This window comes from Hordeum vulgare, chromosome 6H (assembly GCF_904849725.1).
Source record: "Hordeum vulgare subsp. vulgare chromosome 6H, MorexV3_pseudomolecules_assembly, whole genome shotgun sequence".
Lineage (NCBI taxonomy): Eukaryota > Viridiplantae > Streptophyta > Magnoliopsida > Poales > Poaceae > Hordeum > Hordeum vulgare.
Window position 1 is genome coordinate 553,786,315 of NC_058523.1, and position 71,931 is coordinate 553,858,245.

At 44.6% G+C, this 71,931-nt stretch overlaps 3 protein-coding genes across 5 annotated transcripts; 2 read left to right on the top strand and 1 right to left on the bottom strand.

Annotated features, from left to right (window-relative positions):
* Nucleotides 1-15,152: 15,152 nt before the first annotated feature.
* On the top strand, nt 15,153-25,275 carry LOC123405873 (protein LUTEIN DEFICIENT 5, chloroplastic-like). Its single transcript, XM_045099399.1, has 16 exons — nt 15,153-15,436; nt 15,555-15,777; nt 15,888-15,959; nt 16,070-16,180; nt 16,269-16,460; nt 16,570-16,731; nt 16,815-16,910; nt 16,999-17,100; nt 17,238-17,270; nt 17,367-17,447; nt 17,521-17,603; nt 18,018-18,149; nt 23,441-23,501; nt 23,760-23,825; nt 23,894-24,152; nt 24,904-25,275. Exons 1-15 carry the CDS (start codon nt 15,153-15,155, stop codon nt 24,107-24,109), a joined length of 1,914 nt encoding a protein of 637 aa, XP_044955334.1. The 3' UTR covers nt 24,110-24,152; nt 24,904-25,275.
* On the bottom strand, nt 24,915-26,380 carry LOC123401676 (uncharacterized protein YtoI-like). The gene is made up of 5 exons (XM_045095524.1): nt 26,032-26,380; nt 25,690-25,869; nt 25,452-25,521; nt 25,298-25,369; nt 24,915-25,159 (listed from the first exon to the last, which is right to left on the bottom strand). Exons 1-5 carry the CDS (start codon nt 26,314-26,316, stop codon nt 25,104-25,106), a joined length of 663 nt encoding a protein of 220 aa, XP_044951459.1. The 5' UTR covers nt 26,317-26,380; the 3' UTR covers nt 24,915-25,103.
* A 5,549-nt stretch (nt 26,381-31,929) lies between these two features.
* On the top strand, nt 31,930-36,438 carry LOC123401678. Of its 3 annotated transcripts, XM_045095527.1 has the most exons (4): nt 31,932-32,136; nt 32,191-33,861; nt 33,947-34,166; nt 35,908-36,438. In XM_045095527.1, the coding sequence occupies exons 1-4, from the start codon at nt 32,074-32,076 to the stop codon at nt 36,192-36,194; spliced, it is 2,241 nt and encodes a 746-aa protein (XP_044951462.1). In that variant the 5' UTR covers nt 31,932-32,073; the 3' UTR covers nt 36,195-36,438. The 3 variants fall into 3 exon arrangements, with proteins under 3 accessions (XP_044951461.1, XP_044951460.1, XP_044951462.1); XM_045095526.1 differs by having other exon boundaries at nt 31,930-33,861; nt 35,911-36,438; XM_045095525.1 differs by having other exon boundaries at nt 31,931-33,861.
* The last annotated feature ends 35,493 nt before the right edge of the window (nt 36,439-71,931 follow it).

The following is a 71,931-nucleotide window of genomic DNA, read 5'->3' on the forward strand; positions in this document are numbered from 1 at the left end:
ATCGCGCTTGTGATTAAGGGATGCTAGGACTGACGTCGGCCGCCCACGCCACGTGCAGGAGCGTGAAGGGGAACTGGGCCCACGAACCCTTTGTGCTTAGGATTTAGACCGGCGGGCTGGCCTCTCTGATTAGTCTTAGGTGGGGCTGCGACGTGTCGATATTCCGAGGCCGGGCAGGACCCAGAAAAGTATGTCCGGCCAGAGTGTTATCGAGCGTGACGGGACATGTGGTGCACCCCTGCAGGGATGAAAATTAACTATTCGGATAGCCGTGTCCACGGTTACAGGACGACTTGGAGTTGTGCCCCGATCTTATACAACTACAATTGCTACATAACTGGAATTAGTTTGCCTCGGGATTACTTCCTCTCAGGGAGTCGAGGGGGGGTCTTTAGGCGTGACCTCACTTTAATATTGCTGCAACAATATGATTATTGATGTGTTACCCCTGTTCTACTCTCGTCTGTTGCTGCAAGACCCTGAAGATGCTAGTCTTCGATAGGACTAGGCCTTCTCTCTCTATTCTCGCATTGCTGCAGTCAGTCCACATATAACCCCCTTCTTTGATACTGATGCATATTTAGAATAGTTCTGATGTAAGACTTGCGAGTACTTTGGATGAGTACTCACCGCTGCTTTGCTCCCCCCTTGTCCTCTTGATCTGTTTGCTGCGACCAGATGATGGAGCCCAGGAGATGGAGGTCCCCGCCACCGACGACTGCTACCCCGACGGTGCCTACTACTACGTGGAGGCCGCTGATGATCAGGAGTAGTTAGGAGGTTCCCAGGCAGGAGGCCTCGCCTCGTTCGATCGTTGTATCTTTGGTGCTAGCCTTCTCTAAGGCACCCCATGTTTTATGTCTGTACTCAGATATTTGTTGCTTCCGCTGACTCGTGTGTTTATCTAGCTTTCGTATTCTAGCCCTCGAGGCCCCTGGCTTGTAATATGAAGCTGATGTTATTTTATTTGTGTCTAGAGTTGTGTTGTGATATCTTCCCGTGAGTCCTTGGGTTTGATCGTACGCATTGCGTGTATGGTTAGCGTACGATTAAATCGAGGGCGTCACAAGTTGGTATCAGAGCCAACTGCCTGTAGGTAGCCCCCTTTCCAACTCCTTGGCCGAAGTTGAGTCTAGTGTTTGAAAAACTTTACTAACACTGATGTTGTGAGTTATGGGCCCACATCTCAATTGGGTGGTATTAGTATCTTTTACTCCTTTCCTATACTCTGGGCTCTACTTTCTCTTCTCTTTCGGGTCAAAGATTTTACTAACTCTAACATTAGGTTCGCGTAAATATTTCCTCCCAGGGAGTCTCGTATTTCAGACGATGGCTTGATCTATCAGAAGACTCCGAAGTTACTCTCTGATGTTATCTCGAGAACTAGTGCCTATCGCTCTTGCGATTTCCTTTCCTCCGACTACCACTATGGATGACTACATACATATGTCGTTCATACCTTCTTCTCCAATTAGTTATTATTATATTTCTTTGTTCATGATAATCGTTTATTATCCATGCTATAATTGTATTGATTGGAAACACAATACTTGTGCGGATACATAGACAAAACACTGTCCCTAGTAAGCCTCTAGTTGACTAGCTCGTTGATCAAAGATGGTCAAGGTTTCCTGGTCATAGGCAAGTGTTGTTACTTGATAACGGGATCACATCATTAGGAGAATCATGTGATGGACTAGACCCAAACTAATAGACGTAGCATGTTGATCGTGTCATTTTGTTGCTACTGTTTTCTGCGTGTCAAGTATTTGTTCCTATGACCATGAGATCATATAACTCGCTGACACCGGAGGAATGCTTTGTGTGTATCAAACGTCGCAATGTAACTGGGTGACTATAAAGATGCTCTACAGGTATCTCCGAAGGTGTTCGTTGAGTTAGTATGGATCGAGACTGGGATTTGTCACTCCGTGTGACGGACAGGTATGTCGGGGCCCACTCGGTAATACAACATCACACACAAGCCTTGCAAGCAATGTAACTTAGTGTAAGTTGCGGGATCTTGTATTACGGAACGAGTAAAGAGACTTGCCGGTAAACGAGATTGAAATAGGTATGCGGATACTGACGATCGAATCTCGGGCAAGTAACATACCGAAGGACAAAGGGAATGACAGACGGGATTATATGAATCCTTGGCACCGAGGTTCAAACGATAAGATCTTCGTAGAATATGTAGGATCCAATATGGTCATCCAGGTCCCGCTATTGGATATTGACCGAGGAGTCTCTCGGGTCATGTCTGCATAGTTCTCGAACCCGCAGGGTCTGCACACTTAAGGTTCGACGTTGTTTTATGCGTATTTGAGTTATATGGTTGGTTACTGAATGTTGTTCGGAGTCCCGGATGAGACCACGGACGTCACGAGGGTTTTCGGAATGGTCCGGAAACGAAGATTGATATATAGGATGACCTCATTTGGTTACCGGAAGGTTTTCGTGCATTACCGGAAAAGTTTCGGGCTCATCGGTAGTGTACCGGGAGTGCCGGGAGGGGTGTCACGCCCCAAGGGGTCTCATGGGCTATGGGAAGAGATAAACCAGCCCCTAGTGGGCTCGAATAAGTCCCCACTAAGGCCCATAAGGTTTGAGAAGGAAAAAACACAAGGTGGAAAGAGTTTCCAAGTGGGAAGGTGAAATCCTACTCCAAGTAGGATTGAGTAGGACTCCTCCACCTCCAATTTCGGTCAAACCTTGAGGTTTTGAAGCTGCCTCCTCCCCTCCCTCCCTCCTATATATACTGGAGTTTTAGGGCTGATTTGAGACAACTTTTGCCACGGCAGCCCGACCACATACCTCCACGGTTTTACCTCTAGATCGCGTTTCTGCGGAGCTCTCACGGAGCCCTGCTGAGATTAGATCACCACCAACCTCCGGAGCGCCGTCACACTGCCGGAGAACTCATCTACCTCTCCGTCTCTCTTGCTGGATAAAGAAGGCCGAGATCATCGTCGAGCTGTACGTATGCTGAACGCGGAGGTGTCGTCCATTCGGCACTAGATCGGATCAGATCGTGGGACGGATCGCGGGACGGTTCGTGGGACGGTTCGCGGGGTGGATGGAGGGACGTGAGGACGTTCCACTACATCAACCGCGTTTCTTAACGCTTCTGCTGTGCGATCTACAAGGGTACGTAAATCGGAAATCCGCTCTCGTAGATGGACATCACCATGATAGGTCTTCGTGCGCGTAGGAAAATTTTTGTTTCCCATGTGACGTTCCCCAACAGGGTATGGGTAGAGTTTTCTACCCGCTGACTATACAGGTATGGGTATGGTATTGCTCTACCCGCCCCATACCCTACCCATTGCCATCCTTAGAGACACGGTGTTGTCTATGTATCCACACATGTATTTTAGTTTTCAATCAACACAATTATAGCATGAATAATTAATGATTATCATGAACAATAAAATATGATAATAAGTTAATAACTAATTTATTATCGCTTCTAGGACATATTTCCAACGGCAAATCTCCAAAAGAGGACTTGCTTATGACATCCCTCTTTTTTCCTTTGATGATGTTGGCTATCTCGCGTAGCCGCTTTGCCGACCATAGGGTTTGGTAGATACCCATGCTACAAAAACAAACAAAAATAAAAACATTAGCTACTTCACAAGCAGGCATAACTGGATTTCAGAGAAAACATTGCCTAATTGCCACGTCCTCATAAGCTTCAGGAAGTGTAATACCAAAGATTAGTAAAACATGAAACGAAGTTCAAGGAAAAAAATAAACCTAAATTCATAAACATAAACTTGCATGAGTTGCAAGTAAATGCATTATAAAAACGAACTCATAAAATTCATCAGCATACACTGAAATTGAGTAGCACTAATAAAATTTAGCAACATTCGTAAAAATTTCAGTGGCATAAATTCGAGGTACTACAGAAATAATAAAAAGCTACCAACTACAAAAACTATGAACTACAAAAGCTATGAGCTATAAAAATTTGGAAAACTCCTCAATTTCCAAGTGGTTTCAATTTCAATAATGTATGACTGTATGATTTGCAGTGGATTCAATGTATAAAAATTAGCTCCAATAGTTCCTGCAGCTCTAATGATTCTTGTAGCTACAACTATTCATACAACCCTAACCCAGGAGCACCTGCTCCTCTACAGAATATAAGTGCCCATTTTGTAGAACCTAACTACGCAAAATCTGCCCCAATTGTATGTAGTTCTACAACTATTCCAGAACCTAAGCCCCAGCACCACTTACAACTATTCCACACGAGATTCATACCTGCTTGGATTGTCATCGGTCGCCGTAGCTTCCGAAGAAGTAATCATCGTCACGGCGGTGGATTAGCCCCGGTCGCACCGCCGTCCTCCCAATTCCAGTCATCGTCGCCCTTCTAGCCACCGAGCCCACAGCGCGGGGATCGATTGCTTCTAGTTGTAGGACCATTTTCGTGAAACAACGGAAATGTTTCAGGAAACGATCACGCGGATCGACCGGTAAGAGATTAGATTTGGACAGGACGCGATGCGACAGAGCTTTCGGTGGACGAGTTTTTTCACGGTTCTGACCCACGAAACGAAAAGAATTCACAGAATGAACTTAATTTGAAAGTATTTCACAATCTGACCCTTTTAAAAACGCCAGAGCCCGTAACGTTGCTGCTACACGTAAAAACGCGAGTCTAACGTGACGTTTCGGCTCCACGTTCAAACGCCAGTCTACCTCGCGTTGGAGCCCGTCGAAACGTCAATACCTATGACGTTTCTGCATTATATAAAAACGCCATAGACGCTGGCCTTTCTGCCCCCACGTTTCTGTCGAGAGGGGGAGGCAGAGGCGTCGTCCTCCTTTCTCGGCTCAGCAGCATTTGCCAGCTTTTGACGGGTCGCTTTAATGGCTGCAGTCCTCCGGATGCACAATACTGTACCTACATGCGGTCTTGCCCTGCCACCGGCTAGCTAGGACCAAGCTGATACATGCATGCAGTTCATCTCCTCACGTAGGATCACATCACACACACGCGCGCTAGAAAATTTACTAGGCAGTAACGACGGTAGGAGAATCAATTGCTACCTTTTTGCCATGCACACGCGTAATGCAGGGCGGAGGGGTACACTAAGCGCGAGAGATGCATGCACGCTAGTGTTGTTGGCGTTTGACCTATAGGCAGCAACGTCATGATAGATTGACATTTCTTAGTGAAGCAGCAATGCCATGGCTGGTAGCATTTTTAAAAGTATCAGATTATAAATCTTTTTAAACCGGGTTTATTTTATGCTCATGTTTAAAAGAAATGTCAAAACAGTGAAAAAAACCTTCGACGTGGCTGGACATTTTTGAAGTGACAACTCAAGCTAATCACTCACTCTGCTAGCTACTGCATGCATGCACGCACTGACAGGCAGCTCGGTCCAATTCCAATTTCCAAGGAACGGAGCGCAGATGCAAAATGCAATGAGTTGATTGCACAAAAACTATTCTTCATTTTTTTTCTTTTCAGATCGGTACCGCTTCTCCGTCGAGCCGTCAAACATTGCCCTTGTCCTCGTCGGTTTTGCTTTTATTCAGGCATCTGAAAAAGAAAATGTACCGTTCAGTCAATTTTTAACCCGTATGATCTACACACACAAGCTTCACCGCGAGTACGTTGCCTTAGTTTTTTTTTGTGAGCTAAACGTTGCCTTAGGTTTTTCTTTTGAGAAATACTAGCAAAAGGACCCGTGCGTTGCAACGGGACAAAAACAATTATAATTTTCAATGATGCTGATCATATTATGTCTTTAAAATTTTAGGACATTTCTTAAAATGCATAAACATTTTTTAAATTAGCAAACATTTTTTTCAATTGCACTCAAAAAATAACAGCGCAAACTTTTTTTTAAAATCATGGACTTTTATTGTTTTCACCAACATTGTTCTCAAAATTATGAACATTTTTCTGAATATGAGAATATTTTTACAAAAATCCTGAGCATTTTTTGAATTCACAAACATTTTATATTTTCTTCAAATTTTTATTTCAAAATTCCCAGTATTGTAAATTGAAAAGTTTTTCAAAGTTCTTAATTATTTGAACAAAAAATGGAACAGAAAAATGAAAATAAAAAATGAGACTAAAAACAGAGGCACGCACTGTTTTTAAGATTTTTACACGCACTTTTGTTTAAAATCGTTGACTTTTTTATTTTATGGACATTTTCTCAAAGTTTAAACATTTTTTTATATGCAAACATTTTTCAAAACTCTTGAGTAGTTTTTGAATTCTCAAAAAAATATGTTTTTTGAATATTTTATTTCGAAATTCTCAGTTTCTTAAAATTGAGAAAAGTTGTTTGAAGTTCTAAATTATTTAAAGTAGAAAAACAAAATGGAACTGAAAATAAAAAAAAAATAAAAAAACTAAACTAAAAAAACAGGCGCCCACGCATGAGCCGGCCCAAACAAGTGTGTTGCATCTTTTTCCAACGCCCAGAGCGTAATATAGGAGGTGCCTACATGGGCCGGCCCAGTCCGGTGATTTTCTGTTTAAAACGTTTTTTATAACTTATAGGTGGCATTGATGGTTAATTTTAGTCAACTTTAAGGGCAATTTGGATGACGTATGGAAGAAGCACTATATATATATAGTAGTATACTAGCAAAAGGACCCGTGTGTTGCAACGTAAGAAAAACAATTATAATCTCCAATGATGCTGATCACATTATGTTTTTAAAATTTTAGGACATTTCTTAAAATGCATGAACATTTTTTAAATTAGCAAACATTTTTTTCAATTGCACTCAAAAAATAACACACATTTTCTTTTCAAAATCTTGGACTTTTATTGTTTTCACCAACATTGTTCTCAAAATTATGAACATTTTTCTGAATATGCGAATATTTTTACAAAAATTCTGAGCATTTTTTGAATTCACAAACATTTTATATTTTCTTCACACTTTTATTTCAAAATTCCCAGTTTTATAAATTGCAAAAGTTTTTCAAAGTTCTAAATTATTTAAACTAAAAATGGAACAGCAAAATCAAAATAAAAAATGAGACTAAAAACAGAGGCACGAACTGTTTTTAAGATTTTTACACGGACTTTTGTTTAAAACCGTTGACTTTTTTATTTTATGGACATTTTCTCAAAGTTTAAACATTTTTTATATGCAAACATTTTTCAAAACTCCCGAGTAGTTTTTGAATTCTCAAACAAAAATGGTTTTTTCAATATTTTATTTCGAAATTCTCAGTTTCTTAAAATTGAGAAAAGTTGTTTGAAGTTCTAAATTATTTAAAGTAGAAAAACAAAATGGAACTGGAAATAAAAATAAAAAAACTAAACAAAAAAACAGGCGCCCACGCATGGGCCGGCCCAAACAAGTGTGCTGCATCTTTTTCCAACGCCTAGAGTGTAATATAGGAGGTGCCTACATGGGCCGGCCCAATGTGGAGATTTTCCTGTTTGAAACGTTTTTTATGACTTATAGGTGACGTTGGTGGGTAATTTTAATCAACTTTAAGGGCAATTTGGATGACGTATGGAAGAAGCACTATTTACTTTATTAGTAGGTAAGATAAAAGTTGTCTTAGCTTTTGGTCAGTCAATTTCTTCTACGGCCCAAGTTCTTTTTCGTGGACCTTTTTGGTGGGCCTTTTAGGAGGTCCTAAGATGGTGACTTCAGCCCGTTTTGTTCTTATCATTTCTATTTATTTTGTGTGTGTGTTTCTCTAAAAATTATGTTTTTGTGTGCTTGTGTCTATTGTTTTTCTTTCCTGTGTGTGCCTACATGTTTTACATACAGAAAAGTGATGAGACGGGAAACAACATAACTCATCTTTTTGGCTTTTGATCAACGCTTTCGCTATTCTACGGGCTTCTGGCTTTGTTTTTAATCTAGTCACTTTTATTTTTATGTGCGTTTGATTCTCTTTCGTAAGTCAATGTTTTTCATGTGTATGTCTATGCATCTGGATGTGTGTGTGCGCGCACACACATTGTCACACACTCTTATGAGTGGACACATGTATGCCTTGTGTGTGCACTCACGCGTGTTGTGTATGTATCTCTGTATTTCATGTGTGATATTAATATGAGATGCAATTTATCTTTGATGTGTTGACTAGCGAGTAGGGGATTAATATGCTAATCGACAAGTTAATTGGCTACTCGATGACCCTACGAGTATGGATTAATCGGCAAGTTAACTATTTAGTCGGACCAATTCTTAAACAGGGATTGTAATAAGCATATTTTTTGTTCAAATGTGAGCAAAAAATTTCTGCTTATTTATTTTTTTATTTATCATTTTCTTTTTTCATTTAGCTAGCGTAATACAAATGCCTTCAATATGAGATACAATTTCATTGTCGGCACATTGAGAGATGACTGTGTGAACACTTAGCATAGTATGGACATACATGCAAATTGTATTGTTTTCTAAAACTTATACTATTATATGTGTTGTGCTTGCATATTGTGGAATAGCGCAAGTTATATCTAATATGTGTGCTATTTTTTATCATCATTTTATTTTAGTTTTCTTTCCTTCTCAGGTAATACTAATGCTCTTAATTCATTTTTCAGAATGATATATTTTTCAATTTTGTTCATAATTTTATTATACGTATTTATCAATGGGAATAAAGTGAGTAACATGGAAAAATTGTTTATTCTCGCTTGCACTAATATTTCTGGCTCCTTTTTATTATTTTTTGCTTTTTTAATATTTCATTGGATTTTCTCTTATATTCGTTTGTATTCCGTAGAGGTTTATGATGCATGTTTAAATCATAATGGTTATTAAAGGTACACCAGTTTATATTTGCTTTTGTACAGTTCAGAAGAGTGTAAATTAAGTATCATGGTGTTCTTTTTTTCTTTGTAAAATGTCTGACATATTTTAGGTAATTATGTTCATGCAGGATTTTAATTTCTAGCAGATTTGTGTATGTGTTGATTGTCGAAAGCCTTATGTAGTTTACCATCTCATTTTGATCCATCATTTTGGTTAGCAATGGGATGTAGCATAGCGAAAGGATAGCTACGGTCTAAAAGCAGACGGCTAGTCAACCCAGTTGGCTTTCACATCGTAAAGGTGAAAAATGACTTAAACATACATAGTGAGGAAACTAACTCTTAGATTGAAATCCAACGTGGTAAAATAAAAGTGATTGATATATAAAAAAACAAATTATGTGCTGAGGCTTAGGTGCTTCCGATCCTTGTTTGTTTGACCTTATCTTGACATGAAAATTGACGTGTGGGGCCTGCTTGCAGGATTGACTTGCGTGGGAGGCATGTGCCCTGCGTTGACTAGACTGAATTGGGCTTGGTTGACTGTTTTGGTTGGGTCCAGCAAAACCGGCCCTAACCCTAACTCATCCACATCTTCCTCGTACTCGACTGAAAGCCGACAGCGATGGCTACTTGAGGGGGAGGGGGCATGGTAATAGTGATAGGAGCAGCGACACTCATGGCGACCAAGCACTATGGGAGGGGGTTGCATTGACGACATGAAGGGCGTCGAATTTTGCTAGTCAAGGTCACCGTTGGTGAACCTAGGGCTATCTGGGGTGGCAAATCCAACAATGAGACATCACTAGACGGACGAACTTGACGTCGTTGAATAAATAAATATCACCCCATGTTTATCTTGGAAGTAGATAGTTGTAGAAATTGGAGATTAGGATAGGGTTTCATGATTTGGGACATTTCATTCATTATTGTATTTTTGCGAATGACGTTTGGGACGTTAGGATTCGTTTTGATGCATGTGTCAATCTGGAGAGGAAATTTTGTTGTTCGGATATGAGGTATTTAAATGTGGTAGCCCTAGTTGACACATTAGGGTAGGGTGTGAGAGGTTCAATGTACTATATCAAGCAAAAGAGCATAGGAATGGAAGGACTAGAATTGATGAATAACAATATAAAGGTAGGCCAAATGCTGCCACAATAGTATTGTAGAATGTTGAACTTGGTTGTAATGAGCGGAAAACTAGTCTAGTTCTTTTGAACTACAATTATTTAAGTACACAGTAAGTAGTTGGTAAACCCGCTACCATAGGAAAAGGAGCTAGTGGTCTAGGAGATCGGTTAGCCCCATTCTTTCATGAAGAACTGGTTGTCTATGACCTGAGCTTGTTGTGTATTATGTTAATGATTAAAGAATTATTTCAAAGGCAGTGCAATTATAGTTCTCACGCCCGTCTCAAACCACATAATCCTTGTCTTTGCACCCAGGAAAGCATGAGTGTTCATAAGGACATGCTGAAAGGGACTGTGGAAGCTGACAAAGACAACTTTGGAAACAAAAGTGAGAAAGGACATTATTAAGATGAATCATATAACGATGCAGATTATGGTACGAGGGAGTACAAAACCGAACATCATGACAAAACGAGGACAACCAAACAGGGAGAGTTAGATGAGAAACTTGTCCCTCTAATGTTATTTATAAAATAGTTGCTAAATTCTTGGATAATAAGTTGAAACCTCGTGTCCCTGATTATATTCACCCATCTCAACAAGCTTTTATTGAGGGTAGGAGGATTATCAATAACATTGTTGTAGCTCAAGAAAGCACCCATTCTTTTACTCCGAACTCGTGGGAAACTCATGCCTTGGTGCTTAAAATTGATTTAGCTAAAGCTTTCTATTGTTTGAAGTGGACCTTCCTCATCTCAACACTTGCACATAAAGGTTTGCATTAGCATCTCAACAAATTTGTAAATTATGCTCGAGATGCAATTTAGGCGAGGATGCAAAGCATATTATGTTTCTCTGTCCTTATGCTAGAGTTGTCTGGTTCGCTCATCCTTGCATCCCCCAAAAATGATCTTATTCAAAACCACAACACTGTTACTATCACTAGTCACGTTCTTATGTCTAATCACCCACATGTTTCTCTAAGGAACATCTTCACTTTTATGCAGTGTCTTTGAATATATTGAAATGAGAAATTATTTCAAAGAACGGAAGGCACTCCTTTGCATATCTTTTATGTAAACCAAAAAATTGTGAGCTGACACTCCAAGGAGCAACCAATGCAAGATCAAGCCCAAGAAAAATACAACAGAGGAATCTCAGGCTACACACAACTTTGAATGAGGGGAAAGTTGACATATGTAATCTTCTAGCATTGAACTAGATATTTAGAAATGCAGCATGTGGAGCAAAATGATATTTGAAAGTCCGCATGAAACTGGATTAGAGCATCTCCAACAGCCTTTGTATATTTGCACTCACTTGCCATTTTACAAATCTTGGTAAAATACCTTCTCCAACAGCCTTTGTATAAGTGATCTTCATAAAAAAAATTACAAAGCTTGTTATATTTGCACCCATACTTTACATATTTGCCAAGCTAAAGGTCACTTTGTAAATTTTTAGAAAGCCTCCTAAAGCCTCACTTTGTCTCAATGACAGGTGGGTCCGTGTACTAGTGTGTGTTGCGCGTGCGCTGTGTACGTGTACGTGTTTTTGTTGTGTACGTGTACGCGTGTGTGCTGCATGTGTACGTATGTGTGTACGCGTGTATGCTGCATGTGTGTAAGTTTACGCGTGTGTGCATGTGTACGTGGACGCGAGTTATGCTAGTATACATATGCATGTACGTATGTTAGTGTGCAATGTGTCTATGACAAACTGTCCCCACATGTCATTGTGTGTTTTATACAAATATAACAATTCAATATACAAAGACTACCAAAGCAAAAAACACATGCTGGTTTGTTGATAGCCAAACCATATCTGTTTTTGACGATTCAATATACAAAGGCTATTAGAGAATCACATTTGTCGATAGCCAAGCCATATCTATTGTTCAAGCAAAAGCCCAGGGTTTAAAACTTACAGCCATCCTTGATCAAAAATGCAGATTAAATAATCAGCGGTGCTCACATACAATTTGCAACATGCAAAAGCAGTAGTTGTAAGATCTCTGAGAACTGAACCGACACATTGATAATTTTGAAGCTTATTTGTGGACTACTGTACCACAACAAATTCAAATTCAGTGCATATATTCCATATCTCCTCGAACCAGAGCATTTATAGGCTCACAACTTAGCTCATCCTGAAATCAACCAAGATATAGTAGTTAATTCTATGTTTAATTGTAGCATATAGATATCTCCCCTATATGAGTCAAATTATCAGAGACATAGCTATGTCATGGCTTGCCAGGGCCATGTCCCACAAACTTGATAAAAAAAGTAGAAATACTTTTTAAGGGGTGCTTGTAGATTAGATTAAAAAAAAACCAACATTCGTTATTTGTGATTTCCCCCTCCCCCCAAGATCCAGTCTAGCCCCGCCGCTGCGGATTATGCCTAATACCCAAACACACGACTTTGTAATCCTTCGAGTAAGCATTATGCAGTTAAATGAATGATTGATGCGTTGGGCACCACATGTTTGTTCAAAAAAACATTACCATCAATGTATTTTGTCACGTTATGCTACGTACCTTGCAATTGCCATTGACTAGTTTGTCTATGCTGCACATTATTTATATTTTCAGTTAAAAAAAATATCTACGAAATTAATGAAAGCACATCTTAAAAGCACATGAACGCTTCCATAAAAGCACAACAACATGAGGATAAATCAATGAAATCACTGTTCTCTTTTTTGATTGATGAAACTAATACGTGTGTTCGTGAATGTGAGTATCAGAATTCAGATCCCTGATAGTTTGTAGCTATTCCACGACGTTACTTCACCCGACTACATCACTGCCTCTCCCCGCAAATTCAACAAGTTCGTTAGATTACCTTACTTGCTTGTTTATTCTCTTTCGCAGTCGATGGCCTTCTTTCGATGCGAACCCTATAGATCTATCCCATAACGGTACTTTCAAACCTACCGACACAAAGGGTCGATTGTTTGGCGTGAGCCGACGTAGGATTCATGTAGTGCCTTCGTTAGTGGTCATCAATGATGTTAGGGTTACTAGCTTCGGTAGGAGTGACGACAATTTGTAAGGCTTTTATAGCGATTTTCGCTCCGCCTTTCGTTAATTAACCAAGCAATTCTCTTTCGCGTGTGTTGTCTGGATCAGAAAAATGAACGGTTAAAAACCCAAATCGCTGAGAGGGCTCACTTTAGATGCGGTTTACTGTCCTAAATGTAGCAAAACAATTGTGCAACTACGATTATTTTAGTACTAGAAAGGAAGTATTATTAATACTAGCAAAAGGGTCCGTGCGTTGCAACGGGAGAAACAATTATAATCTCCAATGGTGCTGGACATATTATGTCTTTAAAATTTCAGCACATTCCTTGAAATGCATGAACATTTTTTGAATTAGCAAACATCTTTTTCAATTGCACTCAAAAAATTATACCCAAACTTTTTTTTTCAAAATCATGGAATTTTATTATTTTCACCAACATTGTTCTCAAAATTATGAGCATTTTTCTGAATATGCGAATATTTTTACAAAAATCCCGAGCATTTTTTGAATTCACAAATATTTTATGTTTTCTTCAAACTTTTATTTCAAAATTCTAAGTTTTATAAATTGCATAAATTTTTCAAAGTTCTAAATTATTTAAATTAAAAAATGGAAGAGAAAAATAAAAATAAAAAACGAGACTAAAAACAGAGGCACGAACTATTTTAAAGATTTTTACACGGACTTTTGTTTAAAATCATTTACTTTTTTTATTTTATGAACATTTTCTTAAAATTTAAACATTTTTTTGCATATGCAAACATTTTTCAAAACTCCTGAGTAGTTTTTGAATTCTCAAAACTATTATGTTTTGTTTAACTATTTTATTTCGAAATTCTCAGTTTCTTAAAATTTAGAAAAGTTATTTGAAGTTTTAAATTATTTAACTTAGAAAAACAAAATGAAACGGAAAAGAAAAATTAAAAACTAAACTAAAAAAACAGGCGCCCACGCATGGGCCGGCCCAAACAGATGTACTGTATCTTTTTCCAATGCCCAGAGCGTAATATAGGAGATGCCTACATGAGCCGGCCCAGTCCGGAGATTTTTCTGTTTTAAACGTTTTCTGTGACTTATAGGTGGCATTGGTGGGTAATTTTAGCCAACTTTAGGGGCAATTTGAATGACGTACGACAGAAGCAATATTTGCTTTATTAGTACTAGCAAAAGGGCCCATGCGTTGCAACGGGAGAAAGAAATACCACACGCTCTTATTTTATAAAAAATGGTATATAATCTGAGAATTTATAGTTACGACACAAATAAAGATGGTCTTATCCTACAAAAATGTAGTTCAAAATTTCACAGGTCTTCTATTTTAACACGGCTTGCATGTAGATTTAATACGTACAAAGAATCAGTCAAGTGACCTTCAGTTTCATCTCTAATCCTGATTTTGTTGACGTGTTCATCCCCAACCCGGATGAGTACCGGTATGAAAGAAAGACGAATAATGACTTATTTATTAAGATTGGACCCTAGATAGTATTTTTATTATACGTTTAACAGATAAAATAATATCATATTTAAATTCTACATATTTTTCTAATCAAATTCCATATATTATGAGTATTTTAAAAAATATTTAATATATACTACGAGTTTAATGTCATAAATAGTAAGGGCTTTTTTGTAAAATCATCTCGGTGGGTTTTCCGACGAAAGCGATAGCCTCTTTATTACTCCCTCCGTTCCAAAATATAAGACCTTTTAGGTATTTCAATAGAAGACTACACACGGAGCAAAATGAGTGAATCTATACTCTAAAATATGTCTATGTACATCCGTATGTAGTTTATAATACAATTTCTAAAAGGTCTTATATTTAGGAACGGAGGAAGTACTAGGTAAAGATTTATTTATTTATTTATTTATTTATTAGTAGGTAAAAGAATGGAAGGTCATTTTTGTAATGTGAGACAGCCTCTCTTGTGTGGATTTTGTTTGCACTATGGGGTACGGTGGCGGAGAAGAAGATACGGTGGAAAGATGCCTCCAAGCCCGGGCGACAGATTCCGTTACGGCAGCCTCCAAAGTCCGGCGAGTCGCCCGTCGCCGTCGTCTCGTATCCGTTAGCAACAACAACAGACGGACGGAGCACCCAACCCCACGTCCACCCCCTCCTTTCTCCTCCCCCCCTCCGCTCTCCACGCACGCACGCACCTCACCTCATCCCCTCTCCCTGCTCCGACACAGCGGCAGCGTCCACGCCCATGCCGCTGCCGCTGCACCCCTGCTGCGCCGCCATGGCCACCACCGCCGGCAGCTGCAGCGCATCCTCCGCCCCGCCGTCCCGCTACCTCGGCTGCGGCCCCGGCCAGGGCCGGCTCCGCCTCGCCCCCGCCGCCGGCCGGCGCAATAGCCCGCTCCTCCGCTGCTCCGCGTCCGGCGGTGACGGCGGCGGCGGGACCGACAAGGTTCTTGAGGAGCAGAGGAAGCGCCGGGCCGAGCTCACCGCCCGCATTTCCTCCGGCGAGTTCACCGCCCAGGGCCCCGGGTCAGTCAGTCAGTTCGTTCCCCGCCAATCCCTTATCCTCCTCTCCACGCATTTCTTCCTCCTCCTGCAGCTCCGGCGCTGATTGGATTAGGCACGCTGCTTGAATTGTTCCGTTCAGATGGCTCGCGCCCGTCGCGGCGAGGCTGGCCAAGCTGGGCCCGCCCGGGGAGCTCGCGGCCGGGCTGCTCACCAAGGTAGCGGGCGGCGGCGCGCGCAGGGGCCCGGAGCTGCCGCAGGCCGTCGGGTCGCTGGCTTCCGTCGCCGGGGAGGCCTTCTTCCTGCCGCTCTACGACCTCTTCCTCACCTACGGCGGCGTCTTCCGCCTCAACTTCGGGCCCAAGGTGACCGCACCATCAAGCTAGCGAATTGCCCCCAAAACTGCAGTCTTCTGAACCCTGTCATGTTGCTAATGGTCTGTACATTTTTTTTCATCATCATCTTCTTTCTCCAGTCTTTCCTCATCGTCTCTGATCCGGATGTAGCTAAGCATATCCTCAGGGACAACTCCAAGGCTTATTCCAAGGTTTGGTTCTGAATTTTTCATTTCCAAACAGTAAAGAAATGATTCAAAAGGCTTCACAAACGAGTAGCATGATGTTTGATTCAGTCCTGGTTTGATCATGGTGGGTGCAGGGTATCCTTGCGGAAATACTGGAGTTTGTGATGGGCACAGGTCTGATCCCGGCTGATGGGGAGGTCTGGCGTGTTCGACGGCGTGCCATTGTACCAGCATTGCATCAGAAGGTTCTAGCTTCCTACTCACAGTCAAGTTTTTGTGTGTATTGCTTTCTTCCTAGTGTGGTTTTACTGACTTGAATATTGTGTTCGGCAGTACGTGACAGCGATGATAGGTCTCTTTGGAAACGCTTCAGACCGGCTCTGCCAGAAGCTCGACAAGGCTGCTTCGGACGGGGAGGATGTGGAGATGGAGTCTCTCTTCTCCCGACTAACGCTGGATGTCATCGGGAAGGCGGTGTTCAATTATGATTTTGATTCATTATCTTACGATAATGGAATAGTTGAGGTTATTGTTCAGATTTTGTCATGTTCCTGAGCACATTCTGAAATTTCATTTGGTGATATTTCTTATTTTCCATAAAGTTTACCATTTTGGCTTGCCGGTTCATGATCAGGCTGTGTATGTAACACTGCGGGAAGCAGAAATGCGGAGTACATCTCCTATTCCAACTTGGGAAATACCCATATGGAAAGACATCTCCCCTCGGCAGAGGAAGGTCAATGAAGCGCTTGCACTGATAAATAATATTCTCGATGAACTAATTGCTACGTGCAAGGTAAGCCTTCTCTTATACTTTGACATTAGTAAATAGTAATTATTGTGTTCAGAAAAATCATGACACTGGGACTTTTACTGCAGAGGATGGTAGATGAAGAAGATCTGCAGTTTCATGAGGAATACATGAATGAGAAAGACCCTAGTATTCTTCACTTTCTATTGGCATCTGGAGATGATGTATGATAGAGCTGCACTTAGAAAGTCTTTTAGACATTTGAATTTTCTGATATTCACATCGTTTAATTGTTCAATCCATCTACCTTAGGTGTCCAGCAAGCAGCTCCGTGATGACCTGATGACAATGCTCATAGCTGGCCATGAGACCTCTGCAGCAGTCTTGACATGGACATTTTATCTTCTATCTAAGGTGCGATACTGCCAATGACTCAAAACTCAATGCTGTGGTAGTATAGCAATGTCAAATGATGCTGTATCATCTTCATATTCATTAAACCATCAATATTGGTACTTATTCTCGCTGTGTTTTATATTGCTAACTTGCAGTATCCCAACGTAATGTCCAAGCTCCAAGCTGAGGTAGACTCAACTTTTATCCCTAATGCGGGTTTTCGAGGTTCACAGTTTTGAATCGTACAAATGCCAATTGAGTTTTCTTTGCTCAATTGTCCACAGGCTGATGCTGTTCTAGGAGATGGTCTGCCAACAATTGATGATGTGAAGAAACTGAAGTATACTACTCGAGTTATTAATGAAGTAAGTACCAAAAAGTGTTACATTGCCACATAATGAGTTGTGTAATTGAATGATAACATTGCTGTTGTTGCAGTCTTTGAGACTATACCCGCAGCCGCCAGTTTTAATTCGCCGCTCCCTTGAGGATGATATGCTAGGAGAGTACCCGATCGGCAAGTAAGCATTTTCCAGCAGAATTCCATCTGTCAAATCACTAAAGAAAAGGCTGGCTTAGTCTCTAGACAAGTGTAAGGAGTAAGGATCGTTTATTAGTTTGTTACAAAACCACTTTGATTACCATGGGAGTTCTACTCCTTTTACCTTATTTGGGCTTTTCCACATCTTTTTCCCTTATTTAGATACTCGTGTGAGTAACATTAGGGTGTTCCAGCATTTTCCCAGTCTTGTGCAGACTATTTTACTCAACATATTCTGTTTTCTGCTATGTCATTATGCTGTTGCTGGTAGCGAAGTTTGTTTAGCTGTTACTGTTGGGTATTTGTATGTGTGAATACTGTTTATTTATACTTAGCATTTCCATGGGAAGCTAAACTTTTCGTAGTTCTGAAAATATATATTGTTCTTCTCAAGGGGAGAAGATATTTTTATATCCATCTGGAACCTTCATCGCTGCCCAAAGCATTGGGATGACGCGGATGTTTTCAATCCGGAAAGGTGGCCTTTGGACGGACCGAATCCAAATGAGACAAACCAAAAATTCAGGTTCCATCCCTATTACTGTAATAAAATGTTTTTGGGTAAACCATGTGTCACTCCAGTTATCAAGTTTATTACTAGTTGTTTCTACTTTCTGTTGCAAGAATTGACCTTTGAAAGTTTGAATATGCTTAAGTGCTCATTCTAGCTAGGTTTCTTCTTGTTGTCAGAATATTTGTTTTTAGAAAATGTGTCAGAAGAAAAATATATACCTTCCCCGGACCCTGCGCAAGCGGGAGCTACATGCACCGGGCTGCCCTTTTTTTTGTCAGAAGAAAAATATATACCTTTAGATCAATGAGTGAATGACCAAAGTTGGTCATTGAATGCACAAACCTGTTAATTTTTATTTTCTACTATGATTCAACATCTAACCTGCCACTTGTGATTCTTATTAATTAAGACTAAGTACTTATTCTGGCATAAATGACGCAGATCCAAAATAGATGTCCTGAGATTGGTGCAGTCAAACTTTTCAGCCACTGATAGTTATAAAATTATTTATATTTCTGATTTGCAAATGACAAATATAGTTAGAAAAAATGGGTCAAATGTATGTACAGGAGACCGTGTCAATGCACAATGCTATATTTATTTTTCTATAGTAGTGGCACACTAGCACATAGCCACAACCCCGTGATTTGCTGAAGGTATTCAGACAGTAATATGGAATATAGTTAGTTGAATCTTATTGAGGGTGAATAGTGATGCAGAGATAAATTGGATGAACTAAACTTGAATTTAAATTTATGGTTAATGGAATGAAAATTCGTATCCATGATAATCATGTTAAAATGCTACTCCAATGAGCAACAGGAAATCACGGTTCTGATCAAACAAAGCAGCAATTATTTTTCACCTTAAGATTTTACCAAAAGCAATAAGCCATCATACTTAAACATCCTCTGTTGAATTTTTTGTGACTATGTTGTTGCTTTATGAGTATCCCAGAAAAGATTCACACACATGTTTCCAATAACCATTGGACATTATAAAGCAAAATGTATTAGAAATTGTAACTTTTTATAGACTGGTAGGATTATGTGTCATAATTTTATTACTACCCTGTAATAATCAGTAAATACATTAGCAACAGATCCCTTTTTAGGACCAAGGAAGATCAAAGGTATAGATGACTATTTCCTTAATGAGAGATATATTAGTGGAGTTTTTTTTTGTATTCTTTAATGTTATCTGTGGCCTCCGCATCCCAGGCGAAGGCGTCGCGTCGTAATAGACGCGTGAGCGGGGACGCGATGAGGCCAAACTCCCGGATAAATTTCCAGTAGTACCCTGCAAGGCCCAGGAAACCGCGGAGAGCCCGTGGCGAGTGTGGTGTCGGCCAGGCCGCGACCGCCGCCACCTTGTCGGTGTCCATAGACACACCCTCGGCCGAGATGACATGGCCGAGGTAGGCGACTGACGGTGTGCCGAACGAGCACTTCGAGCGCTTAAGATGAAGATGATGCGCTCGAAGCTCGTTGAAGACGATGGCGACGTGCTGAAGGTGCTCTGCACAAGAAGCGTTGTAGATAAGAATGTCATCAAAGAACACGAGCACAAACCGACGCAAGTAGGGGCGGAGGACGTCGTTCATCAAGGCCTGAAAGGTTGCCGGAGCGTTGGAGAGGCCAAAAGGCATCACCAAGAACTCAAAGTGGCCGTGATGAGTCCGAAACGCCGTCTTCGCGATATCGTCCGGATGCATCCACACCTGGTGGTAGCCCGAACGGAGGTCGAGCTTGGTGAAGAAGCGCGCCCCATGTAGCTCGTCCAAAAGCTCGTCGACGACTGGGATAGGAAATTTGTCCTTGAGCGTCAGAGCGTTCAGGGCACGGTAGTTGATGCAGAAGCGCCACGTGCCGTCCGACTTGCGGACGAGGAGGACCGGCGCCGAAAACGGCGATGTGGAGATCCGGATAATGCCCAAAGCGAGCATGAGTGCGCACTGCCGCTCTAGCTCGTCCTTCTGCAACTGGGGGTAGCGGTAGGGGTACACCGTAACCGGCGCCGATCCCGGCAGGAGATGAATGCGGTGGTCATACGCCCGGGCTGGCGGAAGGCCCTGAGGCTCGTCGAAGAGGTCGTGGTGGTGCTGCAAGAGATGATCCAACAGGGGGTGCTCAGGCCCTGTGTCAGTCGCTGCCAGCTGAAGCTGCGGCGTCGCTGGAGAGGCGCCACCACGCCCGCCCACTGGACGCGGCGACCCAGGCGCCAGAAAGTCATCGTCATGGTGTCGAAATCCCAGAGAATGGGGCCGAGGGTCCGCAAAAAGTCGACGCCGAGGATAAAGTCGAAGCAGCCCAGGTCAATGCCGGCGCACGTGATGGTGAAGTGCTCGTCGCCGATGGTGACAGGTACGTCCCGGGCAATCCCATGGCATCGGAGGTGGTCACCGTTAGCCACGGTGACCCGGAGTTGCTCCCCGCCCGTCGGCTGGAGTGCTAAGCGGCGCATCGTCGACTCGGGTAGGACGTTATGTGTGGACCCCGTATCCAGGAGGGCCACCAGGTGCTCGCAGTTGATCATCACCGGCAAGAGCATAGTCCGCTCGTCTCGGATGCCCGCGAGTGCGTGGAGGGATACCACGAGAGCCGTCGCCGACGCGGGCGCCGGGGCGGCGTCAACCGCAACTGGGCCGGGCATGTCGCCGGACCCGTCGGTGGCGGTGTCCTCCTCGACGTAGTCGGCCGCCTCCAAGTAGAAGAGGCGCGGGCATACATGGCCTGGGACGTACTGCTCGTCGCAGTTATAGCAAAGCCCCTGACGACGGCGCTCGAGCTGCTCGGCCGGGGTGAGTCGGCGGAAGGATCGTGGGGCGACCGAAGCGGGGGCCGCCATCGGGCCCGGGGGCGGCCGCCCTGGGGATGGTGCTGTCTGGGTCGGCCCGCCTGGCGGCCGGGCGCCGCGAGCCGGAGCCGCCTGCTGAAGGGCCTGTGTGCGGCGCTCGAAAGCTCGGGCGTAATACATGGCCGTCTGGAGGTCTTGCGGTCCGCGGAGCTCGACGTCCACGCGGATGTGATCCGGCAGTCCGCCCACAAAGAGCTCGGCCCGCTGACGAGCCGACATGCCGGGCGCGTAACATGCCAGGGCCTGGAAGCGGTCGGCGAAGTCCTGCACCATGGAGGTGAAGGGAAGGCGGCCGAGCTCCGCCAGGCGGCTCCCTTGGATCGGGGGTCCGAAACGCAGGAGGGAAACGCTCCCAAGGGGGCATGCCGCCCTCGTCCTGTTCCAGAGCGTAGTACCATGTCTGTGCGGCGCCTCGAAGATGATACAAAGCGAGCCAGGTGCATTCTGACGCCAGTGTCCGTTGGCCCCGGAAAAACTGGTCACATTGGTTGAGCCAGTTCAGGGGGTCCTCGGTGCCATCGTAGGTGGCGAAGTCCAGTTTGGCGAAGCGCGGCGGCGTGTGGTTAGGGCCGCCCTGGTGGTATGGCTCGTCGACGCGGAGCAATGGAGGGGTCTGCGCCGGGTACCCGTCGGGAACGACGAAGCTGGGGGGGCCGCCGTACTGGGTGTGCGGCGGTGCCGAGGCCGTCGTGTAGACCGGCTGGGACGAACCGAAGGGGGTGTTTGTTTTCAGGGACTTTTTGGTGTAGGGACTAAAAAAAATCTCTTTTAGTCCCATGTGAAACAAACATGATGGACTTTTAGGGACTAAAAGGGGGGTATTTGGGACTAAAGGAAGAAGTCCCTATGGGAGGGTCTTTTTGAGACTTTTTTGGCACTTTTTCTAACAGTACCCCTACTTTTAGCATGTCATTTAATTACTTCTAGTACATTACTAGGGGTAACATGGTCTTTTTGCATGTCATTTAATGACCTCTAGTCCCTCTTTAGTCCATGAAAACAAACGGGTAGGGACTAGGGACTTTTTAGTTGTGACTAAAAAAAGTCCTGGGACTTTTGAAACAAACAGGGCCGAAGCTGGTTGAGCGGCACCCCTGGCGCGGCGGTCGGGCCGGGCCCGGAGGTGGCTAGAGTCGGCGGCGGCAGTTGCAGGGTCGGCTGCCGTGGCCCCACCGAGGGTGGCGGAGGCAGCTGTAGTGGTGGCTGCATCGGCCAGGCCAGCGCGGCGGTTGCCGCCAGCAGCGCCTGCTGCCAGGGCGGCCAGGACGGGCCGGCGCTGGCTGGTGGTGGCGTGGCTGGCTGCGGCCCGTAGGGCGCGGCCAGGTATAGCCGGATGCCCTGGACGGTGGTAGCCAGGCGCGGATCGCGTCGGTCAGCTCCTCCGGGGTGAGGACGACCGGAGGCGGCGCGGCAGAAGAGGCCGGCGCAGGCAGGTGCGGCCCGCCGGTCGTGGTGATCATCGGAGTGGTGGTGGGGGACGATGGCGCAACGGTGGGGACGGGCGGCGGTGATGACATGATCGAACCAGAGCCTCGTGATACCAAACTGGTAGAAACTAGGGTTCTACCGGCCCCCTGCCTTAGGTTATATGGATAGGAGGGAGGTTGGAGGAGACGAGGGCGCCGTGGCCGGCGCGACGGCGCCGTCTCGGCGTAGGGAGGAGGAGGCGGCGAGTAGAGGAGGCGGTGGCTAGGGTTAGGGTTCCGGCTCCTCTGGGAGCCGGGCAATAGAATTGTCTTATTGCCTAATTCCAAAATAAATGTTTACATCTGTTTATATAATCTCAATAACTTAGACTCTAAGATAACTAAGATAACTTGGACTCTAATATAACTTGGACTCTAAGATAGCTAAGATAATTTGGGCTAAGCCCGTAACTAACCCTGCCCATTGGACCTCCTCCGTTGGTACGTCGTACCGGTCATAACAGGTGATAAATTATAATGGACATGCGATACATTTCTAATTCTAAGAGTATGGATTATGTGTTATCTTCAGCTGCAATGAATCTAACAATTTGAAATATTAGAGATTGGTTGATAAAGAAGTGATGAGTCACCATTTAGTAGATAAAAGTCGCCTTCTAAGCATCCACTGAAACTCGAAATTAGTAAAAACAAAAATGCAATACATCTACGTTCTTGTGTTTTTTTGGCTTCTGGTTCTCTGTGTCACTATGTTCTGTTACTTACATCAGCACCATTACTACTGTGGTATTCATATCTGTCTTATGGTAGCACATACTTCAAATAAACGACAACAACAGCAAAAACCTTGAGATCGTAGTTGCTATTGTCAAAATCTTAGAGATCCATTGTGTGACTACGGTAGCTTTCCTTCTTCAGAATAGTGGTGGCATCTGTTTGCTACACTGTTTATCTAATGCCCAACAAACCTGCTTTAAGTTATAACTCAATTGTATTCATATAGTCTTGTTGAATTTTCAGTTACTTGCCATTTGGTGGCGGACCAAGGAAATGTGTAGGTGATATGTTTGCTACTTTTGAGGTAATCCATTTTGATTATTTGGGGTTTGCAGCTGATAATATCGAACTAGCATTTTGCAATTTCATGAAGTTTCCTGGTTATTAGTAATTTGATTTAGTCGTATTAAGGGCTTCTTTTTTTGGCTTCTTGGTATATGAGACTTTCTTTTGTGAAAACGAAGATTTTTTGCTATCCCAGCCTATGCACCAAGGGGATGCACTGCCCACAGTCATTTGTTCCTATTGGGAGAATTACTTACATTGTGCAATTTCTGTGCAGACTGTGGTAGCAACAGCAATGCTTGTCAAGCGATTTGATTTTCAGATGGCTCCAGGAGCACCTCCGGTATGTTTCCCACCAGCTTTCTGATTCATCATAGCTGATAAAATATATTTATCATAGCTCTATTGTAGGTCGAGATGACAACCGGAGCAACGATTCACACAACTAAGGGACTGAACATGACTGTTACTCGGAGGATAAAGCCACCTGTAATTCCAAACTTAGAGATGAAAATCGTTTCCGATTCAGAAGGAAGCACAAGTTCTACTGCGTCAGTGGCTGTTTCTACTGCTAGTATTGCATCCGGAGAAGGTCAACAAGTGGAGGTGTCGACAAGTCAAGTGTGATTTATCATTTTTGATGCTCAGATTGCAATGAGATACATAATGAGTACGTTCTCATCTCAGTTCTACTTGGAAATTTAAATAGTTATAGTTCCTTCACATTTGAATTGGTTATATTCTCTGGTATGGGCATTCATTTGCCTTCCCCCTCCTTTCTCTTGCATTGTCCTTCTGTAGTTTTCGTGTGACACACTTTATTTACCTGAAGTGCTCAAAGATGTTGTATGTCCAATAAATAAAGGCATATAGTCCTTGTCTGTTGAGTGTCTAGGGCAAAGAAACTTTGTTTGCACTTCTTGTTGTTAATCATGAGGTCATATATTTTATTTAGTAAATTACATTGTCCTGCTGTAGTTTTCGCATGGCACACTTCATTTACCTTAAGTGCTCAAAGATCTTGTATGCCCAATAAATAAAAGGCACTGCTTTTTCTTCAAAAAATGAAGTCCTCCAAGGCATATAGTCCTCGTCTGTTAAGTGGCTATGGCAAAGGAACTTCGTTTGCACTTGTCGTTGTTAATCATGAAGTCATATATTCTATTTAGTAAATTACATCGTGCTATGCATCTTTGGTGATAAAACTATTGTACTGCTTCTGGAAACCGTAATGATATATCATCATTGTCTATGAAGTATGAAGATACGTGGCCGCACCCCTAATTATATTCCATGATCAATTCAGGCATAACCTTTTTAAAGCATATTGCCTCCATTCTTCTCAAATATTACAATGAGCTTTTATTTTTCTTGCTGTGTAATGTGGAAGTCATTGCTCATGGGAACGTTTTCATGCGCAGATACCAAACAGTACAGTACAGAACAGAATCTTCCTGGCGTGCTTCTTTACAAGGAAAAGCTCTCCTAAATGCTCCCAGGCATATTTTTGCGATACAGGCTACAAACACTTTTACATCTATAGGATCTGCCTGCTACTCAAAAGTACCGCGGACACACATATTTACAGATCCACAAGTACCGGGCATGGACTCCTGCGCCTCTAAAACTTCAGCATGGCCTCCAACGCGCGAAGAACGTCATCGCGGGTAACTATACCTGTTAGCATTGTTTAGAATAAATTCCGTTTAGCTTGAAACTTGCTCCAAATAATAGTCGATGTTAAGGGGATGATACAGATCTAGTAGTATATAAAAGTCCTTTGCTGCTGGTTTTGTCGTGTTTTCTGTTACTCACCTATTACTTGATTGTCCTGGTTTACTATCGGTAATCTGTGGATCTTCTTCTTGAGCATCAGAGCTGCGGCATCTGTTGGCATCACACGATTGTGCACTATTAAATTAACTGGAAACGAATATGGAAAAAAATGATGAGTGGGAACAACAATTACCGGTCACTGTTTTATCGCATGATAGCGTGATTGCTGGAGATGTCATCACATCTGCAATCTTCGTCCTTGACTGTTGCAGCAAATAGGAACTAGATTAGCAAACACAAGATGGTGGTGATATTGTTGATGTAGCAACTTGTATATTAGCTGTCTTTTTCTTCTTCTTCTCCCGGTCCGAAAGGCGGCAAGAGTTGTGTGTAAAACAGATGAAGAGAGAAGGGGGAGGAGCTGAGCTGACCCCATGTGAAGCCCTCGCGCGATCGCTCTTGACGACGACCCCGACACATCGGCGGGCGCTGTCGACAACCGGGAGGCCTGACACGAGCTGGAAGTGTCCTTCAACCTCCACCAGTGCCTGGTCCGCTGTGGCCATCAGCACGGGCGTCGACATGGCCTCGCGCAGGAGCGCCCCTCGGTGCTGCAACCAACCAAGCAACAAGGTTCGAAGTCAAGCAAGAGTTCAAGAAGAAGAAGCACCACCAAGATAGGAGATGACAGAGACTACAAGATCAGCAGGAAGAAGAAGCACCAATCAAGAGAGGAGATGGACAGAGACTACAGGACCAGCAAGAAGAAGCACCTGATCGCCGGCGTGGGAAGGTGGTTGCTGCTGCTGCTGCTGCTGCTGGGACTGGAGGTATGCGCGGAGGTCGTCGTAGCTGAGGAGGGAGAAGTTCTCGGGCCACTCGCCGGAGATGATGGCGTCGGGGTTCTCGTCGAGCCCGAGCCGGAGCCCGCTCCCGTCCATGAACGTGGACGCCCGGCACCCGAAGCTCCCGCCGCTGCCGGCTCTGCTGCCCCTTCTGGCCTCGGCCTTGGCCCCCTTGAACATGGAGCAGCTCTGCAAGGTATTGATGCACGCCATGGATGCTATTCTCCTTGTCTTGTGTTGTGGATGTTGTCTGACTGTGTTGTCCTGCAGATCCCAGGAGGAGGAGGGCTCCATTTTATAAGGAGGGTGAAGCTGGAGGTGCTGCCATGTCCATTGTCAGTGAGCTGAGCTGGATGGGCATGCTTGCATGGGGAGGGCCCACCAGCGGGCGAGTGACTGGTGCTGCCGGGCAGTGAGATCCCCACTTTGACTTGGCGACCGATGAGCCTGCTGACAGGCCTAAATATCTGTGTGATCAGTGCGCTTCAGCTAGGTAGAATCATGGCAGTGAATTCCTTGGGACAAAGAGTGGCTGGAGCTGGACGGTTGATCACGGCGTTTTAACCCCTGGGCTGGGGTGGGGTGGGGTGGGGTGGGGAATTTCATGGAGGCTGGATGAGGGGTGATGGATCTGGATATGCACCTAACTCCGAAGTCTGAATCTGATCGCAAGTTGGCTTGGAGCGTTTTTTTTGTCCCTGCCCGGAATCTCTGGTCCTCGGATGTGGATTGACGTGGAGTTTCCCGGACACGCGGTGCTTCCCCTCGGAACGGTGGCCCGCCGGAGCGGGACCCGGCGGCCGGCGTGGCGGCCGGGGAGTGGCCGGCGGGATTCCCGTGGGGCCCGGTCACGTGGCACCGGATAAGGGTGGAGGAGTGCCGACCCTTCCCTCCGGCCGTCCGGTACGGTTGGCGGAGAGAGGTCGACGTTGCATGCCGTCTTCTTCCTCCCGCCTCCGGCCGGTGGGTTGTCGCCGTGCGTGCCGGGTCTGCTGGCCTATCGGAGCCGGAAGGGACGACGAGCCCACGGTTTCGCGTGGATGAATCTGGGGCGAAGATCATGCAGCGCACAATCTCCATCCCTGGGAACGATGCGGAATCAGCACGAATCATTCAGTCATGTTGCACTGACAAAAAATTGCCCGTGCGTTGCAATCATCGGAGTTATAAACATCCAACTCGTAAACACAAAGGCATATACATAACCCACAAGCATGGGAAACAATATATATACCTTATTTTCGTTATTTATTACTAAAAATAACAAAACAAAAAAATACATTCATTTAAAAATATTTATATTACACCCTTTATTATTAGAAATATTTGTTGGTAGTACTATTTTGGTCCCAGGATATAACTACCTTAAATAAAATTTATAAAAACAAAAGTATAGTGACATGATAAAATTCTATGTTCATTCGTAAATATTTATATTTAAAACAGAAGATGCGCAATTAAAAATATTTATATTTATACATCCAGAAAATAAAGGAAGATTTTGGTTGTACATCCAGAAAATGTAATGATATCACTCACTCCTATCTGTTTGCAGGAGCTTATGCCCTTGAAGATCCGGTCTCACGGGGCATCGACTGTAATGCAGTACGACGAGCGGTACACACCATACATTGAGATGACATGACTCCTTTCATTCATTCAGCTTGTGAGTCGGTCAACGCCCAATCTAAACGCTGCGGCAGTCACTGCACTTATTGATCGGTGGAGGCCGGAGACACATAGTTTTCATCTCCGGACCGGAGAGATGACAATAACTCTTCAAGATGTTTCCACGATCACCGCACTTTCGATCGAAGGGAAGCCTCTTTGTATGAACACTGATTTCGAGGGATGGCGGCAACAAATGGAGGCCCTTATTGGTATGTCGCCTCTAGAGCCGGGGGTAGAAGATGGAGGGAAGAAAGATAGAGTCCCGGCCGGTGCTCCTTTCACTTGGATTGCCGCCAACTTTGCTCATTGTCCTCAGGACGCAAATGACGAAGTGATCGAGACGTATGCCCGCGTGTACATGTGGTATGTCATCTCTAGGACTATCTTCGCTGACGGCATTGGCAAGAATGCTCCATGAATGTGGCTGAAGGCATTGACTGTTTTTGATAACAAGTTTAGTTGGGGCTCGACCGCACTGGAGATGGAGTTGGAAAGCCTATAAGCGATGAACTCGGAGGTGAGTTGTCTATGGCTTTGCGACGAAAGGGCACCATCAACCCTCTTTGCCTCGACACGTGTGAGGCATACAACTGACAATGTTCCATCCTGGCCCTCCTTTCCATGGTCTTTCACGGACAATCCAAGGGCACCCTCTATCCTCACATGCAACCGTGTAACGCAGCTTCATGTTTTAATGAACAACTTTGTGTGGCCTATAATGCGTAACAGAATATTCATCCAACCACATCATCAGTTTAAGGAATGTTTGGAACTTTGACCCCGGCAAAATAATATTCTTCCCATGTTTGTCCCGATGAGAAGGTGGCCTAACTCCAAACAACATGCCTTCGCCTTCGTTAACCACGGCTTCATCCGCAAGGCTAAGATCCTCGAACAATGGTGTCCGGTGATCCCACTTTAATACCTTCGTGAATGCTTCAGCCTCCTTTGCCGTGAACCCTTCCTCATCAACTTCTTCATCGGGACCCTCATCGTCAGACTCAGATGCATAGCCACGTGAGTACGGAATAGAATGGTCCATTGTCTCTAGCAAATTATATTTGTTCAAATCACCAAGATTGTTGTCATGAAGAACAGTACCATCATTCTCATCATCATCGTGCTCATCATTAGCCTCTAGCAATGGTTCATGTTGGACACAAGAAAGAGGTTCAATGTTGGCCTCTTCGTTGATGGGTGGAGGACTAGCTTCAATAATCGGAGAGGCAACCCGATTCAAATCCAACTGCAAGTTAGGAACATTTGTTTTGATGGCAAATAACTCTAGAGCCTTGTCTAGTGATTCGACCACCGTATCCTTGTATGCAAGCCAACGTTGCTCGGAGTTGACACGCATGGTCTTCCAACGAATGTGCATTCCGAATCCCATATCATGCCTAACATCAAACTCAACTACATCACTAGGGTCCATCCAATTCAAATCCTTTCGGACTTGTTCCAACAATTCAACATAGCTAGGACACAAATCGAACACCATGCTAAGCTCATCCGTGTCCGGATCAATATTGCCTTTTAAAAAGGCATCCTTGTCCACGTGATGAACATAAACACATGTTCTTCCCATCCCTAAACAACAAAACATACAATATTTTTTATAAGCAATCATACAACTACAATATGTACTTACTAAAAATAAATCCTATTCCTAACTTCCAAACATCCATAACACTAACCCTAACCCTAACCCTATCATAACCCTAACACAACCAAACATCCATAATCCTAACCCTAGCCTAACCCTAAAACAACCATAATGCAAACATCCAAACAACCCTAATCCTAACCCCATCATACCCCTTATCCTAACATACAAACAAATACAACAATATCATATACATCCCACATTTAATGAAAAATAGGGTTTCCTCAAATTTGCAACAAAATGACCACAAAAGATTTTTGTTTGGATGAGAATGAGGGGATAGGTGGGGATTAACTTAGGAGAGTGATTGGACAACAAATGTCCGGTCCAAACCTTCAGATTTGATGATTTGGAGAAGGATTTGAAGAAGGGCCCGTGGCTGGGAGAGGGAGATGGGGGAGGGGAATGAGGAGGGGGTGGGGAAGGGGGGCTGGCCCGTGGCTGTATAAGTCAATGTGTGGCGCCTAAGCGTTTGGCGCCACACATTACAATGTGCGACGCCTGAGGCTTATGCGTCACACTGCCTGGGGATGGGCCCTCTCTACCAGGTGGTCGGGGCGTGTGGCGCCGGCGGCTTAGGCGTCACACAGTGTAGTGTGGCGCCTAGGTGTCGGACGCCACACAAAAGGGTCAGACGAGTGAAATATTTCGCGTTAGGGTTCACTTTAAGAGTTCTTTCGTCTGAGGGGTCATTTTGTCAATTTTGCCATTTTTTCACACGTCCGCCTTGTCGTCCTTCACTGGCGTATCTGTCGCCGAAGGAAACAAGCGGTGTTCGTTTCTGCGACACGTCGGCCGTGGACGCCCACGGGGACAGCGGGTACCGCCTGCTCATGGTCAATGGCTATATACTCGCGCACCGAAGAGTCGACGTCCACCGACGAGAGCATCACCTAGGAATTGTATCCTGGGTGCTTGTTCTTCTCCTTGGTTGGTGTTCCCTGTGGGAGAGGAATGCTGAAGCTGACTTAATTGCATAAAACCATCACATTTGCGGCTTGGTTTGTAGAATGTGGTGATTTGTGCTTTTAAGAAGCTCGAAGATTTTGCAAAATCCACTGCTGTAGTGCGTCCTGTACAAAAAAAAAAAGACTTTCATTCTGGTGTATTTTCACTTTCATTCTGGTGTACTTTGAAGCTCTGGAGATGATTTATTGCTGTCAATTTTTGCAAGAAACAGCTTTCAGTGCACTGGAAGGGGGGCTACAGTTTTTCTTTACATAATAAATACTCCCTCTTATTGAGAGCCTTGGCTGAGTAGTTGGACATGCGGTTGTGCAGCCCAACGACCCGAGTTCAATTCCTAGAATTGATAGGTGATGCACACGTTTTTTTCCTATTTATTAAGGATCAAGCTTGGCGGGTGATGAAACCACTCATCAAAAATATCTAATTTTTTTTGAGAACCATGTTTATCTTGGTACTCATACTAAAATTGTCGTATGCGTTCCTAGTTGGTGCAGAGGTCGGGAAGTAAAAAACTCTCTCATTTAAAAAAATGACCGACTAGCCGACATCCCGTGACGCGCCAAAGCTCCTGTGCGGCGCCGCCGCGCCGCACCAAGACGTCCCCGCTTTCCTCGAATGGTTCCCTCACAACACTCTCTGTCGCCGCCGACTGCGACAACGTCGGGACAAAGCCCGACCAACCGTGTTATGTTTACATTATTAAATTTATTTATTCCAGCCCCTTCAGCCCACCCAAGAATTCTTGATGTGAAGTGTGAGGAAAATTTGTTTGCACATTAGTTCACATTGTGAAGTGTTTGTTACAGCATGTTGTGATTGTTATATGTCCTTGATTATCTATTTTCTGAAGTTTCTTGATTGTTTATATTAATGTGTGTGCTATATGTGTAACCACTTTTTGTAGGAAACAACAATAGACGGAAGTCGGAGGCACAAATGAAGACCAACGAGAAAAAGAAATAGCTAATGACGAGGAAGATCACTCTCATGCTTTATCTTTTTTGTCTTTTGGGTGGGACTTAGGTGTGGAGAAACAAACATGGTGATCACTCTGAAAGGAAAAAGACATCGGAGTTTGTGAACAAGTTTTTAAAATTTTAAGGAAAGATATATTAGTTCAATGCATGGTAGGAAAGTTCAATCAATGTTTGTAAATAAATAAGCTAAGTATGCACTTAGATAAAAAGAGAAGGAAGAATAACTTTTATCTTGTTAGTCGGTTATGAGAAATAAGATATGTGTGAATAAAAAATAAAACTAGCAGAGAAGGATGAGACAAAACAATTAAACTCAAGCCATATTATTATATAATCCCGGTGACAACGTACGGGCATTCAACTACTTCCTCCGTACCTAAATATAAGTCTTTTAAAATATTTCATTAGATGTCTACATACGGAGTAAAATGAATGAATCTATACTCTAAGGTACGTCTATATACATCCGTATGTAGTTCGTTAGTTGAACCTCTGGAAAACGGCGGAACGGAACGGAAAAATGAGTTTTGTTGAAGAAAAGACGTGAAAGTCGGGGCACAGAGGAAAGTGCGGGCAAAGGTTAGGGTTGGAGACCGGAATGGATCCCCATTCTCTCTATCTCCCCCGACGCCGCCGTCTCGACTCGCCGCCCCCCAAATCCTCGACCGGAGACAAATCTCCTCCCTGTCAATGGTCGCCACCAGATCCTCCTCCTCCTCCTCCTCCAGGAGGATTTGGAGGAGGAGCACCAGCAGCCGCATCGGCGGCAACAAGAGCGACACCAGCAGCCGCATCGGCGGCAACAAGAGCCGCATCGGCGGCAACAAGAGCGACACCAGCAGCCGCATCAGCGACGCCATCAGCCGCATCAGCAGCATGCGCATCACGGGCCGCAGCCGCAGCCGCAGCCGCAGCCGTAGCGTCAACATCGAGCCACAGATCTACGGGCCGACCAACTTCGAGGACGACGAGCTCGTGCTCAGCAGCGACGAGATTTCCAAGTTGCAGTCGGAGCTTCGCGCCAAGATCACCAGCTGCTACGCCCAGGTGAAGCTCCGCGGGCTCGTCGACGCCGGCTTCTGCTTCGGCCTCCTCAGCCCAGTCTCAAACATCGTCGCCGGCGTCCTCATCGCCGAGTCCGTCCAGGTCGACCCCGGCCACAAAGAGGAGGAGGAGGAGTCTATCCCGCCGCTGCGTAAACCAGACCGGATGGCGGACATGAACCGGCGCTCGTTCCACGGCCTCGTCGTCTTCCTGACGGCCCTCTTCCCCCACCTCACTAACTCCATGGCGATATGGTATCTCAATGAATCCCAGCTGGATCCCCTCGTCGCCGCCCACCTCATCATCAAGCGCCGCCGGATGAGATTCGGTTTTGCGTCCGACACCACCATGGCCGCCATGGAAAAGGCCCTCAGATGTGCCGCGGCTGCCGCCCAGCACCCCAATCCAGAGCAGTTCGCGCTAGGCTGGAAGTTGCTCTCAAATTTTCTAAACAAGGTCGACATCGTGCTGTCAGACCCCTATGCCACCTCCGATCCCTTTGCGTCCATTGCCGTCATACAAATTCTGCTCGACAAGCCTCGGCCCTCAGTTTTTAGCCTGGAGAAATCGTGGGACCTTGCCTCTACTCGCTTCGGCAAGCAGAGTCCAGACCTCTACTCAGTCTTAGGAGGGAACAAGGGCAAGCACAACAGTGTGCTCAATGTGTTTCCTGAGAGGGCAGCCGTTTGGCGTATGCTTCTTACCACCATCCATGGATACTACCTGAAGGCACTTGCCAGGCTGCCCAAGGACAAGCTCCGCTCTTGCTACCACCACAGCTTGCTTCAGGCCGGCCACTGCTATGGTCCGTTGGATCCTGTCAACAATATCATCGTCAATACCATCTGGTATAGCCGAGCCTACCCTCTAAGAAAAAATGTTGAGCTAGATGCTATCAGCACCAGAGGCCTTCTGCGAATTGCTGTCCGATCCTTATATGGTCTTGTCTCCTTTCTGTGCACCCGCTATGCCACACACCTCACGCCTGATGAAGCCATTCAGCGACTGCAAGACGTTGGGGCTGATCTCCGATTTGCTGATCCCAACTTCCTTGATGATGATAGGAATGAAGATGCTATCGTATCTGCCACTATCGAAAAAGCCTATGCTGCTGCGGCTGCTGCCGCGCTACACCCTGAGCCTCATGATCAGATAATGCTTTTCAGGCCGTGTAATTCAATGTTGCGGATGGCCTCAGAACGCCTCAAAGATGATGCCATGCTCTCCCCTGAGAATGCTGACCACCTCTCTGAATCCTTGATGTATTCCTGCATGTTATCGGAACACCAGCAGCAGCCAGAAGCAAAGATCAATGTCCTAGACTGGTGGGCCTACGCAAGGGTGAAACAACGGATAAACAAATTCTGGGACCAGCATGCTAGACTTGTCATAATGGTGACATCTGCAATGGACTTATACAACCAGCAACCTGGGGTTGGTTTCTTCTCTTTTAGACTTGCTCTCTCTGCCAAATTATTTGTGTTTCCTGTTAACCTTTCTTTTGTCTTACTGGTTGAAGGTACCCAAGTACAAGCTTCATGTTATCTGCGGTGTCAATGAGCATGTTGATGGCCCTGTGCGCAGGGGGCCTGGCAAAGGCTGGTACCGTTGCTCCCACATCAACTTCCTTGCTACCCATTCTGCGGGTACACCTCCAATGCTCTTCTTTGCTGAATGTCCCAACGATGGCACCAAGGTGCGCTTGTGCTGTCCTGTGAGCGTGACACCTCCAGGCACTGGTATGTTGCTGTTTTGCTCTTGTTAATGTTTTCCATTTCCATCAATCAGATATATAGTTCCCTGTCTTTTGTTAAGCTGATAACTTAAGTACCAATTTTCTCCCATTCTTTGTCTTGCGTCGATAAATTGCTTTGTAATGTCCAAACAACCCAGTAAAGTCTGAGAAACCAGAAATTGTGTATATAGAGATTTGTACGCTGTGAGTAATGATTTCATTCTACAATATAAATGGAAGAGTCATCCGGGCAAATTATTCAAGACAGGAGATAGAAGTTGAAGAAAACATATCAACAAAATACCAAAAGACAAGATTTATGGCCACAAATTGCACCTTTTCTATATCCATATGCCAAAGCCTCTAGAGACTAGAGGTTTAAAACAGGGAAAACCAAATATCGGAATAGCAGACGCTCGGTTCAGCTGTCAAGTTCAGTACTAGCAGATAATTTAAAAGGTGAAACTAAATTTTAAAACATATCTTCGTATGATGTGGTCTCATTGGGATATCTGTAAGACAACAAAAATCTTAGGTTTTATTTCACTCTGAAGTCAGACCAACACTACTGGCTGCACCGTATGTGAACTTTTTCTAGAAAGGTCAATTTCAAATCCATACCTGCTTCCACAATTTTGGAAACTGCAATTTGATGGCATTCTTGCATCACATTTGCGCCTCCTTTGAGAAGGCCATCAATCACTGTATTATTGTACATATTATAGGCATTTAGGAGGTACGACTGCATGTGCTAAAGCATAAATTGAGTGGTTTGTCATCATGCAGATGAAGTTTTGTTATGTGTTAAGTCCACATGCTTTTAGCTCATCCTATGCAAAGCCTGAGGCTCCTGCTTCTTAATCAGTACACCAAGGATCTATTTTAAGATACATTTTGGAGCAGCAGTGCTATCATTCTAACCCAGGCCATCGAAATATAGATCCCATGAAACAGATTGTGTGGCAAGCCCGAAATGTGAGTTAAGCTTTCAACAAAGAAGAAGAGCTACAAGTGGAACAGCTTCTTCTATTCCTTACTGGCCTCCAGCCCTCTGCTATACCCCCTTCATTCCTTATTTATTGGAAAAAACAATTTCAACAGCTTAAGTTAGTACTTTGTTGTCTATTCTCTATTGACTGGAAGTACTCATTCCCAACTACTAAGTGCACAAAGTTAGTAAGTACTCATGATGGATAAGATTTGAATGAACTCGTGATTAAGCATCATCAAGTAATCCCAGACAAATATTTTTGAATCGTGTGAAGCTGGTCTTCACTGTGAGTTTTGTTCTCCACCAGAGCAATACTCCCTCCTTCCATGTATGTAAGTCCACTTAATCTTGTCTTAGATTTGACCATATTTATTATAGGAAAAATATTAACATGTACACTACCAAATCAATATCAAAATGTTAGCATGTACACTACTAAATCAATATCACTAGATCTATCATGACATATGCTTTGAAAATGAATGTGTTTATTAGGTAATGTGTACTTCTATAATTTTCTCTAGAAACACGCCTCACCTCCCTACGTCGCTGCAATTAACACCATGAATTGCTAATTACCAAAAAAAGATGGGATCAAGAATAAATGTGTGATGTGCTCCAATCCCTTATAAATAACTAATATTTGTTGATGTCAAAAAAATATCTGTTGATGAATAGATTAGTAAATTTCAGTTCACTCTACCATCCAAAGCTAACTATAAAAAGATGACGTCTTTGTATGTTTGCATGGCAGAAGAAACACGTTGCATGTACTGTGAGTACCATGGTAGTAGGATTGCACACCCAACAAGGGAGAGTTTCCGTGGGCGCGACATCGAGTTTGAGAAGATGCTATGCGGAGAAGGGGTGTATTCACAGTCATTCAACAACAATGGGATCATCGCACACAGCCGTGTGGCAAGTGGCTGTGTAGGTCCTGTGATTGACGACTACATCTATGGCGATTACCGGCTTAACGATACACCTATAAAGGCAGAGGACTTTGTACGCATGTCAGATGCTAATGTGACCTTTGACTGATTGAAGAGCTCGTGCCAATGCAAGCAGCATATGTGACTGGAAATGGTTTATGTCTAGTATGCTAGAGAAGGCCGCTTCCATTGATTAACTAATGTCATGCCAAATACTTGTAAACCTTGTATTTGCATGAGTCATGGTGATTAGTAAGTAGATGGATGACTCGTGATTGTTGGCCATACTTATGACTCAAAGATTATGGGCCAGGCTGTTGCATATCTGTCTCAAAAATGGTGGTTCTACGTAATTTGCTCCCACCTAGGGTTGGGCGTTTGGTTTATTTGGTCCTTCATAATTTCAGTTTTGAAGAAATGGGAACCAAAATAATCACTCAAAATTTACAAAGCGAACCATATTAACCAAAATTATATGGTTTGGTTTATTTGGTCTTTCATAATTTCAGTTTTGAAGAAATGGGAACCAAAATAATCACTCAAAATTTACAATGTGAACCATATTAACCAAAATATATCGGTTAGGTTTAGGTTTGTTGGGTTAACTGAAAAAACAAGTAGATGCACCCAACAGTACAAGTGTAGTAACTCATCAGCATTGATTTGCATTGTACAAAATGCATAAAATAATCACAAGAGCCAGCAACCTATCAATCACTGGTTAATTCGTTCAGGCAAACTAGTGAACATAGTAAAGTGTCAAATCACATGGAACATGGCATTTATTGTTTACAGGAGAATATGTGTAATGCCTTTAATCTGAGAACATCTTATGCACTAAACGTTACACTAATTAGTATTCCCTTGATAAACTAATATAAAAGCGTTTATATCATTATTTTAGTTATCTAAACACTCTTATATTAGTTTACAGAGGGAGTAGTTCTGTTCCAAAATAAATGATTTAATTTTATACTAACTTTACCGTACTTACTTTAGTATAAAGTTATTACAAATTCAGTCACTTAATTTGGGACGGAGGGAGTAGTTACTTCCATGACCAAAAGGCATGCATACTTACTTTTAGCCATACAAATATTACTTCCTCTGTCACAGTTTAGAAGATACAGTTAAAATTAAGTGTATTTTCACAATAGACAAAGTTTAGGACGCATTGTATTTACTTCGTTGTATTACTTCTACATGCATACGTAGTGTGAATGCTATTTTTTAACCCATTTCACAGTCAATCAATAACCACCTAGGTTCTAAAGAATTTTTAAACACGTCTTTTAAACCGTGGCGGGGAAGTATAACTAGTTCTTGCTGGTAGAATACAGCTATTTACTTTGTTTACAAATGAATACATCCATTGACTCATACGTTGCATGCAAACTATAATACTCCCTCCGTCCCTGTGTATAAATCAACTTACGAAAACCAATTAATCTCAAAATACTTAGATGCGGTGCATTAGCTTTCACCTTGTTTCTTGTTTTTGACATGAATAAAGAATCAACCAATAAAAGACGTGTGACCTGTATATTTTTAATAACTTGATACTAACTAGCACGACATGTAATGGACAACTCATTGCATGAAATGATATTAATTAGCATTTATTTTTCTCGTTTTACTTTCCATCTTGGTCACGGTGCACATCTTAAGATGACTTACACACCGGGACAGAGGGAGTATAATGGTCTAAGCAGTATAACACAGGTTGTCGTACATATTGGTTAATTCAGTTTATACGGTTTTTGAGTGTTGAGTAAGCTTGATTGTTTAGGAAACATAGATAGACTAGGATTTGTTCCTGTCTTGACTTTTACTTCTATATATATGCCCATGAGGCTCAAGCAATACAACAATTATTCCATCAATTCCTCTATTTCCTTTCAACTTGGTATGTGCCGCAAGTTTCTTGACCTAGCCGTCGCCACCGCTTTCGCCCCGTGGGCCGTCCACGGGGCGGTCCGCCTCCATGACCGCCGCCAAGGGCCGTGTCGCCCGTACCTATGTGTAACGACTAAGATGCGGCCCTTTTCTATTTTGGGGGCGAGGCCTCAAAAGGGAAAGGGGCGCATCTAAACGTTTCACAAGCGAGATAATCATAACATTACATAACTGAAAGAGTGACAAGTAGGGCATACACTTGCTATCTGATAAGAGTATAGCATTAAGCTTACAGACAAACATTATTCAGAGCATAGTTTAGTCCCGCTACGGACAACATGAAACAAATAAAACTATGACATCCCGCATGCTGGCCCCACGATCACGACCACGGCCTCAGTCCTTCGGATAGTTCACGTACAGTCTGCCAGAGTCCTCATCGAACTCCCACTTTAGCTGGCTGTCATCAGTATCTCCTGCGTCAGGCGTACCTGTACCCGTTGGTGTTTGTAGTAATCCGTGAGCCACGGGGACTCAGCAATCGAATGACCTTGGTATCAAATCTAGCCAAGTTATTAGGTGAGGAAGGTTAAGTGTATGGGTTTGCAGCAACCTAAGCATATAGGGTGGCTATCTTACGATGATCAGAGTAACATATGGTGGTCTACGCGAGCGATCGAAGACTAGGTTGATCACTAAGTGATCCTGAACACCTACTTACGTCAGACATAACCCCACAGTGTTCTCGATCAGAGAAAAATCTCTGAAAGAGACAGTCACGGTTACGCACACAGTTGGTAGTTTTATTAGAGTTACTTTAAGTTGTCTAGAACCGGATGTTAACAAAATATCCACACTTGCCACATAACCGCGGGCACGACTTTCCGAAAGATTAAACCCCGCAGGGGTGCTCCAACTAGTCCATAACAAACTGCCACGGGCCGCAAAGTAATCCTCTATCACGAAACTCGTGATCTCGTCGGATTCCTTAGAGGAAAACCTCAACTTTGAGGAGACCCAAAGTGTCACGCCCAAGATGCGACCCTATCCTCAATTTGGCACGAGGGCCTCGTCAGGGATAGAAGCGCATCTCGTCGTGTCGCAAGAATGTATATCGTTACAAGTACATGTACTGAAAAGAAGAGTTATATATATAGAATTGGCTTACACTCGCCACAAGCTACATCAGAGTCAGAGCAGTACAATACATAAACATCATGAAGAAGAGTAGGGTCCGACTACGGACGAAAACAAACGAGAAAAGAAGAACGACGTCCATCCTTGCTATCCCAGGCTGCCGGCCTGGAACCCATCCTAGATCAATGAAGAAGAAGAAGAGGCAACTCCAAATGAACAATCAACGCGCTCGCGTCAAGTAACCTTTACATGTACCTGCAACTGGTGTTGTAGTAATCTGTGAGCCACAGAGGACTTAACAATCTCATTTTCAAAGATATCAAGACTAGCAAAGCTTAATGGGCGAGGTAAGGTTAAGTGGTGAGGTTGCAGCAGCGGCTAAGCATATATTTGGTGGCTAAACTTATGAGTACAAGAATAGGAGGGGGGTGAACTACTCACAATGGACGTAAACTACTAATGATCAAATGAATGATCCTAAACACCTACCTACGTCACACATAACCCCACCGTGTCCTCGATCGGAGAAGGAACCCACGAAAGAGATAGTCACGGTTACGCACACAGTTGGCATATTTTAATTAAGTTAACTTCAAGTTATCTAGAACCAGTGTTAAGCAAAGTTTCCACGTTGCCACATAACCGCGTGCACGGCTTTCCGAAAAGATTTAACCCTACAGGGGTGCTCCAACTAGTCCATCACAAATTACCACAAGCCGCATAGAAATCCTCGATCACGAAGCTCGCGATTTCGTCGGACTCCTTAGTGGAAAACCTGAGCTCTGAGATTACCCAAAGCATCACCGGAATCCCGATGCACAAGATATCTCGTCAAAGGTAAAACTAATCCAGCAAGGCCGCCCGACGTGTCGACGATCCCGATAGGAGTCGCGTATCTCGTTCTCAGGACACGACGGATGAGCTAGACGTCGGGATCGCTAAACCTCTAGGTGACCAGAGGGGCGCCGGACATCGCTCAGGTGGGACCAACACTCATGAGGAGCACTGGCCCGGGGGTTGATTAATTATCCTCGGGGTCCGGAAAGTCCCTATGCAATTTTATTAGGTTATTAAGCAAATGTAGTACCAAAGTTGGGCCTTGCTAGACCAGCTTTAATCTAAAACGAATTATCAAGGGGGTCCCCATAACAACCCCGATCGTGTTAGGAGCCCTCAATTATGGAACATAACACCGATAGCCGAAACTAAGGGGGCAAATGTGGAACAAAACACCAGGCTAGAAAGGCCGAGCCTTCCACCTTTTACCAAGTATATAGGTCCATTAAATTAAATAGCATTTAATAGGGTGATATGACAAGGAACCCATGTTTTCACATGGAAGCAACTGCACCTGCAACTAACAACGCTAACACAGGGTTAAGCAAGCGGTAACATAGCCGATCAGTGGTTTGGTAGGTTGTGAACAGTTGAAGGTTTCATGGCATTGTTGAGAGGCTCATATATAACCTGTGGTAGGCAACGAGACGTAAACGGTAGAAACGGTAAAACTAGCATGGCAATGATAGTAATGGTATCTGGGTAAATGGTCATCTTGCCTGAGATCCCGCTTGGAAGAAGAATGACTCCGTGAAGCAGACGAACCGATGTAGTCGAACGGGTCCTCACTTTGTGACACGCTTGCGGAACTCTATCGAGACGGAGGAAACCGGAAACAATCATCAACACAGATATACACCACACGATGCAAGACACATATGATGCATGAACGGTCTAATGCAAGGTATGACAATCACAACAATCAAACACTACATATTAAGTGAAGCTCGATATGCAACGAGTTGCATATCAACGAAACTCCACGTTTAATTAGTTAGTTCACTCTCGTTCAGGTACACGGCTATATTAAATATTGTTAAACATGGCACGAGGGTGAAGCACAAATTAATCTACCTAGCTAGGCATTTTAAATGAGACCGGAAACGACATATAGCATCTCCGAAATGACCCCACGTGTTAAATCTTAATTCTGTCCAAATTTGTCCTAATCACATTTTAGGTTTGTTAAACGGAAAAACAAAGTGGTTCACGTGATTCTACTCGTCGTTCTGCTCCATTTACATATATGGCACGTCTCCAACGGAGCTAGGGACAAATAGTGTGTCTATCTAGTTCACAGAACTAGCTTAAGTTAACCAGCAATTCAAATGAACCTCATAGGAAAACAAAATGCACACAACAGATACCATGAGATGTGGGAATCGAACCCTGGACCTTATTGATTACTACCGAGCGCGCTGACCAATGGGGTGCAAGCAGACATCGATGCAAAAAGGGGTTTCCGCAAGATGAACCATATCCCGAGCCGAGCCTGACGAAACTGAAACTGTCGAAACAACATCTGTGTTGCCAGGCCGACAACACAACAGCACTGGGGCGAGGCACTTAGGCGAAGCCAGAGGTAGAGGATGTCGTGGGGCTCCTTTGGGACAAGCACCGGAGTCCAGATCCGGCCGAGGAGGGACCGTTCCGGCCAGCCGACGAGCTCCTCCTGGTGGAGACGCCAAGGCCACGGTTGATTCCCTGCGAGAGGAAACAAGAGAGAGAGAGAGGGTGAGAACTGATACGTCTCCATCGTATCTACTTTTCCAAACTCTTTTGCCCTTGTTTTGGACTCTAATTTGCATGAATTGAATGGAACTAACCTGGACTGACGCTGTTTTCAGCAGAATTGCCTTGGTGTTATTTTTGTGCAGAAATCAAAGTTCTCCAAACGTCCTGAAAATTTACGGGGAGCATTTTTGGAAAATATGAAAAATACCTACGCCAAGTTCCACATGAGGGGGTGGCCAGTAGGCCACAAACCCTGCCTCCGCCACCCCTGTTGAGGAACGTCGCATGGGAAACAAAAAATTTCCTACGCGCACGAAGACCTATCATGGTGATGTCCATCGACGAGAGGGGATGAGTGATCTACGTACCCTTGTAGACCGTACAGGAGAAGCGTTAGTGAACGCGGTTGATGTAGTGGAACGTCCTCACGTCCCTCGATCCGCCCCGCGAACAATCCCGTGATCAGTCCCACGATCTAGTACCGAACGGACGGCACCTCCGCGTTCAGCACACGTACAGCTCGACGATGATCTCGGCCTTCTTGATCCAGCAAGAGAGACGGAGAGGTAGAAGAGTTCTCCGGCAGCGTGACGGCGCTCCGGAGGTTGGTGATGACTTTGCCTCAGCAGGGCTCCGCCCGAGCTCCGTAGAAACGCGATCTAGAGGAAAAACCGTGGAGGTATGTGGTCGGGCTGTCGTGGAAAAGTCGTCTCAAATCAGCCCTAAAACCTCCGTATATATAGGTGGGAGAGGGGGGGGGCCTTGCCTTGGGGCTCAAGGAGCCCCAAGGGGTTCGGCCGAGCCAAGGGGGGAAGGTCTCCCCCCCCAAACCGAGTTGGACTTGGTTTGGTGGGTGGGAGTCCTTCCTTCCCTTTCCACCTCCTCCTTTTTTCCCTTTCTCTTTGATTTTTCTTCCAATGCGCATATGGCCCTTTTGGGCTGTCCCACCAGCCCACTAAGGGTTGGTGTGCCACCCTCAAGGCCTATGGGCTTCCCCGGGGTGGGTTGCCCCCCCTGGTGAACTCCCGGAACCCATTCGTCATTCCCGGTACATTACCGGTAACTCCAAAAACCTTTCGGTAATCAAATGAGGTCATCCTATATATCAATCTTCATTTCCGGACCATTCCGGAAACCCTCGTGACGTCCGTGATCTCATCCGGGACTCCGAACAACATTCGGTAACCAACCATATAACTCAAATACGCATAAAACAACGTCGAACCTTAAGTGTGCAGACCCCGCGGGTTCGAGAACTATGTAGACATGACCCGAGAGACTCCTCGGTCAATATCCAATAGCGGGACCTGGATGCCCATATTGGATCCTACATATTCTACGAAGATCTTATCGTTTGAACCTCAGTGCCAAGGATTCATATAATCCCGTATGTCATTCCCTTTGTCCTTCGGTATGTTACTTGCCCGAGATTCGATCGTCAGTATCCGCATACCTATTTCAATCTCGTTTACCGGCAAGTCTCTTTACTCGTTCCGTAACACAAGATCCCGCAACTTACACTAAGTCACATTGCTTGCAAGGCTTGTGTGTGATGTTGTATTACCGAGTGGGCCCCGAGATACCTCTCCGTCACACGGAGTGACAAATCCTAGTTTCGATCCATACTAACTCAACGAACACCTTCGGAGATACCTGTAGAGCATCTTTATAGTCACCCAGTTACGTTGCGACGTTTGATACACAGAAAGTATTCCTCCGGTGTCAGTGAGTTATATGATCTCATGGTCATAGGAACAAATACTTGACACGCAGAAAACAGTAGCAACAAAATGACACGATCAACATGCTACGTCTATTAGTTTGAGTCTAGTCCATCACATGATTCTCCTAATGATGTGATCCCGTTATCAAGTGACAACACTTGCCTATGGTCAGGAAACCTTGACCATCTTTGATCAACGAGCTAGTCAACTAGAGGCTTACTAGGGACAGTGTTTTGTCTATGTATCCACACATGCACTGTGTTTCCAATCAATACAAGTATAGCATGGATAATAAACGATTATCATGAACAAAGAAATATAATAATAACTAATTTATTATTGCCTCTAGGGCATATTTCCAACAGTCTCCCACTTGCACTAGAGTCAATAATCTAGTTCACATCACCATGTGATTCCAACGAATCCAACACCCATATAATTATGGGGTCTGACCACGTCTTGCTCGTGAGAGAGGTTTTAGTCAACGTTTCTGAAACTTTCAGATCCGTGTGTTCTTTACAAATCTTTATGTCATCTTATAGATGCTGCTACTACGTGCTATTCGGAAATGCTCCAAATATCTACTCTACGATACGAATCCGTTTCACTACTCATAGTTATTCGGATTAGTGTCAAAGCTTGCATCGACGTAACCCTTTACGACGAACTCTTTAACCACCTCCATAATCGAGAAAAATTCCTTAGTCTATTTAGTTACTGAGGATAACCTTGACCGCTGATCAGTGATTCAATCCTGGATCACTTTGTGTACCTCTTAACAGACTTGCTGCAAGGCACACATCAGGTGCGGTACTCAGCATGGCATACTTTAGAGTCTACGGCTAAGGCATAGAAGACGACCTTCGTCTATTCTCTTTATTCTGCCGTGGTCGGGTTTTGAGTCTTACTCAAATTCACACCTTACAACGCAACCAAGAACTCCTTCTTTGCTGATCTATTTTGAACTCCTTCAAAACTTGTCAAGGCATGCATCTTGTTGAAACTTCCATTAAGCGCTTTCAATCTATCTCCATAGATCTTTGATGCTCAACGTTCAAGTAGCTCAATCCAGGTATTCCTTTGAAAACTCCTTTCAAACAACCTTGTATGCTTTACAGAAATTCTACATTACTTCTGATCCACAATATGTCAACCACATATACTTATCAGAAATTCTATAGTGCTCCCACTCACTTCTTTGGAAATACAAGTTTCTCATAAACCTTGTACAAACCCAAAATCTTTGATCATCTCATCAAAGTGTATATTCCAACTCCGAGATGCTTGCACCAGTCCATTGAAGGATCACTGGAGCTTGCATACTTGCTAGTATCTTTAGGATCGACAAAACCTCCTGGTTGTATCACATACAATGTTTGCTCAAGGAAACCGTCGAGGAAACAATGTTTTGACATCCTACGTGCAACATTTCATAAATAATGCATCAACAACTAACATAATTCTAACAGACCTCTAGCATCGCTACGAGTGAGAAAGTCTCATCATAGTCAACTGTTTGATCTTGTCGGAAACATCTTTGCGACAAGTCGAGCTTTTCTTAATAGTGACTTATCACTATCATCGTCTGTCTTCCTTTTAAAGATCCATCTTTACTTAATAGTCCTATGGCCATCAAGTAGTTCTTCCAAAGTCTACACTTTGTTTTCATACATGGATCCTCTCTCGGATTTCATGGCTTCCAGCCATTTGTCGGAATCTGGGCCCACCAATGCTTTCTCCATAACTCGTAGGTTCACTCTTGCTCAACAACATGACCTCCAAGACAGGGTTACCGTACCACTCTGTAGTAGTACGCGACCTTGTCAACCTACGAGGCTTGTAGTAACTTGATCCGATGCTCGATGATCACCATCATCAGCTTTCACTTCAATTGGTGTAGGCGCCACAGGAACAACTTCCTGCGCCCTGCTACACACTGGTCGAAGTGATGGTTCAATAACCTCATCAAGTTCTACCACCCTCCCACTCAATTCTTTCGAGAGAAACCTTTCCTCGAGAAAGGATCCGTTTCTAGAAACAAACACTTTGCTTTCGGATCTGAGATAGTAGATGTACCCAACTGTTTTGGATATCCTATGAAGATGCATTTATCCGCTTTGGGTTCGAGCTTATCAGACTGAAACTTTTCCACATAAGTGTCGAAGCCCCAAACTTTCAAGAAACGACAGTTTAGATTTCTCTAAACCTCAGTCTATACTGTGTCATCTCAACGGAAATACGCGATGCCCTATTTAAAGTGAATGCGGTTGTCTCTAATGCATAACCCATAAACGATAGTGGTAATTCGATAAGAGACATCATAGCATGCACCATACCAAATAGTGTGTGGCTATGACGTTCAGACACATCATCACACTATGATGTTCTAGGTGGCATGAACTGCGAAACAATTTCCACATTGTCTTAACTGCGTACCAAAACTCGTAACTCAGATATTCATTTCTATGATCACATCGTAGACAGTTTATCCTCTTGTTACGACGAACTTCACTCCTGAAACAGAATTGAACTTTTCAATATTTCAGACTTGTGATTCATTAAGTAAATACTCTTGTATCTACTCAAATCGTCATTGAAGTAAGAACATAATGATATCCACTGCGTGCCTCAGCACCCATTGGACTGCATACATCAAAATGTATCACTTCCGACAAGTTACTATCTTGTTTCATCTCAATGAAAACAAGGCCTTGCTCATGTGGTATGATTTGCATGTCACTAGTGATTCAAAATCAAGTGAGTATAAAGATCCATCAACATGGAGCCTCTTCATGCAATTTATACCAACATGACTCAAGCAGCAGTGCCACAAGTAAGTGGTACTATCATCATTACCTCGTATCTTTTGGCACCAATATCATGAACATGTGTAACACTACGATCGAGATTCAATAAACCATTGAAGGTGATTATTCAAGCAAATAGAGTAACGATTATTCTATTTAAATGAATAATCGTATTGCAATAAACACGATCCAATCATGTTCATGCTTAACGCAAGCACCAAATAACAATTATTTAGGTTTAACACCAATCCCGATGGTAGAGGGAGCGTGCGACGTTTGATCATATCAACCTTGGAAACACTTCCAACACGTATCGTCACCTCGCCTTTAGCTAGTCTCCGTTTATGCCGTAGCTTTCATTTCGTGTTACTAATCACTTAGCAACGGAACCGGTGTCCAATACCCTCGTGCTACTAGGAGTACTAGTAAAGTACACATCAACATCATGTATATCAAATATATTTCTTTCGACTTTTGCCAGCCTTCTTATCTACCAAGTATCTAGAGTTGCTCCGCCTCAGTGACCGTTCCCCTCATTACAGAAGCACTTAGTCTCGGGTTTGGGTTTAATCTTGGGTCTCTTCATTAGTGCAGCAACTGTTTTGCCGTTTCACGAAGTATCCCTTCTAGCCCTTGCCTTTCTTGAAACTTAGTGGTTTTACTAACCATCAACTATTGATGCTCCTTCTTGATTTCTACTTTCGCAGTGTCAAACATCGCGAATCGCTCAAGGATCATTGTATCTATCCTTGATATGTTATAGTTCATCACGAAGCTCTCACAGCTTGGTGGCAGTGACTTTGGAGAACCATCACCATCTCATCTGGAAGATTAACTCCCACTTGATTCAAGTGATTGTCGTACTCAGACAATCTGAGCACACGCTCAACGATTGAGCTTTTCTCCTTTACTTTGTGGACAAAGAGTCTTGTCGGAGGTCTCGTACCTCTCAACAAGGGCACGAGCATGAAATCACAATTTCATCTCTTTAGAACATCACTTATGTTCCGTGACGTTTCAAAACGTCTTTGGTGCCTTGCTTCTAAGCCATTAAGTATTTTGCACTGAACTATCGTGTAGTCATCAGAAATGTGTATGCCGGATGTTCACAGCATCCACAGACGACGCTCGAGGTGCAGCACACCGAGTGGACATAAGCCTTCTGCGCAGCAATGAGGACAATCCTCTTCAAAGTTTGCTACTATCAACTTTCAACTAAATTTTCTCTAGGAACATATAAAAACAGTAGAGCTATAGCGCAAGCTACATCGTAATTCGCAAAGACCATTAGACTATGTTCATGACAATTAGTTCAATTAATCATATTACTTAAGAACTCCCACTCAAAAAGTACATCTCTCCAGTCATTTGAGTGGTACATGATCCAAATCCACTATCTCAAGTCCGATCATCACGTGAGTCGAGAATAGTTTCAGTGGTAAGCATCTCTATGCTAATCATATCAACTATACGATTCATGCTCGACCTTTCGGTCTCATGTGTTCCGAGGCCATGTCTGCACATGCTAGGCTCGTCAAGCTTAACCCGAGTGTTCTGCGTGTGCAACTGTTTTGCACCCGTTGTATGTGAACGTTGAGTCTATCACACCCGATCATCACGTGGTGTCTCGAAACGAAGAACTGTCGCAACGGTGCATAGTCGGGGAGAACACAATTTCGTCTTGAAATTTTAGTAAGAGATCACCTCATAATGCTACCGTCATTCTAAGCAAGATAAGGTGCAAAAAGGATTAACATCACATGCAATTCATAAGTGACATGATATGGCCATCATCATGCGCTTCTTGATCTCCATCACCAAAGCACCCGCACGATCTTCTTGTCACCGGCGTCACACCATGATCTCCATCATCATGATCTCCATCAACGTGTCGCCATCGGGGTTGTTGTGCTACTCATGCTATTACTACTAAAGCTACATCCTAGCAAAATAGTAAACGCATCTGCAAGCACAAACGTTAGTATAAAGACAACCCTATGGCTCCTGCCGGTTGCCGTACCATCGACGTGCAAGTCGATATTAACTATTACAACATGATCATCTCATACATCCAATATATCACATCACATTGTTGGCCATATCACATCACAAGCATACCCTGCAAAAACAAGTTAGACGTCCTCTAATTTTGTTATTGCATGTTTTACATGGTGACCATGGGTATCTAGTAGGATCGCATCTTACTTACGCAAACACCACAACGAAGATATATGAGTTGCTATTTAACCTCATCCAAGGACCTCCTCGGTCAATTCCGATTCAACTAAAGTTGGAGAAACTGACACCCGCGAGTCATCTTTGAGCAACGGAGTCACTCGTAGCGATGAAACCAGTCTCTCGTAAGCGTACGAGTAATGTCGGTCCGAGCCGCTTCGATCCAACAATACCGCGGAATCAAGAAAAGACTAAGGAGGGCAGCAAAACGCACATCACCGCCCACAAAAACTTTTGTGTTCTACTCGAGAAGACATCTACGCATGAACCTAGCTCTGATACCACTGTTGGGAACGTCGCATGGGAAACAAAAAATTTCCTACGCGCACGAAGACCTATCATGGTGATGTCCATCTACGAGAGGGGATGAGTGATCTACGTACCCTTGTAGACCGTACAGCAGAAGCGTTAGTGAACGCGGTTGATGTAGTGGAACGTCCTCACGTCCCTCGATCCGCCCCGCGAACAATCCCGCGATCAGTCCCACGATCTAGTACCGAACGGACGGCACCTCCGCGTTCAGCAAACGTACAGCTCGACGATGATCTCGGCCTTCTTGATCCAGCTAGAGAGACGGAGAGGTAGAAGAGTTCTCCGGCAGCGTGACGACGCTCCGGAGGTTGGTGATGACCTTGTCTCAGCAGGGCTCCGCCCGAGCTCCGCAGAAACGCGATCTAGAGGAAAAACCGTGGAGGTATGTGGTCGGGCTGCCGTGGAAAAGTCGTCTCAAATCAGCCCTGAAACCTCCGTATATATAGGTGGGAGAGTGGGGGCCTTGCCTTGGGGCTCAAGGAGCCCCAAGGGGGTCGGCCGAGCCAAGGGGGGAATGTCTCGCCCCCCAAACCGAGTTGGACTTGGTTTGGTGGGTGGGAGTCCTTCCTTCCCTTCCCACCTCCTCCTTTTTTTTTCCTTTCTCTTTGATTTTTCTTCCAATGCGCATAGGGCACTTTTGGGCTGTCCCACCAGCCCACTAAGGGCTGGTGCGCCACCCTCAAGGCCTATGGGCTTCCCCGGTGTGGGTTGCCCTCCCGGTGAACTCCCGGAACCCATTCGTCATTCCCGGTACATTCCCGGTAACTCCGAAAACCTTTCGGTAATCAAATGAGGTCATCCTATATATCAATCTTCATTTCCGGACCATTCCGGAAACCCTCGTGACGTCCGTGATCTCATCCGGGACTCCGAACAACATTCGGTAACCAACCATATAACTCAAATACGCATAAAACAACGTCGAACCTTAAGTGTGCAGACCCTGCGGGTTCGAGAACTATGTAGACATGACCCGAGAGACTCCTCGGTCAATATCCAATAGCGGGACCTGGATGCCCATATTGGATCCTACATATTCTACGAAGATCTTATCGTTTGAACCTCAGTGCCAAGGATTCATATAATCCCGTATGTCATTCCCTTTGTCCTTCGGTATGTTACTTGCCCGAGATTCGATCGTCAGTATCCGCATACCTATTTCAATCTCGTTTACCGGCAAGTCTCTTTACTCGTTCCATAACACAAGATCCCGCAACTTACACTAAGTCACATTGCTTGCAAGGCTTGTGTGTGATGTTGTATTACCGAGTGGGCCCCGAGATACCTCTCCGTCACACGGAGTGACAAATCCTAGTTTCGATCCATACTAACTCAACGAACACCTTCGGAGATACCTGTAGAGCATCTTTATAGTCACCCAGTTACGTTGCGACGTTTGATACACATAAAGTATTCCTCCGGTGTCAGTGAGTTATATGATCTCATGGTCATAGGAACAAATACTTGACACGCAGAAAACAGTAGCAACAAAATGACACGATCAACATGCTACGTCTATTAGTTTGGGTCTAGTCCATCACATGATTCTCCTAATGATGTGATCCCGTTATCAAGTGACAACACTTGCCTATGGTCAGGAAACCTTGACCATCTTTGATCAACGAGCTAGTCAACTAGAGGCTTACTAGGGACAGTGTTTTGTCTATGTATCCACACATGCACTGTGTTTCCAATCAATACAAGTATAGCATGGATAATAAACGATTATCATGAACAAAGAAATATAATAATAACTAATTTATTATTGCCTCTAGGGCATATTTCCAACAACCCCCTGGTGGCGGTGGGCAAGTTTGTGGGGCCCACACAGCTCTGCCGCCCCCAACCTCAGCTCTATAAGTTCACTTTCGTCCCAGAAAAAATAAAAAGAGAAGATTTTGTCGCGTTTGCGATACGGAGGCGCCGCCACATCCTGTTCTTCATCTGGAGGGCAGATCTGGAGTCCGTCTTGGGGTCCGGAGAGGGGAAATCGTCGCCATCGTCATCATCAACCTTCTTCCCTCTCCAATTCCATGAAGCTCTTCGTCGTTCGTGAGTAATCTATTCGTAGGCTCGCTGGGCGGTGATGAGTAGGATGAGATCTATCATGTAATCGAGTTAGTTTTGATGGGGATTGATCCCTAGTATCCACTGTGTTATGAGATTGATGTTGCTACTACTTTGCCATGCTTAATGCTTGTCATTAGGGCCCGAGTGCCATGATTTCAGATCTGAAATTATTATGTTGTCACCAATATATGTGTGTTTTAGATCCGATCTTGCAAGTTGTAGTTACCTACTATGTGTTATGATCCGGCAACCCCGGAGTGACAATAACCGGAACCACTCCCGGTGATGACCATAGTTTGAGGAGTTCATGTGTTCACCAAGTGCTAATGCGTCGGTCCGGTTCTTTATTAAAAGGAGAACCTTAATATCCCTTAGTTTCCTTTTGGACCCCGCTGCCATGGGAGGGATGAACAATAGATGTCATGCAAGTTCTTTTCCCTAAGCACGTATGACGACACACGGAATGCATGCCTACATCACATTGACGAACGTGAGCTAGCCACATATCTCTCTGTGTTATAACTGTTGCATGATGAATATCATCCAAACAAATCACCAACCCATTGCCTACGAGTTGATCCTACTGCTGCTATTACTTGTCTTGCGCTGCTGCTGTTACTTGTCTTGCTCTGCTACTGTTACTTGTCTTGCTCTACTGCTACTGTTGCTACTACTGTCGCTTGCTACTGTTGCTACTTGCTACTGCTGTCACTACTGCTGTTCCTTGTCACTGCCGTTACTCGTTACTTTGCTGTTACTACTTTGCTTGCAGATACTAATCTTTCAGGTGTGGTTGAATCTGACCCATTCAACTGCTAATACTCGAGAGTATTCTCTCACCTCCTGTTTGGTGAATCAACAAATTTGGGTTGAATACTCTACCCTCGAAAACTACTACGATCCCACGCGATGGTGGGCCGTCAACAACATTCTTCTACTTTCGATTGCTGGAGAGTGCTAGTAGCATTCTTCTGGTGCCGTTGCAAGGGAAGGTCTGCTGTTACGGAGTCAGCATTTTTCTGGCGCCGTTGCCGGGGAGGTATTGCTATATTTGTTGGGTAACATAGCATAAATTCAAAAAATTTACTACGCATATTCAGATCTTCCTATGGAGAGACCAGCAACGAGAGAGGGGTGAGTGCATCTTCATACCTTTGAAGATCGCTAAGCGGAAGCGTTACTAGAACGCGGTTGATGGAGTCGTACTCGCGGCGATTCAGATCGCGGTGTGATTCCGATCTAGTGCCGAACTACGACACCTCCGCGTTCAACACACGTGCAGCCCGGTGACGTCTCCTGCACCTTGATCCAACAAGGAGGAGGGAGAGGTTGGGGAAGAACTCCAGCAGCACGACGGCGTGGTGTCGATGGAGAGACGAGGTCTCCCGGCAGGGCTTCGCCAAGCACCGGCACAGAGGAGGAGAAAGAAGGGCAGGGCTGCGCCGAGGGAGAGTGAAAAGTCTGTTTCCCAATGGCCAAAAGTGCCCACTATATATAGGAGGAGGGTAGGGGGGGTGCCACCCCTAGGGTTCCCACCCTAGGTGGTGCGGCAGCCCCCCCAGATGGGAGGTGCGGCGGCCAGGGAGGGGAGGAGGGGTGGCGCACCCCTCTGGTGGGCCTTAGGCCCACCTGCGCTAGGGTTTCCCCCCTCTCCCCTCTTCCCGCGCCATGGGCTGAGTGGGGGGCGCACCAACCCACCTAGGGGCTGGTTCCCTCCCCCACTTGGCCCATCTAGCCTCCCGGGTCGTTGCCCCCTTTTGGTGGACCCCCGGGGCCACCTCGGGTGGTCCCGGTACGTTACCGGTGACGCCCGAAACACTTCCGGTGTCCGAAACCATCTGTCCTATATATCAATCTTTACCTCCGGACCATTCCGGAGCTCCTCGTGACGTCCGGGATCTCATCCGGGACTCCAAACAACTTTCGATAACCTCGTATAACAATTCCCTATAACCCTAGCGTCACCGAACCTTAAGTGTGTAGACCCTACGGGTTCGGGAGACAGGTAGACATGACCGAGACACCCTCCGGCCAATAACCATCAACGGGGTCTGGATACCCATGGTGGCTCCCACTTGCTCCACGATGATCTCATCGGATGAACCACGATGTCAAGGATTCAATCAACCGCGTATACAATTCCCTTTGTCCGTCGGTATAGAACTTGCCCGAGATTCGATCATCGGTATACCTATACCTTGTTCAATCTCGTTACCGGTAAGTCTCTTTACTCGTTCCGTAGCACGTCATCGTGTGACTAACTCCTTAGTCACATTGAGCTCATGATGATGTTCTACCGAGTGGGCCCAGAGATACCTCTCCGTCACACGGAGTGACAAATCCCGATCTCGATTCGTACCAACCCAACGGACACTTTTGGAGGTACCCGTAGTGCACCTTTATAGTCACCCAGTTACGTTGTGACGTTTGTGTTGGAATTATGCCCTAGAGGCAATAATAAATATAGTTATTATTATAATTCCTGTATCAAGATAATTGTTTATTATCCATGCTATAATTGTATTGAATGAAGACTCATTTACATGTGTGGATAGATAGACAAAACACTGTCCCTAGCAAGCCTCTAGTTAGCTAGGCAGTTGACCAAAGATAGTCAGTGTCTTCTGATTATGAACAAGGTGTTGTTGCTTGATAACTGGATCACGTCATTAGGAGAATCACGTGATGGACTAGACCCAAACTAATAGACATAGCATGTTGATCGTGTCATTTTGTTGCTACTGTTTTCTGCGTGTCAAGTATTTGTTCCTATGACCATGAGATCATATAACTCACTGACACCGGAGGAATACTTTCTGTGTATCAAACGTCGCAACGTAACTGGTTGGTTACCGAATGTTTTTCGGAGTCCCGGATGAGAACACAGACATCACGAGGGTTTCCGGAATGGTCCGGAAACGAAGATTGATATATAGGATGACCTCATTTGATTACCGGAAGGTTTTCGGAGTTACGGGAATGTACCGGGAATGACGAATGGGTTCCGGGAGTTCACCGGGGGGGGGGGGGGCAACCCACCCCGGGGAAGCCCATAGGCCTTGGGGGTGGCACACCTGCCCTTAGTGGGCTGGTGGGACAGCCCAAGAAGGCCCTATGCGCCATAGGAAGAAAATCAAAGAGAAAAGAAAAAAAGGAGGAGGTGGGAAAGGAAAGAAGGACTCCACCCACCAAACCAAGTTGGACTCGGTTTGGGGGGGAGACCTTCCCCCCTTGGCTCGGCCGACCCCCTTTGGGCTCCTTGAGCCCCAAGGCAAGGATCCCCCTCTCCCACCTATATATACGGAGGTTTTAGGGCTGATTTGAGACGACTTTTCCACGGAAGCCCGACCACATACCTCCACGGTTTTTCCTCTAGATCGCGTTTCTGCGGAGCTCGGGCGGAGCCCTGCTGAGACAAGATCATCACCAACCTCCGGAGTGCCGTCACGCTGCCGGAGAACTCTTCTACCTCTCCGTCTCTCTTGCTGGATCAAGAAGGCCGAGATCATGGTCGAGTTGTACGTGTGCTGAACGCGGAGGTGCCGTCCGTTCCGCACTAGATCGTGGGACTGATCGCGGGACGGTTCGCGGGGCGGATCGAGGGACGTGAGGACGTTCCACTACATCAACCGCGTTCACTAATGCTTCTGCTGTACGGTCTACAAGGGTACGTAGATCACACATCCCCTCTCGTAGATGGACATCACCATGATAGGTCTTCGTGCGCGTAGGAAATTTTTTGTTTCCCATGCGACGTTCCCCAATAGTTTGATACACCCAAAGCACTCCTACGGTATCCGGGAGTTGCACAATCTCACGGTCGAAGGAAAAGATATTTGACATTAGAAAAGCTTTAGCATACGAACAATGTTCAATTTACAAATTCAGTTTGTTTATCAATTTGTGGGTGCATGCCATGGAAACTAGGTCATCGAGGATTTTTTTTGTATAGCTTGTTGAATTATTTTGCTGGATTCACTCATTTCACCAACTCATACTATATAGCGAGCTAATGAATCCTCTTCTTTTTGCCATTAGACTTTCCAATAAAATTGGTTGTAATACTCATAAGGATCCACTTTACGAAGATCCCATTGCATTCAAGAAGCTCGTAATGTCGGTCCCTATAAGCCCCCGATTTACTGCTTCTTCTCCGCTAATAAAACCTACTCCTTCAACTCGCTCTAAAAAATTGGATTATGTGTAATAAGTTGTTTATATACAACAACTCCGCGTAAAATATAATCACAGAAATCTAAACATTTATATCCATCCATAAGGTAGATCGGTGGCTACTGAAAATAAAGTCATCAATTAGGCGTTCCATGGCGGTTGTTTGAATTTGGATGGTTTCCCCAAAATACTAAATGCGAAGAAAAATGGAGAGATTAGAGAGGATGATCTGTGTACCAGGATGTAAAGGACGTGCGGCTATGAACTTTCATAAAGCCTAAGACGAGTCAATCTGAAATGGAGATAAGAGCGAAGGAAGCTGAACTGATATTGTGATCACACACGATGGAAGGAATATGCCAAAAGATATATGAAGTGGGACACATGGGCAAGGTCGGCTAAAGATGAAGGATTGTCTTCTTCTGAATTTAGATCTAGTAGTAGGTTTTGTCGCCAAACAGGAAAGAGAGAGGAGCACCATAACTTAATACCAACAAGTCATTCTGTGGGTGTTAGGGGAGGATTATTGTTGTGTTGAAGCTGATATACAACCATTACAATGATGAGCCGAACGTTGACTTCTCTTTAATATTAGAGGTGGGAGTTGATCAGTGGTGATTCATCAACTATTACCACCTCTTTATTTTGTCTCGCTAAAGATAAGTAACAAACTAAGTGTCCATAAACACTAAACATTTCTTGAGGAACTGATTTAACAACTTCTAAAGACACTAAGTGAAGCACATCGAAGCTAAAATGGCATGACTAGGCATATCGTGTCGATGGAGGGCATAAGGCCATAGATCAAACATGATGCATGTCGGCTTAGCTCAAACCTAGATGAGCACAATGGTAGAATTGAGACATAAAGAAGGCTTGACAATTGACTTTGGCTTATTAATTTTTAATTGGGGAAATTACATTTATATAAAAACGAGTTGTCTTGTATTTAACACAAATGTGTTTATGTGTTTTTCCATGGGAAAAGTCATATATTTGTAAGCAAAGCGAATGTTTTTTCTACTTAAAAGTGGCTATTATTTTTATAATGGATGATTTTTTATTAACTTGAAACGACGCATTAAGAGGATATAAACAAAATGAGCACACACCCGACCTCTACATAGTTATGATGCAAACATCCAACACCAACACACAAACAAAAATTAGACTAGCAACTAACAAAGTGATAGAAGACTGAAGTTATGCCATGGTTGAGTAAAAAAACTCCCAAGCGTCCAAAACAATGATCACCAAGCTATAACAACAATCATATCTGCACCAACCATCTCTTGACATCACAAGTACAAAGAGAATTGTTCTTCAACATTAATGCCTTCAGGAAAGGAAAAACGCTCAAGCATCGTCGTCATCAAATTCAACTAATGAAGGATGGATCATGGGTTTTCACCTAAATAACAAGTCCGAGCAAATCTTACCAATGCCTTCAATAAGGTAACAACACATGAAACATTGTTATTTCTAGATATAACCACATAAGGTCTGGCCTTGGGTTTTCACCCAGAGCTTAAGACCGGTACTTGAGAAGCAGTGCCAAATCAAAGTCATCATGTCTTTTCGCCACCACTTTTTGCAATCCCAATGACTATGTGCGTAGCACGGTCTTGACATGAGATGCCATGAAAGTGAAAACCATGCTCCATAAGAATACAGGCAAGCTACGGCAAGAGTCAGTCGCCACCAAAGCCACCCAATAACGGAGTTCGTTGTCACACATTGCATCGAATATTGAAGGATGAAGGTCATCGGCATCGTCAAAATCCCAATTCAGGACACTTCAGCAATCCCGCGTCGTTCTCATGTTGTGTCGTTTTCATTTGTGGTGGCAAAATCAGTCGGCAAATGATGACCCACAAGTATAAGGTAGCAACTGTAGTCCTTTTGATGAGTAAGAGTGTCGAATCCAAGGTGGAGCAGAAGGAAATGACAAGCGCTTTTTAGTAAGGTATTCTCTGCAAGTGGTGTAAATAGTGATAATAGATAGTTTTTGTTAGAGCATATTTCTCCATATGTGGTTTTGGTAATTGATGATAATCCCTATGGACTAATGGTTGCCTTAAGTTATATTCGAAGGATTTGTCGATAGGCACTTCTTGAAGTCCATCTGTTGGTTTCAAGGAGTTTATATGATGACCAAGGTGGTATTCAAGGTATTATCCAAAGATTGGTCATAAAGACACAAGGTTGATCAAGACTAAGCAAAGAGTAAATCAATATGATCAACACACAAAGTGTACAAGATGTACCGAGAGGGATCAAGTGATCCCATGGTATGTTAAGCATTGTCCATAACGCTTTTGTGTACTAACCCATGGTCTTCGTGAGAGTTCTATGTGTGGTAAGGTGTGTCTCCATGGGTTTGCGTCAAGAGGAAGATCTCATTCAACCTATGAAGGATGACATCAAGTGGTGATCGTCATCAAGATTGCGGTGTGCAAGTTCAAGTGGAGCATCACGAAGATATCATGCTTGAAGCTTGTCGTCCATTGTGATGGAAATGGACATGTGAAGATGTGCTGAAGAGTGTCCCACCCATAGTGAGTATCGGGGAGCAATCAACTAGTCTTCATCAAACCAACACAATCAAGAAAGGTGGTCCATCTTGAGTAAGCCAAGATCATCATCATCATCTAGCTCAAGATGACTAGGTGCAAGGTATAGGTTTGCCCTTGATAGCTTGTTCTATTTTAGGATAGATTTCGTACTGTCAAGGGGGGCTCTCAAGTGAGTAGCTTGATCGTATCGTTCGTTGAGAACTTAAACCATTTGCATCCTTGCATCATATTTCTTGGTTCTTGTTTGATGTTTCTCTTTGTGAGTTTTAGAGCTTATGGTCATCTTCATGACAAGCTCGAGTTCATCGAAAACAGAGTCCATATGCATCTTCTATGATGTTTTCGATGTTGGAAGTTCTTGCCGGTTCTTCATTCATAGAGGTCTCAAATCTCTATATCATTGGCATTTTCACTACTGCATGTTCTTAAGATTTCCAACAAGCTTTGGATAGTTCTTGTCGTCCTGAATCCAACAAGCTTGAGTTTGCTCGATTCAGAGCTCGTATGCAAAAGTTATGGCAGTTTGAGTGGCCAGCTCTAGTACCGCTCTTGGAGTGGTAGTAGTTTTTTACTATCGCTCTCTGGGCGGTAGTACCGCTCTCTGGGCGGTAGTACCGCTCTCTGGGCGATAGTAGTTTTTTTACTACCACTCCTTCATACTTTTTGCGTATCCTTTTGCCTCAGCAGTGGTAGGCACGGTAGTAACTTTTTACTACCGTGGTTGGTGAACCTACCGTGCGGTAGTACCGCTCCTAGCAGCAGTAGTACAGCTCCGCTCGGGCTGTGAGTTGGGGTAACAGTCAGATTCTTTCCCCCACTATATAAAGGGGGTCTTCTTCCCCATTGGATTGAATTCATCCGTTGATCTCATGTTCTTCCCCCATTGTTGACCTTTGTTAGAGCTTGCTAACTCTCAATCCCTCCAATGATTCTTGCTAGTTCTTGAGGGAAAAGAGAGAGGAGATCTAGATACACATCTCCACCAATCACTTTCTCCTCTATGTGAGGGGAACCCCTTGGATCTTGATCTTGGAGTTCTTTGTGAGCTCCTTGTTCTTCCTCTCATATTTGTCCATAGCTTTTGTTTTTGTGGAGGGATTTGAGTGTGAGAAACTTGACCACTTCGTGTGTTCTTGCCATTGCATTAGTTGCATCGGTTTGAGTCCTCCACGGTGATACGTGGAAGTGAGAAGTTGAGAAGCTTATTACCCTTGGGTACTTGGTACCCCTAGAGATTGTTCTTCGTGGATGCTTTGGCATCCTAGAAGCTTGGTGGTGCCTCGGAGCTCAATCATTGTGGTGTAAAGCTCCGGGCAAGCGTCGGGGGTCTCCAATTAAGTTGTGGAGATTGCCCCGAGCATTTGTGGTCACCTCGAAGCCATATGCCATTGTGGTGAAGCTTCGTGGTGTTGTTGGGAGCCTCCAATTAAGTTGTGGAGATTGCCCCAACCTTGTTTGTACGGGTTCGATGACCGCCCTCAAGGGTCCCTTAGTGGAATCATGGCATCTTGCATTGTGCGAGGGCGTGAGGAGATTACGGTGGTCTTAGTGGCATCTTGGGGAGCATTGTTCCTCCACACCACTCCAAACGGAGATTAGCATCCGCAAGGGTGTGAACTTCGGGATACATCATCGTCTCCGCGTGCCTCAGTTATGTCTTCCCGAACCCTTTACTTATGCACTTTACTTTGTGATAGCCATATTATTTCTTGTCATATATCTTGCTACCACTTAGTTGTTTATCTTCCTTAGCATAAGTTATTGGTGCACATAGGTGATCCTAGTTATTTAAGATTTTGTGCTTGACAAATTAAACATTAGTTTTATTCCGCATTTGTTCAAGCCTAAATCATAATTATTTTAAAGCACCTATTCACCCCCTCTAGGCGACATCCGCGTCCTTTCAGTTTTGTAGCAAGATAATTCGTGACAAGTAACAAGTAACAATTGTAAAAATAGTGCAACAAGGTGGCCCAACTCTTATAGTGAGAAAAGCGTTCTCAAAGACATGTGTGAATTCTCCTTTAGTCATGTTCATCATATTTAGTTGGTTCGTGTTTATTACTTTCATAATACAATATGTGGGTGGACCGGTGCTAAGGTGATGTTCTTACTTAAACAAACAACCTACTTATGATTATCCCCTCTTGCAAACATCCGCAACTACGAAAGAAGAATTACGATAAATCTAACAATAGTATGAAATATATAGATCCAAATTAGCCCCTTACGGAATAATGCATAAAGTAGGATTTAAGCTTCTATCACTCCCGCAGCCAATCATCTACTTGTTACTCCCCAGTGTCTTCCCTTAGGCCCAAATATGGTGAAATATCATGTAGTTGACATTCAATTGATACCACTAAAGTAAGAAGAAAATACATATCATCAAAATATTGAACGAATACCAACTTCACATGATTACTTACAGCAAGACTTTTCCCATGTCCTCAAGAACAAAAGTAACTACTCATAAATCATGTTCATGTTAAAAATCATAGGAGTATTGAATATTATTAAGGATCCTAACATGTAATATTTCACCAAATAAACCAACTAACATCAAGTACAAGATGTAATCTACACTACTAGCAACCCATAGGTTCCAATCTGAGGTTTTGGGACAAAGATTGAATACAATAGATGAACTAGGGTTTGAGATGAGATGGTGCTCGTGACGATGTTCGTGGAGATTGATCCCTCGCGATGGAGGAAGCGTTGGTGATGTCGATGGCTTTGATTTCCCCCTCCCGGAGGGAAGTATCCCTGGCGGAATCACTTCACCGGAGAGAAAACATGCTCATGTCTAGTTTTCGCCTCGAGATGGCGGCGTTGTCCCAAAAGTCCTCTCTTGATTTTTTTAGGTCAAAAAGGACTCTTATAGCCAAAGGAGGGCACTAGAGGCCAGTTGTAGGCTCCATAAGACATGAGGGCACGCTCTGGGGGAGTGGGCGTGCCCCGTTGTCTTGTGGAAAAGAGGTGCTTGATACGTCTCCAACATGTTTATAAGTTTTGATTGTTCCATGCTATTATATTACCATTCTAGGATAATTTTTAAGTGTTTACTTATTGGTTTATATTATTTTTGAGCACTAACCTATTAACCTAGTGCCATGTGTCAGTTGTTGTTTTCTGCATGTTTTTGGCTTTCTAGGAATATTGTACCAAAAGAAGTCCAAATACACTGAAACTTTTTGATGATTTTTTCTCAAAAAAATAAAGACCTGGAAGATTCGGAGGAAGACCGGAGGGCGCACGGGGTGGCCCCAAGCCAAAATAGCATGCCCAGAGGGGTGGTCGGGCCCTCATGGGTTGGGCCCACCTCCCAGTTTTCTTGGCCTTGTTCTGTCCCGTATAAATCCACATAAATCCCAAAAATCATGGAGAGCCTCCCAAAATAATTTTTCCACTGCCGCAAGTCTCTGTTATGTCGTGTGCCCATCTGGAGCCTTCTTCTGGTGCCCTACCGAAGGAGGATCTATCACGGAGGGCCTCTACATCAACCTTGCTTCTCCCATGGTGATGTGTGAGTAGTTCACCATAGACCTACGGGTCCGTAATTGGTACCTAGATGGCTATCTCTCTCTATGTTCTTCATTGCCAAGATCACCGTGATTCACGCGATGATCTATCTTATGTAATCACTCTTGTGTGATGCGTTTGTTGGGATCCGATGAATTGTGATTTATGTTTAGATTATTCATTAGATTATATTAAGTTCCTTGCTGGTCTTTCATATATATGCATGATTATGATAGCTTCATATTTCTCTCCGATCCATCGATTTGGTTTGGCCAACTAGATTGATTTATCTTTAGTGGAAGAGGTGCGGTGTAGTGGGTTCAATCTTGTAGTGCTCAATCTCAGTGACAGAAAGGGACATGACATGTATTGTATTTCTACCACTAAGGGTAAAACAATGTGGTTCATTCATATTAATTGGATTTACTTTGTCTACATCATGTCATTATCCTCAAACATTACTCTGCTTTTACTTAATACTCTAGATGCATGCTGGATAGCGGTCGATGGGTGGAGTAATAGTAGTAGATGTAGGAAGGAGTCGGTGTACTTGCTTATGGAAGTGATACCTATATGTGTGATCATTTCCATGACTAAAAATTGCATAATTATGTGCTTTCCTATCAATTTCCTAACAGTAATTAGTTTACCCATCGTATGCTTTCTACGAGAGAGAAGCTGTTGGGTAACGTAGCATAAATTCAAAATTTTCCTACGCCATATTCAGATCTTCCTATGGAGAGACCAGCAACGAGAGAGGGGAGAGTGCATCTTCATACCTTTGAAGATCGCTAAGCGGAAGCGTTGCTACAACGCGGTTGATGGAGTCGTACTCGCGGTGATTCAGATCGCGGTGTGATTCCGATCTAGTGCCGAACCACGGCACCTCCGCGTTCAACACACGTGCAGCCCGGTGACGTCTCCTGCACCTTGATCCAGCAAGGAGGAGGGAGAGGTTGGGCAAGATCTCCGGCAGCACGACGGCGTGGTTTCGATGGAGAGATGAGGTCTCCCGGCAGGGCTTCACCAAGCACCGTGGGAGAGGAGGAAGAAGAAGAGCAGGGCTGCGCCGAGGGAGAGATGGAAAACCGTGTCTCCAATGGCCAAAACCCCCGCTATATATAGGGGGAAGGGAGGGTGGCGCCCCCTTTAGGGTTTCCCCCTTGAGGGGGGGGGGGGGGGGTATCCCTAGATGGGGGGAGGGGTGGCGGCCAGGAGGGGAGGAGGGGGTGGCGCACCCCCTGGTGGGCCTTAGGCCCACTTGCGCTAGGGTTCCCCGCCTTCCCCTCTTAGGCGCCATGGGCTGGGTGTGGGGGGCGCACCAGCCCACCCAGGGGCTGGTTCCCTCTCACACTTGGCCCATGTAGCCTCCTGGGGCTAGTGGCCTCTCCCGGTGGGCCTCCGGAACCCTTTCGGTGGTCCCGACACTTTGCCGGTGGTGCCCGAAACATTTCCGGCATCCAAACCCATCTGTCCTATATATCAATCTTTACCTACGGACCATTCCGGAGCTCCTTGTGACGTCCGGGATATCATCCGGGACTCCGAACAACCTTCGGTAACCTCGTATAACAATTCCCTATAACCCTAGCGTCATCGAACCTTAAGTGTGTAGACCCTACGGGTTCGGGATGCATGCAGACATGACTGAGACACCTCTCCGGCCAATAACCATCAGCGGGGTCTAGATACCCATGGTGGCTCCCACATGTTCCACGATGATCTCATCGGATGAACCACGATGTCAAGGATTCAATCAATCACGTATACAATTCTCTTTGTCTGTCGGTATAGAACTTGCCCGAGATTCGATCGTCGGTATACCTATACCTTGTTCAATCTCGTTACTGGTAAGTCTCTTTACTCGTTTCGTAGCACGTCATCTTGTGACTAACTCCTTAGTCACATTGAGCTGATGATGATGTTCTACCGAGTGAGCCCAGAGATACATCTCCGTCACACGGAGTGACAAATCCCGATCTCGGTTCGCACCAACGCAACAGACACTTCCGGAGATACCCGTAGTGCACCTTTATAGTCACCCAGTTACGTTCTGACGTTTGATACACACAAAGCACTCCTACGATATCTGGGAGTTTCACAATCTCACGGTCGAAGGAAAATACACTTGACATTAGAAAAGCTTTAGCATGCGAACAACACGATCTAGTGCTATGCTTAGGATTGGGTCTTGTCCATCACATCATTCTCCTAATGATGTGATCCCGTTATCAATGGCATCTAATGTCCATGATCAGGAAACCATGATCATCTATTGATCAATGAGCTAGCTAACTAGAGGCTTTCTAGGGACACACTGTGATCTATTTATTCACACATGTATTACTGTTTCCTGTTAATACAATTATAGCATGAACAATAGACGATTATCATGAACAAGGAAATATGATAATAACCATTTTATTATTGCCTCTAGGGTATATTTCCAACAGCCCACTTGCACTAGAGTCAATAATCTAGTTACATTGTGATGTATCGAACACCCATAGCATTGTGGTGTTGATCATGTTTTGCTCGATAGAGAGGTTTAGTCAACGGGTCTGCAATGTTCAGATCCGTGTGTACTTTACAAATATCTATTACTCCTCTCTGGACCTGGTCCTGGATGGAGTTGTAGCGGCGTTGGATGTGCTTCGTCTTCCGGTGAAATCTGGGCTCCTTGGCTATGGCAATGGTGTTGGAAATATGCCCTAGAGACAATAATAAATTAGTTATTATTATATTTCTTAGTTCATGATAATCGTTTATTATCCATGCTATAATTGTATTGATTGGAAACACAATACTTGTGTGGATACATAGACAAAACACTCTCCCTAGTAAGCCTCTAGTTGACTAGCTCGTTTATCAAAGATGGTCAAGGTTTCCTGGCCATAGGCAAGTGTTGTCACTTGATAACGGGATCACATCATTAGGAGAATCATGTGATGGACTAGACCCAAACTAATAGACGTAGCATGTTGATCGTGTCATTTTGTTGCTACTGTTTTCTGCGTGTCAAGTATTTGTTCCTATGACCATGAGATCATATAACTCACGGACACCGGAGGAATGCTTTATGTGTATCAAACGTCGCAACGTAACTGGGTGACTATAAAGATGCTCTACATGTATCTCCGAAGGTGTTCGTTGAGTTAGTATGGATCGAGACTGGGATTTGTCACTCCGTGTGACGGAGAGGTATCTCGGGGCCCACTCGGTAATACAACATCACACACAAGCCTTGCAAGCAATGTGACTTAGTGTAAGTTGCGGGATCTTGTATTACGGAACAAGTAAAGAAACTTGCCGGTAAACGAGATTGAAATAGGTATGCGGATACTGACGATCGAATCTCGGGCAAGTAACATACCGAAGGACAAAGGGAATGACATATGGGATTATATGAATCCTTGGCCTGAGGTTCAAACGATAAGATCTTCGTAGAATATGTAGGATCCAATATGGGCATCCAGGTCCCGCTATTGGATATTGACCGAGGAGTCTCTCGGGTCATGTCTACATAGTTCTCGAACCCGCAGGGTCTGCACACTTAAGGTTCGACGTTGTTTTATGCGTATTTGAGTTATATGGTTGGTTACCGAATGTTGTTCGGAGTCCCGGATGAGATCACGGACGTCACGAGGGTTTCCGTAATTGTCCGGAAACGAAGATTGATATATAGGATGACCTCATTTGATTACCGGAAGGTTTTCGGAGTTACCGGGAATGTACCGGGAATGACGAATGGGTTCCGGGAGTTCACCGGGGGGGGGGGGGGGGCAACCCACCTCGGGGAAGTCCATAGGCCATGAGGGTGGCGCACCAGCCCTTAGTGGGCTGGTGGGACAGCCCAAAAGGGCCCTATGCGCCATACAAAGGAAAATCAAAGAGAAAGAAAAAAAAGGGAGGTGGGAAGGAAGGGAAGGACTCCCACCCACCAAACCAAGTCCAACTCGGTTTGGGGGGGGGGAGCCTTCCCCCCTTGGACTCGGCCGACCCCCTTGGGGCTCCTTGAGCCCCAAGGCAAGGTCCCCTCCCTCCCACCTATATATACGGAGGTATTGGGGCTGATTTGAGACGACTTTTCCACGGCAGCCCGACCACATACCTCCACGGTTTTTCCTCTAGATCGCGTTTCTGCGGAGCTCGGGCGGAGCCCTGCTGAGACAAGGTCATCACCAACCTCCGGAGCACCGTCACGCTGCCGGAGAACTCTTCTACCTCTCCGTCTCTCTTGCTGGATCAAGAAGGCCGAGATCATCGTCAAGCTGTACGTGTGCTGAACGCGGAGGTGCCCTCCGTTCGGTACTAGATCGTGGGACTGATCGCGGGATTGTTCGCGGGACGGATCGAGGGACGTGAGGACGTTCCACTACATCAACCGCGTTCTCTAACGCTTCTGCTGTACGGTCTACAAGGGTATGTAGATCACTCATCCCCTCTCGTAGATGGACATCACCATGATAGGTCTTCGTGCGCGTAGGAAAATTTTTGTTTACCATGCGACGTTATCCAATAGTGGCATCACTAGCTAGGTTCATGCGTAGATGTCTTCTCGAGTAGAACACAAAAGTTTTTGTGGGCGGTGATGTGCGTTTTTCTGCCCTCCTTAGTCTTTTCTTGATTCCGCGGTATTGTTGGATTGAAGCGGCTTGGACCGACATTACTCGTACGCTTACGAGAGACTGGTTTCATCGTTACGAGTAACCCCGTTGCTCAAAGATGACTGGCAAGTGACGGTTTCTCCAACTTTAGTTGAATCGGATTTGACCGAGGAGGTCCTTGGATGAGGTTAAATAGCAACTCATATATCTCCGTTGTGGTGTTTGCGTAAGTAAGATGCGATCCTACTAGATACCCTTGGTCACCACGTAAAACATGCAACAACAAAATTAGAGGACGTCTAACTTGTTTTTGCAGGGTATGCTTGTGATGTGATATGGCCAACGATGTGATGTGATATATTGGATGTATGAGATGATCATGTTGTAATAGTTAATATCGACTTGCACGTTGATGGTACGGCAACCGGCAGGAGCCATAGGGTTGTCTTTATAACTAACGTTTGTGCTTGCAGATGCGTTTACTATTTTGCTAGGACACAGCTTTAGTAGTAATAGCATGAGTAGCACGACAACCCCGATGGCGACACGTTGATGGAGATCATGATGATGGAGATCATGGTGTGACGCCGGTGACAATAAGATCGTGCCGGTGCTTTGGTGATGGAGATCAAGAAGCACGTGATGATGGCCATATCATGTCACTTATGAATTGCATGTGATGTTAATCCTTTTATGCACCTTATTTTGCTTAGAACGACGGTAGCATTATAAGGTGATCTCTCACTAAAATTTCAAGACGAAATTGTGTTCTCCCCGACTGTGCACCGTTGCTACAGTTCGTCGTTTCGAGACACCACGTGATGATCGGGTGAGATAGACTCAACGTTCACATACAACGGGTGCAAAACAGTTGCGCACGCGGAACACTCGGGTTAAGCTTGACGAGCCTAGCATGTGCAGACTGTTGGGGAACGTCGCATGGGAAACAAAAAATTTCCTACGCGCACGAAGACCTATCATGGTGATGTCCATCTACGAGAGGGGATGAGTGATCTATGTACCCTTGTAGATCGTACAGCAGAAGCGTTAGTGAACGCGGTTGATGTAGTGGAACGTCCTCACGTCCCTCGATCCGCCCCGCGAACAATCCCGCGATCAGTCCCACGATCTAGTACCGAACGGACGACACCTCCGCGTTCAGCACACGTATAGCTCGACGATGATCTCGGCCTTCTTGATCCAGCAAGAGAGACGGAGAGGCAGAAGAGTTCTCCGGCAGCGTGACGGCGCTCCGAAGGTTGGTGATGACCTTATCTCAGCAGGGCTCCGCCCGAGCTCCGCAGAAACGCGATCTAGAGGAAAAACCGTGGAGGTATGTGGTCGGGCTGCCGTGGAAAAGTCGTCTCAAATCAGCCCTAAAACCTCCGTATATATAGGTGGGAGGGAGGGGACCTTGCCTTGGGGCTCAAGGAGCCCCAAGGGGTCGGCCGAGTCCAAGGGGGGAGGACTCCCCCCCAAACCAAGTTGGACTTGGTTTGGTGGGAGGGAGTCCCCCTTCCTTCCCACCTCCTCCTTTTTTTTCTTTTCTCTCTTGATTTTCTCTCCTTGGCGCATAGAGCCCTTTTGGGCTGTCCCACCAGCCCACTAAGGGCTGGTGTGCCACCCTCAAGGCCTATGGGCTTCCCGGGGTGGGTTGCCCCCCCGGTGAACTCCCGGAACCCATTCGTCATTCCCGGTACATTCCCGGTAACTCCGAAAACCTTCCGGTAATCAAATGAGGTCATCCTATATATCAATCTTCGTTTCCGGACTATTCCGGAAATCCTCGTGACGTCCGTGATCTCATCCGGGACTCCGAACAACATTCGGTAGCCAACCATATAACTCAAATACGCATAAAACAACGTCGAACCTTAAGTGTGCAGACCCTGCGGGTTCGAGAACTATATAGACATGACCCGAGAGACTCCTCGGTCAATATCCAATAGCGGGACCTGGATGCCCATATTGGATCCTCCATATTCTACGAAGATCTTATCGTTTGAACCTCAGTGCCAAGGATTCATATAATCCCGTATGTCATTCCCTTTGTCCTTCGGTATGTTACTTGCCCGAGATTCGATCGTCAGTATCCGTATACCTATTTCAATCTCGGTTATTGGCAAGTCTCTTTACTCGTTCCGTAATACAAGATCCCGCAACTTACACTAAGTTACATTGCTTGCAAGGCTTGTGTGTGATGTTGTATTACCGAGTGGGCCCCGAGATACCTCTCCGTCACACGGAGTGACAAATCCCAGTCTTGATCCATACTAACTCAACTAACACCTTCGGAGATACCTGTAGAGCATATTTATAGTCACCCAGTTACGTTGCGACGTTTGATACACACAAAGCATTCCTCCGGTGTCAGTGAGTTATATGATCTCATGGTCATAGTAATAAATACTTGACACGCAGAAAACAGTAGCAACAAAATGACACGATCAACATGCTACGTCTATTAGTTTGGGTCTAGTCCATCACATGATTCTCCTAATGACGTGATCCAGTTATCAAGCAACAACACCTTGTTCATAATCAGAAGACACTGACTATCTTTGATCAACTGGCTAGCCAACTAGAGGCTTGCTAGGGACGGTGTTTTGTCTATGTATCCACACATGTAAATGAGTCTTCATTCAATACAATTATAGCATGGATAATAAACGATTATCTTGATACAGGAATTATAATAATAACTATATTTATTATTGCCTCTAGGGCATAATTCCAACAGTCTCCCACTTGCACTAGAGTCAATAATCTAGCCCTCACATCACCATGTGAATTACATTGTAATAAATCTAACACCCATACAGTTCTGGTGTTGATCATGTTTTGGCCGTGGAAGAGGTTTAGTCAGCGGTCTGCTACATTCAGATCCGTGTGCACTTTGCATATATTCACGTCCTCTCCCTCGACGTAGTCGCGGATGAGGTTGAAGCGTCGTTTGATGTGTCTGGTCTTCTTGTGAAACCGTGGTTCCTTTGCTAAGGCAATGGCACCAGTGTTGTCACAGAACAAGGTTATTGGATTCAGTGCACTTGGCACCATTCCAAGATCCGTCATGAACTGCTTCATCCAGACACCCTACTTAGCCGCCTCCGAGGCAGCCATGTATTCCGCTTCACATGTAGAATCTGCTACGACGCTTTGCTTGGAACTGCACCAGCTTACTGCACCCCCATTAAGAATAAATACGTATCCGGTTTGCGACTTAGAGTCGTCCGGATCTGTGTCAAAGCTTGCATCGACGTAACCTTTTACGGCGAGCTCTTCGTCACCTCCATACACGAGAAACATCTCCTTAGTCCTTTTCAGGTACTTCAGGATATTCTTGACCGCTGTCCAGTGATCCACTCCTGGATTACTCTGGAACCTACCTGCCATACTTATGGCCAGGCTAACAACCGGTCTAGTGCACAGCATCGCATACATGATAGAACCTATGGCTGAAGCATAGGGGACGGAGCGCATATGCTCTCTATCTTCATCAGTTGCTGGGCACTGAGTCTTACTCAATCTCGTACCTTGTAGAACTGGCAAGAACCCTTTCTTGGACTGTTCCATTTTGAACCTCTTCAAAACTTTATCAAGGTATGTGCTTTGTGAAAGTCCTATCAGGCGTTTTGATCTATCCCTACAGATCTTAATGCCTAGAATGTAAGCAGCTTCTCCTAGGTCCTTCATAGAGAAACTTTTATTCAAGTAATCCTTTATGCTCTCTAAAAACTCTACGTTGTTTCCAATCAGTAATATGTCATCCACATATAATATTAGAAACGCCACAGAGCTCCCACTCACTTTCTTGTAAATACAAGATTCTCCAACCACTTGTATAAACCCAAATGCTTTGATCACCACATCAAAGCGTTTGTTCCAATTCCAAGACGCTTGCACCAGTCCATAAATGGATCGCTGGAGCTTGCACACCTTGTTAGCATTCCTAGGATCGACAAAACCTTCGGGTTGTATCATATACAACTCTTCCTTAAGGAATCCGTTAAGGAACGCCGTTTTGACATCCATTTGCCAGATTTCATAATCGAAAAATGCAGCTTTTGCTTACATGATTCTGACGGACTTAAGCATCGCTACGGGTGAGAATGTCTCATCGTAGTCAACTCCTTGAACTTGTGAAAAACCCTTTGCCACAAGTCGAGCTTTATAAACGGTCACATTGCCGTCAGCGTCCGTCTTCCTCTTAAAGATCCATTTGTTCTGAATAGCCTTGCGGCCCTCAGGTAGTACCTCCAAAGTCCACACTTTGTTCTCATACATGGATCCTATCTCGGACTTCATGGCTTCCAGCCATTTGTTGGAATCTGGGCCCACCATTGCTTCTTCATAATTCGTAGGTTCATTGTTGTCTAACAACATGATTGATAAGACGGGATTACCGTACCACTCTGGAGCAGCACGTGGTCTCGTCGACCTGCGTGGTTCGATAGAAACTTGAACTGGAGTTTCATGATCATCATCATTAACTTCCTCCTCAACTGGCGTCGCAATGACAGAGGTTTCCCCTTGCCCTGCGCCACCATCCAGAGGGATGAGAGGTTCGACAACCTCGTCAAGTTCTATCTTCCTCCCACTCAATTCTCTCGAGAGAAACTCCTTCTCGAGAAAAGCTCCATTTTTAGCAACAAACACTTTGCCCTCGGATTTGAGATAGAAGGTGTACCCAACTGTCTCTTTTGGGTAACCTATGAAGACGCACTTTTCCGCTTTGGGTTCCAGCTTTTCAGGCTGAAGCTTTTTGACATAAGCATCACATCCCCAAACTTTAAGAAACGACAACTTTGGCCTTTTGCCATACCACAGTTCGTATGGTGTCGTCTCAACGGATTTTGATGGTGCCCTATTTAAAGTGAATGCAGCTGCTTCTAATGCATAGCCCCAAAATGATAACGACAAATCAGTAAGAGACATCATAGATCGCACCATCTCTAATAGAGTACGATTACGACGTTCAGACACACCATTACGCTGTGGTGTTCCAGGCGGTGTTAACTGTGAAACAATTCCACATTGTCTTAAGTGAGCACCAAACTCGAAACTCAGATATTCACCCCCACAATCAGACCGTAGGAACTTGATCTTCTTGTTACGATGATTTTCCACTTCACTCTGAAATTGCTTGAACTTTTCAAATGTTTCAGACTTGTGCTTCATCAAGTAGACATAACCATATCTACTTAAATCATCAGTGAAGGTGAGAAAATAACGATATCCGCCGCGTGCCTCCACGCTCATCGGACCACACACATCGGTATGTATGATTTCCAACAAGTCACTTGCACGCTCCATTGTTCCTGAGAACGGAGTCTTAGTCATCTTGCCCATGAGGCATGGTTCGCACGTGTCAAGTGAATCAAAGTCAAGTGACTCCAAAAGTCCATCGGCATGGAGTTTCTTCATGCGCTTTACACCAATATGACCTAAGCGGCAGTGCCACAAAAATATGGCGCTATCATTGTTAACTCTAACTCTTTTGGTCTCAATGTTATGTATATGCGTATCGCTATCAAGATTCAATATGAACAATCCTCTCACATTTGGTGCATGACCATAAAAGATGTTACTCATAGAAATAGAACAACCATTATTCTCTGACTTAAAAGAGTAACCGTCTCGCAATAAACAAGATCCAGATATAATGTTCATGCTCAACGCAGGCACTAAATAACAATGATTTAAGTTCATCACTAATCCTGACGGTAACTGAAGTGACACTGTGCCGACGGCGATTGCCTCAACCTTGGAACCATTTCCTACGCGCATCGTCACTTCATCTTTCGCCAGCCTTCACCTATTCCTGTTTCGAGTTGCAAATATGAGCAACATAACCGGTATCGAATACCCAGGCACTACTACGAGAGCCGGTTAAGTACACATCAATAACATGTATATCAAATATACCTGATTTTTCTTTGCCCGCCTTCTTATCTGCCAGATACTTGGGGCAATTGCGCTTCCAGTTACCCATGCCCTTGCAATAGTAACACTCCGTTTCCGGCTTAGGTCCAGCTTTGGGTTTCTTCGTCGGATTGGCAACAGGCTTGCCGCTCTTCTTCGAATTGCCCTTCTTGCCTTTGCCGTTTCTCTTGAAACTAGTGGTCTTATTCACCATCAACACTTGATGCTCTTTACGGAGTTCAGACTCTGCGACTTTCAGCATCGCAAACAACTCGCCGGGGGACTTGTTCATCC

What these genes read in the sequence shown, in the direction of transcription:
- LOC123401676 (XM_045095524.1), bottom strand. Translation starts at nt 26,316, where the DNA reads ATGGCGTGCATCAATACCTTGCAGAGCTGCTCCATGTTCAAGGGGGCC. An exon ending in GCGCGAGGGCTTCACATGGG is followed by an intron (nt 25,522 to 25,689) that starts GTCAGCTCAGCT and finishes TTGCTGCAACAG; the next exon opens with TCAAGGACGAAGATTGCAGA. An exon ending in CCAGGACAATCAAGTAATAG is followed by an intron (nt 25,160 to 25,297) that starts GTGAGTAACAGA and finishes CAATGCTAACAG; the next exon opens with GTATAGTTACCCGCGATGAC.
- LOC123401678 (XM_045095525.1), top strand. Translation starts at nt 32,074, where the DNA reads ATGGTCGCCACCAGATCCTCCTCCTCCTCCTCCTCCAGGAGGATTTGG. An exon ending in TATACAACCAGCAACCTGGG is followed by an intron (nt 33,862 to 33,946) that starts GTTGGTTTCTTC and finishes TACTGGTTGAAG; the next exon opens with GTACCCAAGTACAAGCTTCA. An exon ending in CGTGACACCTCCAGGCACTG is followed by an intron (nt 34,167 to 35,907) that starts GTATGTTGCTGT and finishes TTTGCATGGCAG; the next exon opens with AAGAAACACGTTGCATGTAC.
- LOC123405873 (XM_045099399.1), top strand. Translation starts at nt 15,153, where the DNA reads ATGCCGCTGCCGCTGCACCCCTGCTGCGCCGCCATGGCCACCACCGCC. An exon ending in CTACTCGAGTTATTAATGAA is followed by an intron (nt 17,448 to 17,520) that starts GTAAGTACCAAA and finishes CTGTTGTTGCAG; the next exon opens with TCTTTGAGACTATACCCGCA. An exon ending in TGGCTCCAGGAGCACCTCCG is followed by an intron (nt 23,826 to 23,893) that starts GTATGTTTCCCA and finishes GCTCTATTGTAG; the next exon opens with GTCGAGATGACAACCGGAGC.